At 35.6% G+C, this 65,791-nt stretch overlaps 3 protein-coding genes and 1 pseudogene across 3 annotated transcripts; 1 reads left to right on the forward strand and 3 right to left on the reverse strand.

The window, feature by feature from the left end:
- Nucleotides 1-14,716: 14,716 nt before the first annotated feature.
- LOC115703186 (allene oxide synthase 3) lies at nucleotides 14,717-16,578 on the reverse strand. Its single transcript, XM_030630707.2, has one exon. It carries the CDS (start codon nucleotides 16,425-16,427, stop codon nucleotides 14,916-14,918), a length of 1,512 nt encoding a protein of 503 aa, XP_030486567.2. The 5' UTR covers nucleotides 16,428-16,578; the 3' UTR covers nucleotides 14,717-14,915.
- A 12,794-nt stretch (nucleotides 16,579-29,372) lies between these two features.
- LOC115703189 (uncharacterized) lies at nucleotides 29,373-53,908 on the forward strand. Its single transcript, XM_030630710.2, has 8 exons — nucleotides 29,373-29,598; nucleotides 29,827-29,992; nucleotides 30,107-30,165; nucleotides 30,299-30,417; nucleotides 35,994-36,234; nucleotides 36,544-36,667; nucleotides 37,251-39,659; nucleotides 51,640-53,908. Exons 1-7 carry the CDS (start codon nucleotides 29,539-29,541, stop codon nucleotides 37,328-37,330), a joined length of 849 nt encoding a protein of 282 aa, XP_030486570.1. The 5' UTR covers nucleotides 29,373-29,538; the 3' UTR covers nucleotides 37,331-39,659; nucleotides 51,640-53,908.
- Nucleotides 30,687-32,476, reverse strand: LOC115703188 (arginine-specific demethylase JMJ22-like; annotated as a pseudogene).
- On the reverse strand, nucleotides 51,673-53,792 carry LOC115703191 (protein JINGUBANG). Its single transcript, XM_030630711.2, has one exon. It carries the CDS (start codon nucleotides 53,790-53,792, stop codon nucleotides 52,287-52,289), a length of 1,506 nt encoding a protein of 501 aa, XP_030486571.1. The 3' UTR covers nucleotides 51,673-52,286.
- Nucleotides 53,909-65,791: the final 11,883 nt, after the last annotated feature.

Consider the following 65,791-nt stretch of genomic DNA (forward strand, 5'->3'; position numbering starts at 1 on the left):
TACTAAGTCCATCAACGTATGCGTCTTCCGCATCTGCGAGTTGACTGTTCATGTTCCGTTTGTTGAGCTCGCAAGGCTATTATGACGTTAGGGACTGTCCGAGTCTTTAAGCAATCGCCTTTTGTAGACCTCGCATATCGAGCTGATAGAACCTAGACATGTGAGCCTGTAGCGGTTTATCAAGGCTATTGGGTCGTTGGGACCAAATTGCATCATAGAGAGTTGGTCTCTATGCTTTTGCAGAAATATAGAGGGGATACTTGCATATGTCCTGACACATGCGAGTTGGATCTACCCTGCATAATGCGAATTACGGTTACGTGATTCGACTTAGGTCGTACTCGCAGTATCTCGCTGGTTTTATCCTGGGCGAGGTCTAAACTTCGAGAAGTCTCTCACGGACATTTCAGCTTTCATTGGAAATCTGAATACACGTGTCCTTTAAATAGGAGTCTGGTCTCGAGTTTCTAGGTGAGAGAAATCTCACTATAACACATGCCCCTAGTTTCGCGACGTGACAGGAGCGGTCACTGAGGGAAACTATTACTCGAGAGACAGGTGAAAGGTTGTCACGAGGAGGTGACCTTTTGGTTGTCCCGTCGAGGGTCTCGAAAAATGACGGCTGTAATTATTTGTAATATCCAGTACAAGTATATTATTTTTGGTATATTATTGTGTGTTTTGATATGTTATTGTTGCATTAAATAAAATATGAATATTATTAGTATTTGCTAAGTACAATTATATAGTTAATTAGATTAAGTATTAATTTATATTAATTATATTAGAGAATAAGTTATTAGTAAATAGTTGTATGATTAAGTGATAAAATTTGTTATACATGTAATAGGAATATAGATAAAAATTAGTATACTATTTTATACGTATAGGTTTATTAAATAAATAAGACTAGTGGTATTTATAATAGGAATATATATATATTTTGTATAAGCTTGATAATAAAATATATATATATATATATTTATAAAGGCTATAGTAATAGATGAATAGAGAGAGGGACACGTGAGAGTGAGAGAAGAATGGGGAAGTTAGTTTAGGATATTTGACTTAGTTGAATTTAAATTTAAATTATGAGGAATTTTATATTAGTAATTAATTAATATTTTTTTCCTTAAAAAAATAAAAGGTATAGCTGAGTTTAAATTTTAAATTCCTAGATTTTATCTAATCAGTTGAATATGTACGATATGCTTTTACCATTCAATGAAGCGATGAACACAAATTTCAGTCTCTACTTCTTTCTCTCCACTTAGATAATTCTTAAATCTCTCATAGCCTCTATCACACCAAATTACAGCATAGCATAAATTGTTACTGTCTCTTAATGTTAGGGTTGGATGTAGGTTTTTCGTAAGTATGTTTTATTTTTGTTTCCAGAGAAATAGGTTTTCATAAAACTGCCATATCTCTCTCCTCGTATGTCCGTTTTCAGTGATCTAGGTACCGTTTTAAAGATAATTTAATGTTCTACATTTTTCATGAAGAAACTATTTCCTAATTCTGACTATTTCGATGTCAAAAAAATTCATGTTTTACACTGACTTTCGAATTACAGTTTTTTTAAATTTCTTTTCGATATTGCCTTAGTAAAAGTGTGATATCTCTCTCGATATCTATTATTTTCAAGCGTCTCTTGTACTGTTAGAAAGATAATTCAATAATCCATATTTTCGTTGAAGAAACCTTTCCCTAATTCAAAGTTCTTACCAGTCAAAAGTTAGTATCTTTACTCGGTTATGATATTTCGTTTTAAGTTTTGTTTCAGAAAAAGTATCTTCAGTAAAAATTCATTATCTCTCTCACTTTTGATCCATTTTAAAAGATCTTTATCTCGTTTTAAAGCTTAGAAAAATAGCTACATTTTTTATGAAGAAAGTATTGTCTAGATCGGGGTGTAACTATTTTATAAACATTTATTTTGGACTGTATTCAGAAATCGGCGTGATCCAGAATTTTAAAGAAACTATTTTGAGAAAACATGCATAACTCCTAGGTTATAGCTCCGATTTTGATGATCTTTATACCGTTAGAAAGGTCTTTCAATTAACTAAAAACTTTGTGAACAGTAGGACTTCTAATTCAAACGTTTTATGAGTCAAATTCTAGGCTAAACTTGCTGTACAGTAAGAGTAATAAATATATTCAGTTTATCGGTGGACTAAAGGTTTCACTAATTGTTATAGGGCCTAGAAGGTATCGTAGGAGTTAATAACAGTGGAGTTGAGGTAAGGAAAAATAATTATACTTTATACTTGCTTTTTATATGGTTTGAGTATCTAGTATGACTGCTTGAATAAATTGTATTGAAACTGTGGAATGTGATAGTTTCGGTGAAATAGTGTTTTATCGATGAATTGTATATGGCTGTTTAATCATGTTCCAGGTACTTGGAAGTAGTTGGAAACCACACATGTATGGTGATGTGGTAAGTGAGGCAGTGTACGTAAGGGTGCACTGGTTATTGGTACTGCGTTCTGGTTAAGAACGTAAGACACTCCAGATTTGTATGGAAGTTGGAGTGTGATTGTGAGTGTAAGTGTGTGGTATTTCAGTATTTGTGTGGCTGCCTCTATTTATACTTATGATTAGGTTGTTGTATGTTTGATGTATATGTTTGTGCTATGATGTGTGAATGCTGGTACATAGTATTTTGTTTTTCCTTACTGGGCTTTGCAGCTCACCCCTTATTTACCCCCTATGTGCAGATAAGTAAGCCTGTAAGCTTTCGGTGACAAGTTGAGTCTGGGCAGCATGGAGTGTATCTCGTGTGATCATGTAACTGCGTGTGGTCTTGGCCATCTTCCGCTGAAAGTTTTTTTTTTAATTTATTAAACTTATCGAGGATGTTGTCGTTTAAATTTTCTATTACTTTTCCCTAAGTGGTAATACTTTATTTTCAACTGGGTACCCATGTTTTGAAAAGTGTTTTTTTTTATAAAGGCAACATTAGTATCTTAACGCAAGTTTATTTATGGCATCTTATTTTACGTAAGTAAGGGCGTTACATTATTACTTTTTATTACATTTATGGTGCCACGTCACAAAACTCCTCGGTTTTTGTGTAGGCGTGGCCATCGTTGGCCGTTAGATTGGGCGACCTTAGGCATTCTGGCTGCCACGTGTCGTAATCCCAATTAATAAGGGATATGGGTATTTAAACCCTTTGATACGAATCAAAAACTCCCATTTTTTCCCTCTTGCTCTTAACTTCCTCTTTCCCTCCATTGCAGAAACTTCAAAAACCCATTTCCAGATTTTCTACCACTTTTTCCACAATATTGTCAATCTCAGAAGTGATCGAGAGCAATCGCAGAAATCAGAACTAAAGGTTAGTTTTCAAGTCATTGCATTTTCGTTTTCTGTTTGGAGAAAATATGCTTTACTTTCTGGGTTCGGGTATTTTAAAGGCTTTTTAGGAATGTATGCTTGTAGGTGCTTATGAGGCTATGTGTTTTAGGTAAGAAAACTTGGGTGAATTCATAGAATATGACCTGTAAACTGACATAACCACACACAATTCATAGGCACTGTTTCACGTCTTGAATACTCGCGGATATTCGGATGAACAACTTGAATATTCGCTGGTGTTCAGATGAACAACTTGAATACTCGCGTATTGCCAAGATTTACTTCCATTTGACTGTTAGCTAGATCTTTTAGGATTTTTATATGTCGCGGGCTGAGTTGAGAGGGTATTAATCGCTATTCCAAATGGTGGGTGTGTCACAGTATTCTAATGGCCATATACGCGGTTATATGCCCCTTGAGATACTGTGATACACCCAGCCATTTGCGACATGCGTTAATATTCAAATGAGCGTACTCTTTGGCTAATAGGTAGTCTCGGAACGGTGGGGGTCTCCCAGTAACTTCAGGGTTATGCTCGAAAACGCATACTCCTTGAGTCACTGGGAAACTCCCAGCCGTTTCTGGAGGTATACCGCTTGGCCGAGGATGCGTGAATTTCTTGCCCAAGATAGTTTTATCTCTTCTCGCATATTGAGGGGATGGTCAGTATTCGCAAGGAGGCTAACCATTCTGTCGAGTGCGACTTTATAATCTAATGCGGGTGAGATCACTTACTTTGCTTTTCACACATCCATCACGCTGAAAAGATCTTCTATCTTTCAGATGAGCGATTTGTCGGATAGCCAACAGCTCGGCTCCGAAGGCCGTGCATTTGACGGTGAAGCTGACCAGGAGGAGGACAGATTTCTCCCCACTTCTCTTTCCGAAGAGGAGGCCGCTCCAATAGAGCTAGGCCCGATGTCTTCTGTGGACATTGAGAAGATGGTGCAAGAACTCGCAGAACCTGGGACCATCGATATTCGAGACAGCGAGTCCACGGTGTCGGCACGCGACTACCTTATACACTGGAGGCATGCTCCTGACATCGAGGTCGAGGAGATGGACGAGGAATGGACGACTCCAGTTCCTGAGTCAGGTGAGGAAGAGGAGGAGGCGGAAGGGAGTGGGACAGATTCGGTCGACGATTCCTAGCTGAACGAGCCCTTCGCGTTTGAGGATTTAATCTCGAGAGTTTCCAAATCAGACTTCACCACCTTTGTGAGGTTAAATTTGCTGCGACTCGCGTTTCAGCGACCTAAGCCATCTCAGAGAGCGCATCTTCCATTTACTAACCCTGCGATCATTCCCACAGAGGATGTGGTAGTCTCAATACCCATTCTTCGGTGTGGGGTATCGGTCCCCTTTCACCCCTTCATCGCAGCTATTCTCAGGCGATATGATGTATCGCCCTTTCAGCTAACTCCAAACAGCTACCGCACTGCCCTAGCCTTCTATGCGATGTACATGGAGTATGTCCATAGAGCTCCCTCAGTAGAAGAGTTCAGCTATTTCTACGACATAAAAAGCGTAGGTCTTCATAATGGCTTCTACTGCTTTAGCAAATGGGCGACTTCTGAAATCAACGGAGTTGAAGGAATGGTGTCGAACATGGGGGATTGGAAATCGAAGTGGTTTTATGTCTTTAAAGTCCCTGGGATTAGGACTGACTTTAATCGCAGACCTAGTATGTCGCGTATTTCTTGACTTAGACATTTTTTGCATTACTTTTGAGATCTTTTGCTTACTCGCTCTTTGTTGTTATCGCAGATAGACCAGTTCGACCGACCCTTGACGCGACTAGCAAAGAGACAGCTGAAATCCTCGGGAGCCTTCCAGTACAAGATCGCGACTGGCGATTACTGTGTACAACTGCGAAGTTGCGAGAACATCAGCTGATTCCTGAGAACGCAAGTCTTCAAAGGGAGCCAGTATACAAAGAACCCTCCGAGAGGCAGCAAGAGCGAATAGATAAGCGCCTTTCTAAGCAAACTCCTCGACAATTTTCAGGTAATTCATCTCTTGTTATAAACTGACGGGTAGGGTTTGACTTATACTTATCTTTCATTTATATTCGCAGATATGACTTTTTTGAAGTCTGCCCCTGTCCTGAAGATCAAACCGAAGGGTGGAACAACGACGACTTCGCCGGTTGTCGCCCAAAAGAGGAAGAGCGATGCGATGGCTACACTCTTTGCAGACTCTTCCAAGAAGCTGGCCAAGACCACACAGGACAAGGGGAAGAAAGTCGTAATTGATCCACCTGTTCGAGCTCGCGACTTCCTAGCCATGCAAGAGAAGTTCCTGGCTGAGATTCCTTTTGAGGATCTTGTTACGCGATCTGCCGAGCTGGCCGCGCAGTCGATGACTCTGTTCATAAAAGCTGCTGCTACTCCTTCGAAGGAAGCCGACTCGCTGAAGAGGCAAAATGCTCAGTTTCAGGAGAACATAAAAAAGCTGAAGCAAGAAGTGGCGAGGAGGGAGAAGGAGCTCGAGGAACTCAGTAAGGCCAAGGAGAAGGAGCTCGAAGAACTCAGCAAGGCGAAGGAACAGGCGGAGCTTGAGGTCAAGAAATTGCAGGCGACGATCGTGGAGATGGCCCGCGATTTGGAGACTGAGAAAGAGAATGGGAAGAAGCAGTATGATCAGGCAGTGTCTGATTATATCTATACCACTCTTTCCAAAGTCCCAGATTTCGAATTTTCTCTTCTCGGAACAGAAGCCGCTGAGATGGCTGAGGCTTTTCGTGCCATGTCGCCTACTCAGAATCAAGGTGGGGGAGGGAACCTTCTTGATGAGGTCGAGGGCGTACAAGCTGAAGAAGTCGAGAACGAGGTCATCAGCAAAGTCGCGGATGAGACTGCTCCGGATGAGATTACTCCTGCTGCTCCAGATGCTTAGCTATCCTCTAATTTATGTTGTTTTTTTAATTTTAATTCTCTCTCCTTTTTTTTTATATGCGGTACAAGGGTACTCGCGCTTTTGTACTTGGACAAATTTCTTTTCATTTTGGACAAATTTATATCCTCGCGGGGATAGCTATCCTTTAACATTTACGCAGTACATGGGTACTCGCGTTTTTTATATATATATTTGCGACTTCAATTACAGCTTGGTGTAATAAGTAGGAATATTTACAAAGCTGGTAAAATTTTTGAAAATTTAACAAGTAATTTCATTCATATAATCAATAGTACATTCGGGCATATATACCCCCCTATACTTAGGATTTTTCCCTTTTGAATGAAAAATATCTAAGTATAAGTACAAGAGTGAACATAATCGAATAATGCGAGTACTATTGATAATAAAATTTCAAGCTCTCGCTATTCCATGCTCGTGGAATCGCATTTCCATCGAGTGTTGCGAGTCGATACGTTGCATCACCAATTTTATATGCGATGAGGTATGGTCCTTCCCAATTATCCCCGAAGACCCCATGCGACGGGCTTTTGGTGTTTGGCATTATTCTTCTAAGGACCAAGTCTCCTGCTCGTAGGGCTTTTACTTTCACTTTGGAGTTAAAGTATCTTGCAGTTCGCTGTTGGTAAGCCGCATTTTTTAGGTGCGCTTTGTCATGCTTTTCCTCCAAAAGATCAAGGCAGAATAGCTGATTCTCGTTGTTTTGCGAGATGTTGAAAACATCCCTGCGTAGGGAACCTGCCCCAACTTCAACTGGCAACATGGCCTCGCACCCGTAAGAAAGTGAGAAGGGTGTTTCGCCAGTTGTAGATCGAGGGGTCGTATTATAAGACCATAGGACTTGCGATAACTCGTCTGGCCAAGCCCCTTTGCGATCTTCTAGTTTCCCTTTTATGGTGTGTTTGATTATTTTATTAATGGCTTCAGTTTGTCTGTTACTCTGCGGGTAAGCAACTGCGGAAAAAGCCTTTTTAATCCCCAAATTGTCGCATAGCTGTCGCATCTCTTTACAGTCAAACTGTTTTCCATTGTCTGAAATGAGTTTATGCAGAATGCCAAAATGACAAATGATGGAGGTATAGACAAACTCGCGCAATTTCGTTGTCGTGATGGTTGCGAGTGTTTTGGCTTCGGCCCACTTTGTGAAGTAATCGACTGCAACTACAGCATATTTGACTCTGCCTTTTCCTTTGGGTAACTCGCCGATTAAATCGATTCCCATATTGCAAAGGGCCATGGACTTGTGATAGAATGGAGGTTACTCGGAGGCTGGTTGGTGTAAGTGGCTATTCGCTGACATCTATCACACCTCTTTGCAAACGCGAGAGCATCTTGTCGCAATGTTGGCCAGTAATACCCTTGCCGCATAATTTTTAAAGCAAGGGAATTACCTCCGGTATGATTGCCACAAATCCCCTCGTGTACTTCACGAAGTATGTAACCACAGTCTTCTCCACTGATACATTTGAGAAGCGGTTGACTAAAACTTTTGCGATACAACCTTTGGTCATATATTACATAACGGGCTGCTCGCTGTCGCAATTTTCTCGCCTCTACTTTATCATCGGGTAAGAGCCCCTTCTCAAGATATGCGAGGATAGGAGTCTCCAGGTAATCTCCTGAACATCATCTATCTCCATGATTGCTTCTCGATCTATGGTTGGGTGAGCCAGTACGTCTACCGGAATCACATCGAGTAATTCGGCTTCTCTAGTTGAGGCCAAACGGGCCAATGCGTCTGCGTGGGCATTTTGAGCACGCGGTACTCGAGATACAACTACATTTTTGAACTTCTGCATTATTTCGCGAACGATGGTTAAGTATTTAACCAATCTTCCGCCTCTTGCTAGGTATTATCCATTCACCTGGCATACCACGATTTGAGAGTCGCTAAAAGCCTGTAGATACTCGACTTTCATCTCGAGGGCCAGTTTCAATCCTGCGATTAAAGCCTCATACTCGGCTTCATTATTAGATGCAAAAAATTCAGAACGTAAAGCAGCGTGTACCTTGAAATTATTGGGACTGATTAACAAGATCCCACTGCCAGAACCTTCGTTATTTGAGGCTCCATCGACGTACAATGTCCATGCTTCTTTGCCTGCTATAGCAATGTCACTTCTGTCCTCTACAACTGCCACCTCGGTGCTGGGGAATTCAAGTATAAAATCTGCCAAGGCTTGCCCCTTGATCGCAGTTCTCGGTTTATACTTGATGTCGAACTGACTCAACTCCATTGCCCACTTTAACAATCTCCCCGATGCTTCTGGTTTCGCTAAAACTTGTCTTAAGGGGAAGTTTGTCAAAACTTCAATGCTGTGAGCCTGGAAGTAGGGTCGAAATTTTCTTGAGGATATTATCAAGGCGAAAGCCAACTTCTCCATTTGAGGATAACGCGTCTCGGCATCCAGTAATCGCTTACTGACGTAATACACCGGGTATTGGCGTCCTTGGTCCTCGCGTATTAGTACTGAACTAATCGCATATTTGGAGACGACCAAATAGATAGACAAAACTTCTCCGGACAATGGCTTCGATAAGATCGGAGGTTGCCCTAAATGCGTTTTTAAAGCTTGAAAGGCTTGCTCGCATTTTTCGTTCCAATGAAACCTTTTGTTGCCTTTCAAAATCTGAAAAAACTCCTTGCACTTATCAGAAGATCTGGATATAAAGCGGTTTAAAGCTGCGACTTTACCTGTGAGGCTTTGAACCTCCTTTGGCTTGGTCGGTGATGGCATCTCCACCAATGCCCTGATCTTCGCAGGATTGGCTTCTATTCCTCGCTGATTAACCATAAAACCAAGGAATTTCCCAGAGCCAACCCCAAAGACGCATTTCAACAGATTTAGACGCATCTTGTATCGCCGCAGTATGTCGAACATGGCCTGCAAGTGGGTAATATGATCCTTCGCATGTTGTGATTTTACGAGCATATCGTCAACATATACTTCCATTGTCTTTCCAATGAGATCTGCAAACATCATATTCATTAGCCTTTGATAAGTTGCACCTGCGTTTATTAAACCAAAAGGCATTACTTTGTAACAGTATAATCCTCGATCAGTAATGAACGAGGTATGCTCTTGGTCTGGTTCATATATCGGGATTTGATTGTATCCCGAGTACGCATCCATGAAGCTCAAAAGTGCGTGATTCGCAAAGGGCATCGACAAGCTGGTCAATGCTAGGAAGAGGAAAGCTGTCTTTGGGACAGGCTTTGTTTAGATCCGTAAAGTCAACGCATGTGCGCCATGAGCCATTAGGCTTTGGCACAAGTACGGGGTTTGCTAACTAGTTGGGGTAAAATGACTCCCGTATAAAGCCGCAGGCAAGGAGGCGGTCGACTTCTTCTTTCAGCGCTTGGTACCTCGCGGGGTCCATTTTGCGGCGCTTTTGTCGGACACCTCGCACTTCGGGGTCAATGTTCAAGCGATGACACATGACTTGCGGAGATATCCCAACCATATCTGAATGTTTCCAGGCAAAGATATCAAGATTTTGCTTTAAAAAGGTCGTTAATTGTTCTCGCAGCTGTAAATTTAATTTAGAACCAATTTTTAAAACCTTTTTATTATCTATAGGATCTATAGGTACCTCGATTGTGTCTTCCGCGGCTTGGGCTGCGGCGGTGTGATCGAGGATTCTTGGATCCAAGTCTGGTTCGTCCATGTGCGGCACCTCCTCGATCCTGAGGATCTCCTGGCGAGGAGGTGATGCTTCCAAAAGGTAGATAACATTTACCGTCCTTTTTTCTGCGAGTTTAACGGCTGCGTTATAACATTCTCGTGAGTCGGATTGGACTCCCCGCACCGAACCTACTCCAACGAGAGTAGGGAACTTCATCGTCAGATGATAGATCGAGGTTATGATCTTCATCTCCTTCAGGATTGGTCGACCAATTACGGCGTTATACGCTGAGTATTGGTCGACATCGCGAAGCTCCGGCCATTGACTTGTCGTATCTTGGGCAGTTCCCAAAGTGATTGGGAGCTTGATCATTCTTTTAATTGCTATGACATCTCCCGAAAAGCCATAAATGCTTGATGGCATAGGTCGCAAATCCTTCTCTTGCAACCCCATTTGCTTGAAGGCTTGGAAATTCAGCAGATTCACTGAACTCCCATTGTCAACTAGTATACGATGGACATTGTCCCCACCAATATTGGCGACTATTACCAGTGCGTCAGAATGCGGGTGATGGACCCATCTCGCATCGCTCTCCATAAAGATGATGTCGTCGCATTCTTTCTTAAAGAGCTTCTCAGGCCGTTCACCAAGATTATTCACATTGGTAAGCGGCTTCTCCTTGGCTTCTCTGGCATACCGTTCTTGTGATTTGCGAGAGTCGCCTGCGATGTGTGGTCCTCCGATTATAGTCAGGATATTGCGAGGTGTTTTGGAGCCACTCGCGTTCTGGGTTTCTCCTTTTCCATCCGCTTGGGGATGACTTTCCTCGCTCCTTTTATACTTGTCGAACTTCCCTCTCCGGATCAGCTCCTCTATTTCATCCTGCAAGACCCAACATTCTAGAGTGGTGTGACCAATGTCCTTGTGGTACTTACAGAATTTTTTAGGATCCCTCCGGTCGCGATTCCCCCTGATGGGGGCGGCTTCTTGAAGACTCCGTTCCTTTCTTCAATCGCATAGATATGGTCTCGAGGGACTGCGAGTTCAGTATAATTGACGAAGCGAGGTCCTCCCTTCCTTTTTGGCGAGGACTCCTTCTTTGGGGGTGACTTAGCCAGCTTCGGACTTCGCTGTCTTCGCGGGCTGCGTCTTCTCGGGCTTCGGCCCCTGGCGTTCTTCCCTCGCGGACTGCGTGATCGTGACCGCGGTATGGGTGACTGACGTTTGTCCTTCCCCTTCTCTAACTCCGCTAGAGAGTTCTCGATTCTTTTGTGAGGTTCGGCCATGGCGAAGAACTCTACCAAGGACTCCGGCCTTCGAGCTTGTAGTTCCTTCCAAAAGTCGGTCCTCGGCAAGATACCTGTTATCAACATACAAACAAGCGAAGACTCGGGGGCCTTCTCGACCTTTGTTACTTCTGCGTTAAAACGTTTGAAATAGTCTTGTAAAGACTCACCAGGTTCTTGTTTGATGTTGGCCAAAGTCGTATAGGGTGGTCTATACGTCATTGTGGCCTGAAAATGCATGAGGAATAGGTCGACGAAGGTTTCCCACGTCGATATTGATGCCTCAGGTAATTGGGTGAACCAATCATGAGCATTTTCCTCGAGTGTTGCCGCAAGAATGCGGCACTTCGCGAGTTGTGGTACCTGGTCTAATTCCATTATAGTATTAAATTTTTCTAAATAGTCTATCGGGTTAGAAGTACCTTTATACTTGAGGGATTCGGATAAACGAAACCCTTTCGGAAGTTGAGCCTGCCGCACCTCTGCAGTAAAAGGCGAGGTGCCATGCAGCTTATATATAGGCTTGCGCTGCTGCTCGAGCATCTTTAAAGCTTGCAGAAGCATGCTTTGGTCGATTCCTCCCGTCGCAGGGGCTGGAGTCGCTGCGACTGCGGGGCTCGCAACTACTGCGGCAAGGTTTGCTGGGATATTAATCCCAGTGGTCGCGATCGGCGCGATAGGCGGGTTATTATCTGCGTTGACACCCTGATCGCCCGCCTGGGGATCACGGAGTGTCTCGGTATTATGTGGGCCGCGGGAGCGTGCCCTGAAAACTGCGTTGAGATGATCACGTAGATCACCTCGGTGTACTTGATAACGTCCTCCCTGTTGTGTCTGTACAGAGTTGGACCTTGTATACCTGCTCGGAGTGCGTCCATGCGATGATGAAGAGGCTGACTCTGCGTCGTTGTCTCTCGATGGTCGACTGCGAGGATTACGGCGCTCAGGATCTTCGTCAATTTGTGCGCTCTGGTTAGGAAACCTTGCGGATTGATCTCTTGACATCGGATGGTTCAGGTCCAGAGCTTCAGGGTTAGCTCTCCATTCCCTGCGTACACGGTTAGTATGACGTCTAGAAGTTGTTACCTGAGGGTTATCGTTGCGAATGGCGGGAACTCGAGGAGGGCGTCAAACTCGACTCTGTCCATCTACTTCGGCTTGTAGTGCCCGCAGTTGATCCTGAATTGCAGCATATTGATCAGTGGTGAGCTGGACCATTCCCTCGGATACCACCGCCGGAGTGACGGGGGAAAATGCATGGTTGCTGGTTGTGTGGACGTGTCCCCGACTTGAGGGCTAGTCGTTTCTGGGAATAGGTTGAGAGGTCTGATATTGCTCCTCCCTACTCCGCCGTTGATGACGTCCACAGGTGGCACTCCAGCTCCAGACAGTGGTACACTCATCATTCCAATATTGATGGACCCGTTGTTAGCTCCGTTAGCGTGATTTCCAGCCATGATGAATAATGTTCTTTGAAGTGAATGAAATCTTTAGTCGAGTTCCCACAAACGGTGCCAAATGTTGTCGAGTGAATTTCGCAACACCAAAATGTATTATTTAATTAATATAAAAAGAGAATTTTCAGGGAAGTGACAAGCGCGAGTATTCGACCTAGAATGGCGAGTACTCGACTGGGAATGCAAGAACAATCAACAAGGCTGGAAAATATCAATAAGACAAAGAATTATAGTGGTTCAGTCAGATTGTGATCTGCTTAGTCCACTGTAGCAAAGGAATCGTAGATGCCATTTTCATGGTGGATCACCCCTTTATATACAAAGTAGGTGTCCAATCGGTTACATAAGGATCACATTCATTGTTAATCCATTATTTACATATTGAATTGCAATAATTAAACCCAAACAACGTTAACATTAATAAATGAGTGACAGTTACTAAGTCCATCAACGTATGCGTCTTCCGCATCTGCGAGTTGACTGTTCATGTTCCGTTTGTTGAGCTCGCAAGGCTATTATGACGTTAGGGACTGTTCGAGTCTTTAAGCAATCGCCTTTTGTAGACCTCGCATATCGAGCTGATAGAACCTAGACATGTGAGCCTATAGCGGTTTATCAAGGCTATTGGGTCGTTGGGACCAAATTGCATCCTAGAGAGTTGGTCTCTATGCTTTTGTAGAAATATAGAGGGGATACTCGCATATGTCCTGACACATGCGAGTTGGATCTACCCTGCATAATGCGAATTACGATTACGTGATACGACTTAGGTCGTACTCGCAGTATCTCGCTGGTTTTATCCTGGGCGAGGTCTAAACTTCGAGAAGTCTCTCACGGACATTTCAGCTTTCATTGGAAATCTGAATACACGTGTCCTTTAAATAGGAGTCTGGTCTCGACTTTCTAGGTGAGAGAAATCTCACTATAACAAAGAGGTAGATCCATTTATGGATCTTCACTTATCCTTTAGAGCTTAAGAATGACCTTGAATAATGCAATTTTTTCTTTCTTTCTTTTCTCATATTTTTTTCTTTCTCTGTTTTACTCTTACATATCAATTTCTTGCCAAAGACTTTTTTTCCAAAATTCTCTTTCTTAACTGTTCAGTCCTCTATCTCTTTATAGCCCTTTTTTTATTATTATTATTATTATTATTATTTTTGATAAAACCCACTTAACTTAAAAGTGGTGGAGGTAGAGCCAATATCTCCTTAATTTGCTCTCCTTTTTGACGGACTCATTTCTATTTTTTTTATTATTATTATTTTAATAATCAAATATTCCCTTTAGGTTTTAATTGCAAGAAATATTCATGTGGGGTGCAAGTGATGTTAGTTGGACAGTTTTTACTGTTATGTTAGTTAGTAAAACCGGTTGAGTTAGTTAGTTCTTCTACTTTTTTATTCGGTCTTTATATAAAGGCCATTTTGTAATTCTTTCAAGGAGAGATTGAGGGGTGTGAGCTGAGAGTACATCTTTGTAAAGAGCATGAGAGTTTTCAACTCATGTCTCTCGAGTGACTTCTGGTGTAGGAGCAAGACTCCATTGTGTTCAATTTTTTGGTGTCCACCATTGTAATCCTCTGAGTTACTTCAAGTAATAAAGGCAAAGCCTCAAGGTAGTTCATCCTAAGGATTAGATCCAAGTGATTTCACTTGTGATTGAAACTTGTAATCCTTTGTGTTCTATTGTTTTATTGCTACTGCTGTTATTTTTCTGGTTTATGATTTCAAGTTTGTATCTTTTAGTTTCATTTTGATCTTGTTTATGTTGTTCTTGAATGGTGTTGATTCACCACAATTCATATACTAAAATAATAATAATAATCATAATAATAATAATAATAATAATAATAATAATAATTAATTTTTTTTTGTTCAACACCAACTTTTTAGTTTTATTATAATAACGTTATTCCGTTAATAAGCTAATTATATTTATTTATGGGAAATTATCTCATATACTGTTTTTTTAATTTTTTTTTCAAATTTATAGTTTGGGTTTCTAAAGTGGTTAAAAAAAAAAAACTATTTTGAAATGTAAAAAAAAAAAAAAAAAAAAAAAAAACCCTGTATTTATTCAGTCCATTAAAAAAGAAACCAACATGCACAAAATAGAAAGCAGATATATTACGTCTTCGTTTTTTTTTTTACGAAAACTAAGAGTACTTGTAATATAAAGAGTAGTACATATATTACGTCTTATATCTTCATCCAACTATTATCAATTCAGTTGATGAAATAACGATGGTTGTAATTCACTCAAATGACTTAAGCTGATGGAATTTGGAGGCCTTAGTCAACGACTTGAAAATAACCCTTGTACCCACCAAGAACTGCTCAGCGACGCAGGTAAATGTGTCATACCTAAGAAAGAACTCCACCAACAGTACTCTAGCCATCAACACCACCAAATCTCTACCCGCACATTGCTTATTATCCACTGAAGGATCCTCAGTCTCTCTTCCATTAGACCAAAACACGTACTTTAGGTTCTCTTCACCTTTCCCCATAAACCTATATGCCACAAACTTCTCGGGCTTGTCAAAAACTTTGGGGTCTTTCGTCGCAAATGGCTGATACCCAAACATCATCTCCCCCTTCTTTACCTTAAACGACGCATCGTGGCTCTGGATAACCAGATCTTCCTTAGCGTGACCGTACTGGAATGGAACCGGAGGCTCGATCCTCAACACCTCGTACACCACTGACTTGGTCAACGCCATCTTTTCTATGGCAGCAAAAGTCACCCCTCCTTCTTGCTTAACCATGCTTCTGATCTCGTGAACTAGTTGGGCATGCAAAGTAGGGCCGGCTTGACCGATCCACTTGAACAAGCTTGGGAAGAGGACTTTCATGCCTCCGTAGGTATTAAAGCACGTGAGGAAAATCAGATTATGGCAAGCCTCTTCTTTCTCGAGCCCGAAATCCTTTGCTTTGTCTAGCACTTCGGTGGCTGAGGAGGAGAAAGCTTGGTATATTTTATTGTACTTTGATTTCACAAGGAAACTTGGTATCGGGAATGTGTGGATGAGTAGATCTTCCACTAGTTGTAGGAACTTCGGTACGCCTAGGGTTATGAGTGGAGCCACTTGCGGGACAAGCCACGTGTCAACAGTGGTGTTGCCTTGGGACCCTAAGACAGTGTCTTTAGGACTTTTACCACAAAAGAGGTTGAAAACATACTCGAATGAGTAGGTATCGCTTATGGGGTTGAAGTTAGCTTCTTTCTTAGATGACAGTTGTGACTCTAGAGTGTTGAAAAGCTCGGTTAGGGACTTTCGCAACACAGGGATGAAGTTTTCGTGTTTGGAAGCAAGGACAGAGAAGAAGTAGCCTTTGAGGGATTTGTGTTTTGGCTCAGATGGGTCGAGGAAGGAGAGTACTCTGTAACCACCTGTAAAGCCAGTAGAAGGCATATAAGTTCCATCAAAGACGTTCTTCTTCTCGACTTTGGTCATGTCAAAGAGGATAGGAAAACTTGCAGCGTCTAGGAGGACAATGACTTTAGGATTTTTTGCCATGAAGGGGCCTGGTGGCCCGTTGGCTCTGAAGACTGTAGATTTGTATTGGGTCATTCGGGCTTGGAAGAATCCGTCCCGACCTTGGTTGTAGTAGAAATCCCATCGGTCTTTAATGGCCCCAAAAAACGGCAAGCCATAACCTCCAGGGATCTCTTTTAGTGGAAGCTCTTGTCTTTCCTTTTCATAATTGGATGGTAATTGATCTTCTAGGTCATGTATGATTGAGTAAGATGATATTGAAGACATGACTACTTTCTTAGTTACAGAAGGGATAACTATAGCTAGAATTATTTGGGAGAATATTATTAACCTGTGACTGTGTGATTAAGGTGAAGTAAAAGGGTAGTATTTATAAAGTAATATAGTATAGTACGTGTAAGGTTTTAGGTACGTGTTCTGACTATTTTAATATTTTAGTAGTGACATATTTATAATGCTGATTTTATTGGATATGTACGGCAATTAATCATCAACAAAACGAAATCAATAATCAGAACTTATGAAACGTGTAACTCATGCAGGCCGGATCAACCAAGAAAGTAGTTGAGAATAATATAAAGAATTACGATGAGTCATGATAGTGGTATATCTTTAGATAAAACCGGTATTCTAATCATCAACTACTCTTTCTCGATCAGGTCAATACAAAACAAAGAATCCAACACTGAAAGATCACGTGATCTTGTAGATCGCCACAGCCATTGCTCGAAGACAAAATTTATTAGAAATATAAATGACATATCTGCTGCAAAAGTCAAAAGTGTATGGGCATATAAGACATGCTCGGTAGGTAGGTATTTTAAGTTAATTAAAATATAATTCAATAATAACGAAATAAATGTGCAAATTTTTTGGTGGTTGGCTTTTTTAATTAGCAACAACTCTCATCATTGATGTGATTTTCAGAGTACTAATATTTTACATTTTATGTTTATTGTTTTCTAATTAAATCAATTGGTACCATTTCTTCTTCTCTGTCCTCCATATTTCTCCCATTATCAAGAATAGCTCATATGTTGAGAGCCCTAGTATACACACCATTTCCATCAAGACTAAGGTTGATCCTGAAAGTTTCTACAGACAGGAAGAGAGTATTCCTCCTCTTTCAACCACTACTACATATATACAGAATTAATTTCATAAAAATATACCTTTTACTTAAAAGGACTCCCAACTAATTTATTGTTAGTTCTTAGCAATTCATATAAAGATTACCAAATTAAAAAAATTAAATCAAATTCTGCAAAACTATAATTAACAAAATAAAATATTAATAAGACATTTAGAAAATATTATTAAAATCTACATGATGAGATTTAACTCCAAATATCAAAAAAACCTCAAATAAAAAGTCTCAATTCCAAATTTTCTCAGGTAATGAAAATATTGAAAATAAAAAGAAGAGTTAGTTGAAAAATTATATCAATTATACTCGTGATTAGGTAAATTTATTTTTAAGATCAATAATAATTTAAACAATTATTGACTAATAGATAAGTTAACCAAGAATTTTTTAAAATTAAAATGATGGACACATCTAGAGCCGAAAAGATAAAGAAATAATTTATGCTTAACTATTTATACCTAACTATAACAAGGCTTATGTGATTCACTTTTACTTTTCTATTATTTTTTATTATTATTTTTATTTTAACAAAAGATAATATATGTGGAGAAATAGAGAATGTAGCAAAGTTTTCATTAATTTACATGTAATCAAGCTGCATGGATAGAAATGTTTTCGTTTTTTTTTTTTTTTTTTTTGTAACTTTTTTTAGCAAGAGACGACATGAATGATAACAAGATTAAAAACAAAATTATATAAATTGACTCTTTTCTAACAAATAGCATCCCTCTAGTAATGTCATATTTTTAATGTTCAAATATTTCGATTTTACCAACTCAAATTATCAATATATGTTCAAAAAGTCGTTTTTTCAATTCTCACTTCTCACAGAAAAATGAAAAGTTTTAAACTTATTTCTCTCAATTAAAAAGTGTTTAAAATAACCATGTCATATGTTTGGTTCGTGTATAAAATATATCTAGAATTACTTCATATAAAATGTTGACAGTGAAAACCCATCAACTAACTTAAAGTCGAAAAATCAAAACTCAAACACAAGATTTAGTATAAGAATGAAATATGAAAAGGTTTGAGAAGTGTTTAGAGCTACAATGGAGGAAGAGAAACACTTGTATTTGTTAAGGTGAAGTATTACAATGATTTTCTAACCCCCCTCTCACCTTTGAGAATGGGGTATTTGTTGGATGTTATTTTACTTGTATCTAAATTTACTAACATGTATCTTGATTATATTCTATAATCTAACACCCTAAATATAAATTCCTAAAATGAAAATAAATACATATAAGGTTAAGAGAACTTTACATTGGTGGCAGCGAAAATATGTCTCCTTCTACTCAGATCTCTAACCTTTGTTCCCTTCTGTCGCGGAGTATTATCAAGATGTGAGCATGGATCTCAGTGTTGGATTCTTCACAGTCTTCCCACTATGATTGAGTAATTGACTTGATATGAGTGGGCATGTACTCTATCTAGCTCGAAATTTATGAAGAGAAAGAGAATGAGATTTTGAAATCTATAAAAGGAGGCTCTCAATCTCTAGTTGTCTGACAGAGTTAAAAACTAGGCTATGAAGGATTGGATGAGAGTGAGAGCCATCATATTCTTTATATAGGATTTCTCCTATAGGGTTAGATTTAAATTGTATGGAATTAAAAAAGATAAAAAGTTGGCTAAAAACACTCTTAAGTGGTCGGCCATACAATGGGCCCCACAAGTTAGAATTTTACCATTTTATTCAACAATTTATATTTTCTTTCACCAATGTCATATTTTCTAATATTAATCCTTTAAATGTCAAAACTATTTAATTAATAACTAAAATTATTTATCAAATAAAATTAACATTTAATTTATTTATTAATTAGACCTTACAAAGTCTCTTAATTATAAAATAAATACTAAAACCTCTTTTCTTCACAATTAAGCCTTTACTTAGTGAAAATTCATAAATAAGACATAGTCTAATTTTAGAATTATAATTGATTAATTAAAACCAATTAACTGAGTCTACAAGCAGTATTATCTCAACTAGTGTGGGGATCATGTGCCTTTATAATCAAGCTTCCAATAAGTAGTTCTAGAATTTACGAAGTAAATTCTCTAACTTATAAATTCCTTCTTGTGCCACTATAGATTCAAAATTGCAATCCTAATTATATAGAACGCTCTATATATTTTAAGATATATATACGCTATTAATTATTCATTGTTATAATCTAAATAATTAAAGATCCTTTACATCGAGTAGGGACAAATTTATCGTTCTACCCCTCAATATATTTTATCCTTAAAACATCTAGCTTCCTATAAATGATATTTCAGTAAACTAATATAATTACTAAATAAGATCTCTTATATTTATCTCTATTAAGTCAAGCTTGAAGGAAATCATCATTTGACTTCTATGTTCAGATACAAGCTATAGATTCTGTATCTATGATTAGCGCTTCCACTCAATTATACTATCATATTCTTAAGATATAAGTATTGGCCCGAACCAATTGGTAAGTTTTAACGAACAACTCTAAGAACATAAATAACACTCTTGTGATCGAACCTAACCATATTAGGATTAATATCTTTTGATCTAAGATCAACTTTGTGATATTCACTTAGAAAGATATAACGTTAATTTTATGACATCTTCATCAAGTTCAATAATGGTCCAGTCCAATGTGTACTATATACATCTGATACTAGCCTACTTTACCAATACCCTGAAAAGGACATAACAATTAGCCAAGGTGTAAGTAAACTTTATCGCTAATTATCACATCAGTGTAAATCCAGCGCATTGATGAATCATGAAACATATAATCATAATTACCTTCCACAGTGTTGACATCACTGTAATTGTGAATAATAATAATTTCTAGTTTTATTAGAAATTGTATATTAAACCAATATCATGAAAATAACATGCTAACTTAAATGACTTTTAATCATCTATTGATAACAAATAAGATTACATTGAAATAGATTTTATTTAGGGCATAAAATCTCAACAGTATTTATAGGCTCTAATGGAAAATTGTGGTCCCAAGGGACAAGATGATATCCATGGGCTGCAAGTTACAGGTCGTTGTCTTGCACCTTGTACCTTTGTCTAGTTTCAGGTGATTCAGAGTTGAAGGGGTAGTGGCTATTGTGCACTCTTGGTTAGGATGTTAGGACTTGCATGTGTAATGTCTCTACTACTTGTACCTCTTTAACATTAGAACTTGTAGGGGGCATGGTTGTACTCACCTTTCATGCAAGCCTTGTCGTACCTCCGTTGCCTTCGTCTTCAACACTTGGGAAGAATCTCACTTGGCATGGTGGTGTCATTGATAACAGCATGGCCAAGCGATATGCAAGAAAATCTTGGTTGAGTGGCATGCATGTGTTGGGATTTCATGCCCTAAATAAAAACCCATTTCAATATAATCTTATTTGTTATCAATAGAAGATTAGAAATCATTATGCCTACACTTGTAGTTATTGAGAATCTAGCTCAGAAAAAAGACTCTTCTAGCATTTGGAAAGAAACTATCGTCCCGCCTCAGACGTCAGAGTATTAGAGGTAGGAGGCATGCCTTTCTTTAACCCAACCAGGCATCTTGAACCCGAAGCAACCACAGGAACAATCCCTTCACATAAAACATCTACGACCGAGGTCAGAGTCATAATGTAACGCCCTCACTATTAGGCACGCTACCCAAGATAATTAAAAAACCCCAATCCCCTAAACGGGATTACTAAACAGAAAAGCGCGGGAAATTTAAACTTTAAATGCAAATGGAATGAAAATAAACTTGTAATAATTTTAACTTTACAAACAAACAAAAGTTACATGTCTCAGGATCCCAAAAACAATTTACAAAATATTACAAGTTTATTTCTAATAACCGACCTAAGCGGCAAAACAGAGTTACAAAAAAAAATCATCACTGGTAGACCCCAACCCGCTTGGTCTACTGTGGCCCGAACATGTACATACATCGCCCAACTCCCCTACTCATGGCTGATCGGAAACAGATATACCCTTTCCTACACAGTAGAGCACCCGTGAGCCAAGCCCAGCAAGACAGTAAAATATATCAATAATCATATATAACTCATCACATAAATAATAATGCCATTTCATATTTATCTGTATGACACAGACCCGCGTGTTACACTCACACGCCTATTTATGTCTATGTGGAATAGACCTACGTGTTACGCTCACACGTCTAATTACAATAAGGCCTTAGAACGGTTCATCTCGGTTCTAGTTACCGAGTCCAACCCGATTATGCCTTGAACACATAACCCTTAATTTCAATATACATCTATATATATCATGGCATAACAATTATATATTGACAATTTACGAGGGTAATAACCCTAAGCCAATAAATCGCTCACTTTAGAGTAATAACTCTAATCCCGGTTTCTAGACTTTCATATATATCATATTCCATATAAGCGTCATTGCGCATATCTCTACGTGCTAACTACTGTCTTACCTGATGTACCACAAATATGGAGATTCCAAATCCCCGGATGCTCCTGACCAAGTACCGGTAATCCTAGTCACAATTCTGGGATACACAAGTATAAGGTTAATCCCTAAATCCATTTTCACAAATTATAAACTGGGCATTTAAATTCTAGATATTCACATAGAGCTCGGAAAGAGCTTTCCAACAATATAAAGAACGTCCCAAACGGAGTCCCGAGTCAAAAGTTATGACCAAAACAAAAACCCGAAAAAAACACACTATGCTGCCATAAAAAATGGTCGCGTCTACTGGGTTTAAAAACCTAGGAAACCCATTTTCCAGCCACGAAAATGCATCCAAAAATACCAATTTTCATGCTATATCAACCCACAATCATACCAAATTTTCACCTAGCATAAACTAAGTAATTAGAGAGGAATTACACCTAATTCACTCTCCAACAACACCAAAAACCAGCAACTAAAAATCAGCATTTAACAATGAATTTCAGCCCCTAAACTCATCCATTTCAACTCAATTCACAACCAAAATTTAAATCCATCAAATAGATTTTCCAATAATTAAATCAAGAGCTTAAAACACAATTCATGCATTAAAAATCCAATGGTAAAAACCCCCAAAATTCAGATTAAACAACATAAACTTCAAGCTCAAGAACTTGAACTTCAACAATTAATTTCAAAGTTCAATAACAGAATAAAAACACAATAAAATTCCTTTTAAATTCTGTCTAAACCTAACCCAACATAAATTCAAAAGATCCAAGTACAAACATGCTCATATCAACAAGAAAACACCAACATGCATCTCAAGACCATCCCAACCTATTTCATCCTTTTCAACCATAAAATCACAGCAGCAAATTCATTAAATTTCAGCAATAGAAAAACTACCTCAAGCTTCAATGCAATGATCAAGCCACAACTCCTCAAACAATTCTTCAATTTCAAGCTTGAACACCAAGCAAAGCACCAAATTTTCAACAAAATACAAAGAGGGATAGAGAGAGAGGGAAGGGGGCTGTTTTAGGGTTAAGGTAAATGCAGAAAATGAATTTCACTTTTTTTTTTACAAAGAATGCCTTTAGTTGAAAATAAATCCAAAAATACATATTTACCATTTTTGCCCCTAGGGCCATTTCTCACATACTCAAACAATTAAGGGCATTGAAGTCATTTCATATATAACACATATTTAAATAATTTCAGATTCATTACACATAAATAAAATGCCAATAATTTATCCCAAAATTGTATTTCGGCCCCGAACCCAGTTCGACCCGAAATACTCGGTTGTGACTATACCGCGCCAACTTGTTAGAACACACCTGAAAAGACATCACAGGCATACTATATAATAATATAGTCCCATAAGCATGTAAATACCCTTCTCGGGTCAAAATTACTAAAATACCCCTATCTCACCAACGGGATCTTAACATGTCATAAATCATATAAATTCTCACATATTAAATTATATAATAATATAATTCCACTATAATACATAATTAACTAGTTAGGATTTTGCTAATCCATTCTCTTAATCCTAGGGTATTACACATAACTTTTTCAACCTCATCTTCACCATGATGAGGATTGTGAGAAGGCTCATTGGGCACACTGGGAATGTAAGCAGGGTCCCCATGGGAGTGAGGCTTCGTGATCGAAGTAAGGGCACCCTCTAAAAGCAGAACATCTACCAGGCTAGACTCTTTCTAGCATTTCAACGTAAGAAGATTCTTAGCAGCCCTCGCATTCTTAGAGAGATTAAAATACATTTGCAAAGTGCTTAAAGACTCTGTGATGAGCACAAGATCTTCCTTGGTCTCTAAGAAAGTAAGGCAAAAGGCCATGTCAGTAAAAAAAAGTGAGTGATAATAGTAACACCAGATCAAAATAAGTCATGGTGTAATATTAAAATAAAGTGTTGCACATACTAGGAATCTTAAAAGCAGACGAGATGCGGGTAGGCATCTTATCAACAATGAAGAATTTGAAAGGCCTGAAGTGGTACTTAGAAGGCATCCTAGCAATGCCTTGGGCCTTAGGAGAAGGGATCTTCAAAAAAAAAAATATATCCCAGGAGATTTGGTGGTATAGTGGATGTTGAAGACTAAGTGGAAAGCCACAGCCAAAGGGAAACGACCACTCACCCCCTTGAAGGCGATGGTGAAGCATTTCAGCATAACATATGCCATCGAGGGGAGTTGAAGAGGGACGATGTCAAAATAATCAAGTATGTCGATGAAGAATGGATGAAGGGGTAAGACAGCGCCAACCACCATAATATGGGCGCTAAAGGCCACTCCCCCTTGGTAAGGCATGATAGCGAACTCATCTTGTCAAGGCTTGCGTAACACTAAGTCACTCGTGGCACGCACTTTGAAGGTATCCATCGCCTTGCAAATATTGTTCGTGGATATAGTGCTCCTAGCGCCTACGTAGACGAAAGACACATCACTAAGCAAATAAGGAATGTGCCACCTAGGCACATGAGAAGAGGAACGCCCATGGGATGTAGTAGGTTGAGCTAATTGCTTGGGTGGAGTCATGCCTGTAGATACAAAAAAAAAATGATGGTAACTGTGAGCCTCATATTTTCTATTTCTCTCAGAATTCTTACGAGCTCGAGCCTTAACCCTAGATACCTTCGAGCGTAGTCCCACACTCCTCATCTAAGTTAAATTCGATAACCTCGACAGGAGACATGGCAACAGGTTTAGAAGATGGGGCAATAGGTTCAGGTGGGAAGCTATTCTCAAGGAATCTTAGGTAACTCTAAACTTTGGCAAGTGACACCATAAGTCTAGAAAGGTACACACCGGAATCAGCAATAAAATCATCTTGATCTCCGCTCAAAACTAAACAAATTTTGGCTCGAACCCTCTTAACACGCTCCCTATAGTTAATGATGTGTTCTATATGATCTCTTCACTCGAACATTTATCTAGCATATCTATTGTATGTGTTCTCTTGAGTACCCTTCGAGTCAGAAGACGATATGTAAATAACATCAGCTGCAAAAGAGATCTCATTCTAGAGATCGCCTCCGAATGAGGCCCGTGATGAAAAGGTTCAAAGAAATGCGACGTCTTGACACCCTCACCTAAGAGGTAAAATCAAGGTACTGAGTGTTGGAACTTATTTTACTAGGATCTAGATTTACTAACTTGATTATAATTCTATAATCTAACATCCTAAATATAAATTTTATAAAACAATGAAATAAACACATATGAAGAAAACCTTACATTGGTGGCAGCGGAATATAATGGCTCCTTCCGTCAGATCTCAAACCCTTGTTCCTTTCTATCGCAAAGTATTGCCAAGATCTAAACCTGGATCTTCGTAGATGATGGAATTCTTCATAATCTTCCACACTATGATTGAGTATTGACTTGAATTGTGTGGGCAAGTACTCTCTCTGCTATAGGGTTGGAAAATTCTAAGAAGAAGAAAGGAGAGGATTTTAAAATTCTCGAGAGGGTCTCTATTTTTTTAGTTGTCTAACAAAGTAGTCTGATGTAAGTTATGAAAATAAGAGCCATCTCTTTCTTATATAGGATTTCATCTAGGGTTAAGATTTAAATTATATAGAATTAAAAAAAATGAAATAATAGAATAAATTAAACCCTTAAGTGGTCGGCCCTACATGTGGGCCCTACAGGTTTCAATTTTGTCATTTATTTAAGAAAGTATCTTTTCTTTCACAAATGCCATATTTTAATTCTAATCCTATGAATGCCAAATCTGTCAATTCAATAATTATAATTAATTATCAAATAAAATTGTCATTTAACTTATTTATCAAGTAGACCTTACAAAGTCTCTTAATTAACAAATAAACCCTAAACCCTCTCTTTCTTCTCAATTAAGCCCTTGCTTAGTGAAAATTCATAAATAAGACATAGTCTAATTTAAAATTCTAATTGATTAATTAAAACCAATTAATTAAGTCTATAAGTCAATATTATCTCAACTAGCGTGGGGACCATGGGCTTATATAATTAAGCTCCCAATAAGTAGTTCTAGAATTCACCAAGTAAATTTACTATCTCACTAATTCTTACTTACTCCACTATATAGATTTAGAATTGCACTCTTGATTACATAGAATGCTCTATATGTTCTAAATAGAGATACACTATTAAATATCCATTAATTCAATCCAAATAGTCAAAGATCCTCTATGGATGATCTACATCGAGTAGGGACAAATTTACCGTTCTACCCCTCAATATATTTTATTCTTAAAATACTTAACTTCCTATAAATGATATTTCAGTAAACTAATATAATAACTTAAATAAGAGCTCTTCAATTTATCTCTATCAAGCCAAGATTGAAGGAATTTATTATTTCACTTCTATGTCAAGATAGAAGTTATAGATTCCGTATCTATGATTAGCATTCCCACTAAATTTTACTATCATGTTCCCAAGATGTAAGTATTGGGCCAATGCAATTGGTCAGCTTTAACGAACAACTCAAATAACACACTTAAGCTAGAACCTAATCATCTCATGATTAAGATCTATTGATTTAAGATCAACTAAGTGATATTGACTTAGAAAGATACAACAATGAGATTATGATATCTTGTCCAAGTTTAATATTAGTCTAGTTCGATGTATACTCCATACATCTGATACTAGTATACTTTACCAATGCCCTGAAAGGACATAACACTTATCCAAAGTGTAAGTAAAATTTATCACTGATTATCACGTCAGTGTAAATCAAGCGTAGTGATAAATCATAAGACTAAAATTTTTGAAGCATATAATCACAATTACTTTCCATTGTGAAGACATCACTGTAATTGTGAATGACTATATGTTCTGGATTTAATAAAAACTGTATATTAAACCATAAACATGAAAATAACATATAAACTTAAATAACTTCTAATCTTCTATTGATAGGAAGTTAGATTATATTGAAAAGAATTCTTGTAGACTAGGGGCAAGTGCTAACCCCAAAAATCGCGCACTTATAATTTTTGACTTAATTTGAAACACCACAAGGATCGGTCTCGTGACAACTCGTGAATAGATAAAAGACATGGAAGAAGGCCATGAGCATGGTGCAGTGTGAGGGGCTTGCATGTGAGACGTGCGAGGGGCTCGCATGCGAGCCGAGGTGTGTGTGCATGGTGCGAGACGTACATGTGTGGTGTGTGTGTGTGTGAGGGCTGGTGTGCGAGCCCATGGTGCATAAGGGGCTCGCATGCGCGCCCATGTGTAGTGTGTGTTTGTGTGTGTGTTGTTGTGTATGTAAGGTGAAGGATGGAATTTGTATACATGGTGAAGAGAATGTCGTTGAAGAAGAAATCAAAGGACAAGGCGTGCAAGGGAAAAGCCTACGACCATGCCTTTTACAAGCTTTGAAAGCAAGGAGGTACGAGTAGTGGAGGCACTGTACCTGTAAGGTTCGTGGACCCGACCAAGGGTATGCTACAGCCACCATCTCTGCGACCTGGGACCACCTGACATCAGACAAGGGTACGAGGTGCAAGACCACCTCCTGCACCTATAGTTTGCAGCCCAAAAGCGATAACTTGTCTCTTTTGGACGACTATGTAACTCAGGCTATTATAGCCTATAAATACCCATTTTCAAGTGTGAGAAGGGGTTTGAAAATTGATCTTGTAACTCATATATTAGATGCAACTCAAGAAATCTCCCAGCTATTTAAACTTGCATTTCATTTCACCTTCATCTTATTTTTGAGTTTTACGTTTAGATTTTAATTTTCCGACCACAAGGTTAGTTGACGAGTTCTTAACGTCAACAATTATTTTTGATAAGTTGAATTAGTAAAATTGCAAAAAGAAGATTAATGATGGTAAAAAGTAAAAATAACAAAAAAAAAAGTATTATTAAATAATAATAATAATAAAAAGAGAAAATTACATAAATTGTTATTTTTAATAAAAATTTTACACTTTTATATTTAAAGTTTTTTTTTAATATTTTTACGATATTCTATAAAACATAAGAAAATAACAACAAAACAACATAAAAAATAATATACAAATAACAAAAAATTAATAACAAAATAATAAAAGTACAATATAAGGCTCGATACTTTCCTAATTGTTCATTCTAGGAGGCCGAGTTGGGTGGCAACCCGAGCTTTATATGGCGTAGTGTCTTTGAGTCACAAGCGTTGCTCAGGGACGATGCTCGTAGGAGAACAAGACCTGGTTCATCTACTGAGGTGCTTAACACACCTTGGCTTTTGTTTGAGGCTAGCCCGTGTGGTATCTAATCATCTGGCACTGGCCAATTGTAAAGTGTCTCAACTCATGAAGCCAGATAGTAGACAATGGGACTTGGAGCTTATTGAGGACTTGTTTGATCCCCGCGATGTTGAGCTCATCAAACAGGTGCCTTTGAGTGTTAATCTTGCAAGTGATAGTTGGTATTGGAACAAGGACCCAACTGGTTTTTTCACTGTCAAAAGCTCATATAATCACTTACAGTCGGTCAATGGTAGTTGGAACTCATCCATGGAGGATGATGTTTGGAAGATGCTGTGGAAGATTAAAGCCCCTCCAAAGGTTTTACATTTTGTTTGGAAAGCTCTTTCGGGTTGTTTGCCTACACATACTCAACTTCATAGTAAACATGTTCCTGTGGCTTTACATTGTGTGTTGTGTAAACCATGGGGAAGAGTCAATATTCCATGTTTTGGTTCAATGTTCCTTTGCTCATTCATGTTGGCTCCGATCTGCATTAGGTGTTGGCCATTCTGTAGCAACTAATTTTTTTGACTGGTTTTATGGAAGTGTTGGCATTAGGCAATACGGGGTTAGTTGAAGAAGCTGTCATGGTTGGTTGGGCAATTTGGAAGGCTCGGAATGATATGTTTTGGAATGGTAAAAGTTGTAGTGCTGCTGATGTTGTTTGGCTGGCTCGTACCACTCTTCGACAATGGACGTGTGCTTAGTCTAAGCGGTTGGACTCGATTTCCCTCGCTTCCAATTGCACTGACACAAGAGACCTCTGGTCCAAACCGGCGGCTGGACAGTTAAAAATTAATGTGGATGGGGCGGTTTTTGAAGACACAAATGAGATCAGTACTGGTTTTGTAGCACGTGGCTGTGATGGTCGAATAATTGAGGCATTTTCAACTATTTCTTCTGTCAGCTGGCGACCCGAAGTTGCAGAAATTCTAAGTGTCAAAGAGGTACTTAGTTGGATAAAGAGTAATAACAAGTCAAATGTCATTTTAGAGACGGATTGCATTTTAGTTGTTCAAGCTATTCTTAGTTCGGTATCTATGCCTTCTATTTTTGGTCTATTTGTTCAAGATTGTCAATTTATTTTATCTTCTTTAAGTAATGTTTCTATTGGTCATGTTAAACGGTCTGCTAACAAAGCCGCGTACTGTATGGCACATAGTGCTTGTTATTGGTCGGGTCGTCGTTTAACTGAGAGCGATGTTTCCTTTGCTCTTCAGTCCATTCTATTAGCGGATGTTTCTGTCTAATAAAGATTATTTTCATTCAAAAAAAAAAAAAAATCTTAAAAACTGCAAAAAAAAAAAATGTTTACTAATGTTTTTGTGTTTTTTTCTTTTTGTTTTTTTTTTAAAAAAAAAATTATCTCTAATTAAAAACTCAACAAAAAATACAGACTGGGCTTAGTTAGTGGACCTACATAGCTAAGCCCGAAAGTTAAAACTCAAAGTTTTTCTTCTTCATCAAGTAGAAGATTCGCGGCTGTTCAATCAAGTATCGGCGACCAGAGAGAAACGACAGTTGAGATACTAAAATGGAATTCGTCGTTGAAGAAGACAAACACCTCGATAAAGATTGTTCCACTCTAATTATGGTCTGTACGATTCTTAGTAGGGTTTCACATGTTTAACAATGTTTTTTTCATTTCTTTTGGTTTAAATTAAGCGGAAGTTTAGGCGCAAGTTCTTAAGCTTTGTGTATCACTAATACAATATTGGACAGTTATGGAAATGGCAAATTTTAAATTTCTTGATGGTCTATGTTTTCTTGGTGGCCAAACTAGTGTCGATTTAATCTTAATTTAGTTTTTATTTTTGTTAAGCCGGCATTGTCAATTGGAAATGTGGGGCAATTGGCTATGGATCTTTTAGTTTCAACCATGAAACCAGAGAGAGTTGGATATTTGGATACTCCTTTTGTTCTTCCTTGTGTGGGAAATGATGCATATGTGCCTGTGCCTCAAGGCCAGCTCGCTCTACCACTTGAAGGTGATTACTTGTCTTATTTTTGTAACCCTTTTTTAGGGTTCGTTCATCAATTGCTGCAATTTGATTAGCTTGTTTCCATTATTTGATGTTTATTGTAAATGCTTGGGTTTTCAGTTTATGAATCACCCGCTAATGGAGTCACTCTTCTCCAACAAAGGTCCCCAGTTGTCAAGGTAAACTTGTTCATAAATTTTTATTTGGCACTGTCATGCTCTCCATTTCCATTATTATGGTCTTTGTGGTTATACCTTAAATTTTTATTGTTCAGAACATGGTTTACGATTTTTGACATGGCCATTAAATTAGGGGATGATGATTGAATTTGCTAAAAACTTGGCTGAGTTTGCTGCTGCTAGTGGAAAGACACATGTTATTGTGCTGTCTAGCTTAGATTTCGGGAGGTGGCAGAAAATTGATATGTCAAGGTATAAAAGCCAGTGTTGTCAATTTGCTTTGAGCTTTGAAGTTATTTGTTATTTGTTCATTTGCTTTGAGCTTTCATTTACTCCACTGGGATTTTGCGTTTGAGTGTAGCTAAAATGATTTGTTTCCAGAAGGTCAACTCTCTCCTGGTTCCAGAACATGTTATAAATCCAGAGACTAAATAAAATCAACATGTTTGGTTTCTGAAACTTTCTAAGTCTTAAGCAATAATCAAGTATATTTTGTGTAAAGCCAAGAACAAATTTAACCACAAAACTCAGAACTTATGATTAGAAACCAATCTTTTCTTTTTTGCCTTACAAAATTCACTAAAAGGAACACACGATGTAATGGGAAAGAACATCTGATGTAAGCATAAAATAAGCACTGAAATAATTTGAATTTTAAGAATGTGTTAAAACAATTAAAATGTCAAAGTTGGTTGAAATTCCTAAAGATGGAGGCAGAATAGGGGTGGGGATACAAAAATTATGTCTGGTTGCTTGGTCTTGTGGTAAACTAATAACCCTAGTAAGAGAACTTGAAAGCACCTGCCTTTGAATCGGTCACAAAGTCCCAGAATGAGGGTTTCTTCTCTTCGGCCCTTTTCTCTTCTACTTTCCTCATCAATTGATCAATAATTTCTGGAAAGGAAGCCTCAAAAGTGTTCTTAAACTTCTCATACAAATTCACCCGATATTTTGTCTCAGAAACCAGTTCACTAGCATTTGGCCTCTGAAGAAAATCCAACACATTCAACAAGTTGCTCATGCTAACATAATTCTGAGTAACGGCAACTGATTCCTCAAGGTTAATCACCAAATGCCACCATCCATTAGGCACAAAAATCACCTCCCCAACTTTACAAACACACTATGGGTTTCTTTTTCCATGTCTTGGTTGCACCATAAAAAATCATAAACCACTCAATTATCGAAACAGGGCATGCTACCTCAGCACCATCAAGGCTGGGGTGCACTCCTGGAGGAGTCACATCAGGAGGAAACATAACCCATTTCTTGGACCCTTTTATCACAGCATTCCATGCTGATGTTGAATTAGGATCAATGTGGAATGATGAACCAGAACCAGCAGGTCCAATTATTATCCATCTGTAATCTGGTCTCTCATTGCCCAACAGACCAAACAAATCTTCCCAGAAATACACTGAAACTTCATACTCTGAACTCAATCTCGGAACCTTTTCTACAAATTTCGGGTCAAATAAATACAATGGCCTCTCTTCCCTCACTTGATATGAATACCTAGAGTAGTTCTCAAGCTTCATCTCAACTGGCCCTACTGAAAAATGTAAATCACCAGAGAGCTTAACCAAATAGTCTCTATCCCATTTTTGAAGAGCAACCCAGTTATCTATACACCCTTCTAACAACACAGGCTTATTCGGTTCCTCAAAATTTGACACAAATTCTTCTACTGATATGCCCTTCTTCCGAATTATGTTATCTCTTTCAAGCCACTCAGGTTTCATTTCAAGATTGGCACAGAGCTAACTCTGAAAAAGATAATCAGAATAAAAGTCCCCCACTCTCAAACATGACAATCCAATATTTATGGCATCAAAAGAAGGGTAACAAGTAGTAATGTAAGTGAGCATCCATGACCCTTTAAAGATGAACCCATCACTAAGATTTTCCAACACGAGATTCCTTTAAAGGGGTTCATAGTTAGTGAATACATAGAAAGATTTCCTACCAGTCGCTAAAACCCCTAAATGGGTAGCACCCAAAAGCCCTAGAATATCAATAACAAGCTCATTTGTTAGGTTTTGGAGATTGCCCAAACCTGTGTTTCTAGAGTTGACAGAAGATGAGTTGAGGTAGAAATTTTCCAGTGGTCGAATCCCATGAGTGTGTGAAGGAGTAGAGGCTTTGAGGCTGAAACCTTCATTAATTTCTTCATCTTCATCTTCTGATTGATATTTTTCTAAAATGAGATTTTGCTTTATGCCACTGGTTTTGCTCCTAAGCTCGTTGTTGGTTTTGTTTTTGGTCCTTTTTCTTTTCCATAACAAGCTCTTGCAGCTCAACATGGCGGACAAGGTTCCAACACTAACAATGATTAGAAATCAATCTCACCGCCGAGAACAAATTTAAACAAATATGAGAAAACAAAATAATAAAAAATACACACATGATTTGCATGGTTAGAATTAGAGCCAATTTGACTATAACCTAAATCCACGGGCAGCCACTTTTATTCAAACAACTTCTCTTATCTTTGAGTACAAATCTCTCTTCCTCACCGTTACAGCGTCTGTCAAGTTTTCAAGAGGAAAAATACAATGAAATTCTAGAGCATTTAATACCTATTCAACATAAGCTATTTATAGCACTAACAAACAAACATACACGCAAGATTAACTTGGTTCGAATTAGAGCCAATTTGACTCTAACCTAAATCCATGGGCAGGCACTTTTATTCAAACAACTTCTCTTATCTTTGAGTAAAAATCTCTCTTCCTCGCAGTTACAAAATCTGTCAAGTTTTTAAGAGGAAAAATGAATGGAAATTATAGAACCTTTAAAAGCTATACAACATAAGCTATTTATATATCACTAACAACCAAACATGACTAAAGGCCAACAGTCATAACTGATTGCATTTTAAAGAACGGTTGTTATAATGGAATATTGACTGGACCAACAAGCTAACAAATCTCCACCATAGTAGTGATTGTACTTATAGCCCTGAGGAGCTTGGTCTCCTGTTTGCTGGTTCAGTTCCAAGCAGTGGAAGAACTTACTGCTTGGAAGTACTTTAGTTATCATGTCAGAAGAATTGCGCTTAGTGGAAACCTTCTTAATTATAATTGATCCTTGAGCGCACTTCTTTAACAAATTGCAACTTAGAGTCCTCATGCTTTTTCCTCTCATGATACATTTGGTTCTTGGATAGGTGAATTCACAATTTGATTATCACAATGAATGTTGATAACTTGGTCTTGAAGCTTTAGCTCACTAGCAATTCCTTCCAAACATATAGCTTCTTTTACAACTTTGGTTAATGCAACATACTTGAATCTTTAGGTTGTGTCATCAAAATAGTTTCATTTATCAAGCTTTCCATGCAAGAATGCTGTCGTAGCATCCATCAGCTCCAACTCATGATCAGACTTTGCTATCATTGTCAAGAAAGTTCATTTTTACTTGCGTTATGATATAGGTGAAATACATAGTTGAAATCAATTCACTCATTTTGAGGGAAGCCTCGAGGAACAAGTCTTGCCTGAAATTTGGCTGGTTCAACTTTTGGAGTCTCTTTTTCCTTTTAAAAATTTATTTACAGCTGACTGCTCTTAAACCAGCAGGTCGCTTGATTAACTCCCACGTATGGTTATCATGAAAAGACTTCATCTCTTCATTCATAACCTTGAGCCATTCATTCTTCTCCTTACTAACTACGACAGTTTTAGAACTTTTTGCCTCTTCTTCTACAAGTGACCAACTTGTAGTTTAATCTTCTTCAGATTTTTCCTTAGACTCCACCTCAAAATTGATATTCTCCAAATCAGAATTTGCTTTCTAATTTACATGGACTTTGTCCCACTAGCCTTGGTCAAATAAGTGATAGGAATATCATAGTAGCAAAATAGAGGAAGATAGCTAATATACTGATAGTGAAAATTGAAGTAAACAAGTTACTGGGTATTCGAGAGACCCAGTGCTCTCCTAAGCTAAGAGCAGTAGCTCTGCTCTTATATATACTACATTGAGCATTTATTCCTAGAGTGTTTTTACACTCAAAAAATCTGGTCTTCTTTCTACATTGAATTCAAGGTGTTGTGGGTGATGCCTTGGTTAATATCCCAAGCTTTGTTACAAAAGCCACAAGGTGGTAAAAGGAGAGTAAGACTTTGGAGGACTGCTTTTTTGGCAATACTATGGACTGTTTGGATTGAGAGGAATAGCAGAATATTTGAAGGCTCGGAGAAATCAGTCTAAGACAAGTGGTCTCTTTCTCTTTTCAAAAAAAAAAAAGAAAAACTCATTCTTAGACAACAACTTTCTTGTCACAGAAGCTGCTGAACCGTACTATGTCACCTTCCAAAGAGTACATGCCATTCTTGTTAATCCCTCTCATGACTATCGTGGAACCTTTTATAACATTCAACATTCCTTTCTCACCTTTCAACACATTCCCTTTCTTGTGTACCTCACCAAGAAAAGTCAGATGTCTCTTAAGATTAGGTTCAAGTTTGTCTTACATTCCAAGAAGCCTCTCAACTTTATTATGAAATCTGAATCCTACAGATCCAATTCTTGTAAGATAATTCTCGTAATCTTACAAGGTTGATTATATTTACAAGAAGCACAATTTCTCTTTGTTCATGAAATTCTCCAAACCAAGATCTGTTTAGGGTCATATGGTAATAGAAGCTTGAGTCCATCATCCACGATGTTTCTGGATTTGTACTGGACACCATCAAAGCCTCAGAAGATTCATAACCATATTGCACAATAGCTGCATTTCCTGAGTCATTGGATCTCTCATTATGGCCTTTGTCTTTCAGGACACAACCTCCTGGAATGCTTCTGTTGATCCCACATTAACCAACTATGGGATTGGTTAGTAGAGTATATAACTACTCGGACACCCTCTTTTCTTAGGCTAGTTTTTGGAAGTGAGTTCTGTCCAAGTGGTTGTATCGCCTTTCTTTCTATAATGGCAGCACTTGATATTTGGACATTCCCTTCAACATTTCTTCCACCATGTTTGTTCTGTAACTTAGATCTTTTCCTGTCATGTTTATTGTCCTTTCTTGATGTTCTTCCTCTTACTATTAATTCTTTACCTTACAAAATACTTTTTTTCAATTCTTTCAAATTCAGAGCAGCCTGCACTTCATAAAGAGATAAAGATTCTCTTCCAAACAGCAGGGTTTCTTTGAAATGAGCACGAGTCTTTGGCAAAGAACATAACAGTAATAAAGCCTAATTTTCATAATGTTCTTTCACAACTTATCTTCTTACATCTTAAATGAATATAAAATTTGTTTGAGATAGAGACGGTTTACTAGAGGTTTGGTCATAGAGGCTTCAAGCTTAGTCCAAAACATGCAACAATCTCCTGCTTGGAGACGTGTCTAATCACTGTATCCCCAAGGCTCAAGATAATTGCATTGTGAGCTTTTTTACTCAACAATACTTTCTTATGTTTTTCAGCCATTGACTTCTCCCGTTTAGCCCCCTTCAAGTGCTTCAACTAGACCCTGTTGAACCAGAAGGGCTCTTATCTTCACCCTAACCCAAAATCATTTGACACGATTTTCCATGGGCAGCCACTTTTATTCAAACAACCTCTCTTATCCTTGAGTACAAATCTCTCTTCCTCACAGTTGCAGATTCTCTCAAATTTTCAAGAGAGAAAAAAAATACAATTCTAGGACCTTTAAATGCTATACAACATAAGCTATTTATAGCACTAACAACCAAACAGGACTAAAGGCCAACAGTCATAACTGATTGCCTTTTAAAGAAAGGTTGGTATCACAGAATGTTTACTGGATCAACAGAACATATTGCGATATTAATTGTAATCTTTGCCACATCCTTAGTGGTTCGCAGGTCCATTACCTATCAAACACCAAGAAGGATGGAAAAGATGATCACTGTGAGAAAATTGGGTGGAAAATACTAGAAGAATATAACCCTGACCAGAGGAGATGGAAATATCTGAGTGATATAGCAGAGGGCAGTTCTGTGCATGTAGATGATTTGTCTTTTGAGGACGAGCAAGAAAATGATGAAGATTACTACCCAAGCTTGCCTTTTGCTGCACTTTATTCATGTTTCAAGGTACTCTTTGCATGTCATACCATATATATGTTGAAAGATTTGCATATTCCATTTTGACTTGGAGTGACTGTGAGGGAGGGGTTAACATTTAGATTTCATTGTTTTGCCCCCTTATAATCAATCATTTGTTGAATGATAAATGACTACAAGTGATGGAGACACGCAATTTAAATAACGAAAGATTGGATATAATTTGTTCATTATGTCATTGCAATTTTACAATGTAGTGCTAAAATTATACTTTGAAAGTACCATAATAATTTTCTTGGAAGAGAACTTACCTGATTAGTGATGCTTAATATCTATTAGGAAAAAGGTTTGAAGGTCACCTGCTTATTATGCTACTGCTCAGAGGGAGACAACATCCCCGATGCTTTCAATTTGGCTGAGGCAGCATGCAAACTTCTGGGATTTTGTCCCAATAATCTTAATAGTAAGTTTCTTGTTAAATTGATATGTATTTCATATCCTCAAGGATCCTGACCTCCAGGTCAGTCATTATATATTGCTAATTTTTAAAGTCCTTTTCCCTGAAATTCAATTGCACTTGATTTCAAGAATCTTATCATATCTGAGATGAGGTGTTTATAATCTGTTTAATTTTATACTTTCTCAATCAATGTTTTAGAATCTTATTGTGTGAGAAGAACCTCAAGTTGGTGCATTCAAGTTTCCAACAGCTTGTTCCTAACAATATGTGATTGAGCTTTGTAGCACATTCTAATGATGATAGCATCTTTAAAGCTCAGAACTATTTTGTATGAACTAATATTTGCTACATATTTTACTAACAGAATAGTTATCATGTTGAATCACTAATGTTATTTGTTGTAGCTTTCATCTGATTTTCTGTCTCAGTATATATCCTTTTTCTTAATGGACCAGATTATAAATAGCTTTTTACAAACCTTTTTTCTCCGTACACATTTATAAATTATATATGCGTGTTAGGTACACATTTATATGCATGTTAGGTTGCAACATTCTAATCAATTTGTGCCAATGGTTTTTTGTAGACTACGCGGACGGCAAATGGCTCATCCCATTTTCATGGGGAACACTCTATGGACCAGCTCCAGACATGTCCATCTTTTAAGGAAGTTACAGGTTAGATGTTAGGAAGAAAGCACTGTGTTTGTTTTCAGCTCGCAGGCTTATAATTCAAGTCTCATTATCACTGAGGTTTAGTTAGCTGGACATCTGTGACACTGCGCTCTGTATTCAGTATCATATATTTGTTTAGCAATTATTTTAATCTGAAGAAAAGGTATTACACCAAAATTAAGAAAACGTATTACACCAAAATTATGATCAATATCTTCTCTTTTTTGAAATTAAATTGATCTACCTCCGATGCTTTGAAGCTTTATAGGGAAGTATAAGAATAATTAGTATTTTTGCTCCTGAAGTGCCTTTATATTATAACACTTATTAATAATATCTCTAGAAATATAATTTTTATGGTAATGTAGTTTTTCTTTTTTAGGTTAATGAATAATAGAATAAAATATATATATATTTTTCAATAAGATATATTTTTAATTTTAGTTTTTTAAGACTGAAAGATATTTATTCTGCATATATTTATTAATTACCATTTGTTTATATTTTTACTTTAAAAATTATAATTCGAGAGATATTATTAACGAGTTGTACACTATAAGGGATACAACTTAGTAGTAGAAAAAGTTTTGGAGACGAAAATATTAATTATTTATCAAGAAATTAACTTTACATTACAATACTAGAGATTATACACAACGTATATGTATGATGAGTTAATATTTTGTAACTACACTTTAAAATGTGAAGTTCTCACGTGAAAATATTAACATGTTAATAAGTTAATAACTCATCGTGCATGTTTTGTACGTGCCTTGGGAGTAGAGTTGTACATTTGGGCCAGACTATTTGGCACGATACAAAATCGGCACGATCCTAAGATACGAGCACAACAAGTAAAAAAATATAAGCTTAAACACGGAACAAAAAAATGAATTTGAGCACAATACAAAAAATATGACACAACACGACATGAAAAAAAGTATAAATATAAAAGTATGAAAACACAATATCAAAAATATATAAATTTAGTACCATCATCATCATCAGATCTCTGTCTCTCTCTCTGAAGAAGAAGAAGACGCAGAGGCATTATCAGATCTTGGAAATGCCTCGCCTGACTTTGAACCCTAATCGTCTTTTGCCTAGGTTCGTCTTCGGCCAGTCTTGGTCCCTTTCTTTGTCTTTGGCGTTTAAGTTCAGGCCATGGAGTTCTGTTCCTGCCATGGCGATCCTGTCCTTGTTGTTCACATACCGCCCTTGCTCCGTCGAACTGAGTAGTGGTGGCGATGGTGGAAAAATCTCATCCCCTAGACGTCCTTGTCCCTCGAACCGTGCCTCCTGCGATTGAGAGAAAGAGAGAGAAGAAGTTTGAGATTTGTAGAGGAGAAAGAGGCGGCTGTGAAAAATGGTATTGTTAGGTTTCAAGAGCTTTCTTTCTCAGTGGTGGCGATGGTGGAAAAGTTGCCCTTGCGATTGAGAGAAAGAGAGAGAAGAAGTTTGAGATTTGTGAAGATAGAAGAGAAAGAGGCGGTTAACGCGCGTCATGGATAGGTAGTATGTTTTCCACGATCGACGGTGAAAGCAAAGTCGGAGTATTGATCGTGTGCGGCTTAGTCTTCTGTGTCGGCCGGGAAGAATTATGTAGCCATCAATCAAAGGGTACTTACGATCGTGTTCAAAGCTCTGTTCAGGTTTTTCATTCCAACTCCTACATTCATAAACTCTAATAAATTCTTTGACTATTGTAAATCTATTTTGTCATTATCTACACATTACATATGAAAATTTAGTAATTATATGTATTACTCATTTTGATATTTGCCACACGTATAGAGGAATTTTTAGCCCAATTATGAGAATTTTCATAAAATTTGCTTTTATTGATCTTACCTTGTATTATCTATATCTATTAGAAAAACATCTTCATATTTTGTTATTATATTGATATTGTTGTTAAGGCGTGACCAAATCGCTATGGGATGTGAAACTCTTGGTGGTTGTCTACATGGCACCGGTGGGCAAGGTAGTTACTCATGGAACAGTTACTAGTGGTTACTGTCTAATATAGTGTAGTTGGTGTGGTGATGGTGGTTGACGGAGGCTATATGGTGATGTGGTGGTTGCGGTTATCATACTGTAACATGGTAATAGTGACCTTTGCAGTTATTTTATTTTTAATTATTATTTATTTATTTATTTTTAAATTCTTGTTTTTAACTACCCTCTATAATTTTTTAAGGAAATTATAAATATCAATTATTCTTATTTTATTTATTTTTTATTTTTTTAGCAGTTATTTTATAATAGTATTATGTTTTTTTTTTGTTTTTTTTTTATTATGAATTAATTATTATAAATTGGTGTAATTTTGCATTAATTATTTTATTTATCAATTATTTATAATTATCATTTATTTTTCAATTGGTGATTTATATTTAATATTTTCAAATATAGTTTTAATTTACTGGTTGGATAGAGGATAAAATATAAAATCAAATGCTGCGAAAAATATACTTTGCTTCAATTTTTAGTCTTGAAAATTTTATTTTAGTTTTTGTTTTCTTATTACACTTTTACAATTTTTCATTTATGTCGTTAAGTTTTATCCAATTTTTCTTTTAATAAGTTTTTTTATTTGTTTTAATATTGTTAGTATTTTTTATATATTGTTGTGTTATTTCGTACGGTGATATTATTATGTTATGTTAGTTTATTACGTAAGATTTTATGTTTTGGAGTTGGCAAAAATTTAACGAGTTTGAACAAGATCTCTCTTCAAGTATTCGAGTTGGAGATAAGTTTCTATCTTTTTTTATTTTATCTATTACATTATTATTATTACTATTTTCATTGGTATAATATGTTCTAATTATTATTTATTTTTCTTTGGTTTTGTAGGGAGGTTCACAGCAGATTAGCAAAAGCTAAACTTATGTAGCTTTAGTGGTTGCACTGGATTGGTCTCTTGCATTGGGCTACTTAATAAATCTTTTGAGTCTAGTTGATTATTTTCAATTACTGTATATTCTAGGAGATCCTTCTTCTTTGTTTTGAAGTAGGATCTTTCCTAGATTTTTTTGCTAGTTTGCTATCCAGTTTTCCTGAGGCATCTCTGATTCATGTATATTGTACACATGAATTAGCAGTTCGTGCACTCAGGGTGGATGATAAACTATTTTAGATAGATGATTTTTCATCTTTTCTCTATGTTTAAACTTTTGAATATTTTCAATGAAAGTTCATTGTCAAAAAAAAAAAAAAAAATATATATATATATATAAATTTAGTTTTAAAAGATAATCTAAATTATTTTTTAAAATATATTATTAATTTAATATTAAATTTCTTGCCAAACCTCCCAACGTTTATATTTTTATACAATCAACTCTTATTTTTTATTCTTTGGTGGCAGAATCTCTATCTACTTTTGTTTGCAAATTTACTATTTCATCTATTCCATGGTCAGTCCAAATCACCATAATGTTAAAAAAAAAAAAAAATTACATGGTATACTAACTTTTGCTATTTTTTTTCAAAAATACTGTCAGACGGAATTTTTTATTTTTTTACTGTAATTTTTTATAAGTTTCATACTGCAATATACTGTGTTAAGTTTCACTGGTGTTCTATTGGTGTTTTTTAGTTGTTCTACTGTTGTTTTGAGTTAATCTACTTTGTGTTTTAATGGTGTTTTATAAAAACACAATATTTTTGAAAAAAAAAATTCCGTGTGACAGTATTTTTGTAAAAATTCACTCAAATTCCCGTATTTTTGTAAATTTCCAAAAAAAAAAAAATCATAACTTAATTTCTTTTTAAAATTTTATTCAAGTCCATTTTTTCTTTAAAGAAAACATAGTTATACCTCTTGCCACTAGTTTTTATTACTGAACACAAATAATTAACAACAAAACTATAAAATTTGCTTGTGATGATACACTTTTTTTTTTTCCTAAAGAATTACTATTGTTACCAAAAGTAGTACGTTCTCAAGTGCATGAATCTTTTATCCTTATTGTAGTGTAGAGATTGTGAAGAATGAGGTCGAACCCATAGGAATTGGGTGAAATACAAGAAAAACTTATCTAACATAAATTAATTTAATTCTAACCTAGTTTTAATAATTTGATTTTGTATTTTAGTAACAAATAAAGTGTTTAATAAATAAAAACAACAAACTAAAACTAATAATTTATAGTTTGTACAGTAATTAAATTATAGGATCTAACCATATATAATTATAATAAGATTTATTAATATATTGATTCTTGTATAGTTAGAAATCAATCTCAACTATTTTACTAAGATAAATTTTCACTTGCTTTAAAATTATAACTTATAGTATTAAATGTGAAACAATTTAATGTAAATACAGATGATCAAAGAATATTATTTTTTAGTAAATTATAAATTAAACTATAATAATTTCTAACTATATAATATACTTGATAGTAAAGATGAAAAAAATTAATTAAAGAAGCGAAAATTATTTATAGAGAATCAATTCAAAAATAAATACTTAAAATAAAAATATCAGTTTCATCATCATAACTCTGTCTCAACATGTTCAGCAAAAAAAAATCTGTCTCAACATCATGTGTCTGGTCTAATGCATACCAGAACATACATGAGACCTCTCACTTTGATGCTTAAGGAATTATTTTCATGACTTTTATCTTTTCTGGAAGGCTAATTAGTAATTTTTCTCCCCGAACTTTGACATGTACTAAATCGTGCCCCTTGAACTTTTTTGGCCGTTAGAAATTCTCCCTGAACTATTGAGATTGTTAAATTTAAGGACTTTTGTCTAATTTCATTTGATTTTACTGTTTCAGTGATTGTTTATGTACTAAACCATGCTCCCTAAACTTTGATATCTACCAAATCATGCCCCTCAAACTTTGATATGTACTAAATCATGCCCCTTGAACTTTCATCCATGTTAGATTTTTTTTACTAAAATTAGACAAAAGTCCTTAAATTTAACAATCTCAATAGTTCAGGGGGCACGATTTAGTACATGTCAAAGTTCGGGGGAAAAATTACTAATTAGCGTTTCTGGAATTGTTGAAACAATTCCTTAAATAAATAAACTCTATGTCCAGGATCCAAAAGGCTTTCTTTAGAGTTAGCTATTAGAAAAATACTTCAGCATCTTACTAAAGTAAGTTGCTTGCACTAGAGTTAGTAAATTACCAGATATACCACAAGCCATAGGTTTAGATAATCTCAAAACTATGAGACTAGGATCGAGAAGTTTTGTTAAGTCCTTTGAATAGACTTATTATCGAAATTTTCTTTTTTGTCCTTGTAATAGAAAACGTTTGGTTACTCCATGTGAATGGCTCTTTGGCTTTGATACGTAGTTCCTTATTAGGACTATCCATTGCTTGTTTAAACTAAAAATGAATTTTTATCACAAGTGTTTTCCAAGTCATGACAGAGTGAATTCCTTAAAACCCATCCACTACGACGAGGTACCATGACATTCTGTCTAAGAACATTATTGGTATTAACATCATCAGTTGTGTCAATACAACAGAGGTAGTGAGACCATCTTATATAGAATAAGATGATAGAACACGTTGGAGCTGAATAAAAATATCTCCTTTACTTTGCTACTTTATTTTCATATTTAGTCATGTTCTTAGAAAAATAGTATTTATTGAAACAAACACTTGCTTATCTTAATGACCATAGGATGGTCCACCCCTAATCACTTTAGAATATCTATCAAACTTGAAAACCTCAGTTGATATTTCTAGCTTTTCTTAAGTTCATGATCAGGGCATCCTTGAATCTAGTAATGGTGTACACTAAGTATATGACCATTCCATCATTCTGAGATTTTTTTTGGGATCAAACTTAGATGGGACGACATAGAATGTCGTTTGCTATTTCTAAGGCATTTCCTTAGAAGGACTCAGACAACTACTAGTAACTAATCATAGACCTTACATTTATATTAATATGCGACTCCAAAATTCTGGGAGGTAAGTTTGGATACAATTTAAAGTTGAACTTAATGATCTTTGAACTGCATAACTAAATATTTCTCCACCCCTATCAGTTTGCAAGATCTTTAACCACTAACCTTAATGGTTTTCACCATTACTAGAAATTTATGAAATTTCTCAAACATTTCAAATTTCTTTATTCAAGGTATAATCTAGAGTTATCGTCTAAGAATTTAACAATAACTCATATCCACCCCTAAATGTACATCATATGTTCAAATACAAACATACTTCTAAGTGGACTAAATGATCTTATCAAAACTATTATGAGCAAGATTCAAATGCCATAGATGTATTATTGTGGTTGTGCTCTTTTGATGATCCCTAGGTTTAGTTACAACAAAAAGAGTTCTTAGAATAGTTCAAGTAGATTCTGGTCACAGAATACAAAACTCATAATCCATACATTAACATACAGTTTAGAGCCATTGATAGAAAATAGATATTAACAATTTGTGGAAGGTATACTGTAGTGTTCAATGTATTCTAGAAATTGAAATTTAAAATTTCTATTTAGAATCTAAAATTTAAATTCAAAGACATAAATTTATACCAAATATTCAATGAGTAATTATTCTATCTTGGACCACCACTACTAATTTAACTCTAAGTTTAAGTTGCCTTTAGTAAGCATATACAAGTAGGAGATTTTTCTAAGATCGATGATGTATATCATTATGGGATAGAATATCTGGAATATGATTGTTTGTGCCACTCATTTTATAAAAGAAAATAGAGTGACATCATAAGCAGATGATCTATAAACCTTCTTGTCTAATGATATATGTTAAACAATTTCTTAATAAAAAAACTTAAGAGGAGAAACTAAAGAATTTTTTTGATTAAAATAAGAATCTGATGATGTCCTAGTAGGCAAGAGTCAAGGTTATTCTTATTATATCAATTCTCCATTATGTCAGTATTGTAAGTGTTGGGTTTTGTGCCCTAAATAAAACTTATTTCAATATAATCAGATTTACTAATTGATAAAGATAAGAAATCATTCTATGTTGCATGGTTCACATGATTTATTTCATGATTATGTTTAATGTATAAATTCTATTAAGTCCAGAACATATATAAATATATACATATTTGTTCATGATTATAGTGTCGTCAGCACAGTGAAATATAATCATGATTATATGTTCAAAAGTTTAATTCTCATGATTTGTCAGTTCACTGGATTTAGACTGACATGATAATCGATGATAAGGTATACTTACACCTTGTATGAGTGTTATGTCCTTTCCAGGACATTGGTAAAATTTACTTGTATCAGATGTATGGAGTATACATTAGATTGGACCGATATTGATCTTAGATAAGATATTATAAACTTACTATTATATCTTTCTAAGTCAATATCACTTGTTGATCTTAGGTCTATGGATCTTAATCTTGATATGGTTATGTTCAAGTTAGTTGTATTATTTATCTTCTTCAAGTTGTTCGTAGAAGCTAACCAATGGTTCTGGCGGATATTACATCTTGGGAATATGGTAGTTCAATTGAGTAGGAGCGCTAATTATAGATATGGAATCTATAGCTTATATAAGTATTTAGAAGTGAAACAATGATTTCTTTCGAGTTTGGCTGAATAGAAATAAATGATTGAGGAGAAATAAATGATTGAGGCCTTATTTAAGTGATTATAACTGAAATATCATTTATAGGTAGCTAAGTGTTTTAAGGATAAAATACATTGAAGGGTAGAACGGTAAATTTGTCCCTATTCGATGTAGATCATCTATAGAGGATCTTTGATTATTAGGATTGTAACAATGGATAATTATAACGTATTTATATCTTTGTACATATAGAGCATTTTATATAATTAAGAGTACAATTCCATTCCGAATCTATAGTGGCGCAAGGAGGAATTAATAAGTCGGAGAATTTACTTGGTAAATTCTAGATCCTTATTGGAAGCTCGGTTATATAGGTCCATGGTCCCCTCACTAGTTGAGATAATGCTGCTTGCAGACTCAGTCAATTGATTTTAATTAATCGATTATAATTCTAAAATTAGACTATGTCTTATTTATGAATTTTCACTAAGCAAGGGCTTAATTGTGAAGAAAAGAGGGTTTGAGGTCAATTTATTAATTAAAAGAATTTGCATGGTCTAATTAATAAATAATATAAATGGCAATTTTATTTTTTAATTAATTATAATTATTAAATAAATATTTTTGACATTTATAGGATTGAAATTGGAAATATAGTATTATTGAAAGAAGAATAAGTGGTTAAAATAAAGTGGCAAAATTGTAACTAGAGAATGGTCTTTTATGTGGCTGGCCTTAGTGTTGATTTTTTTGCCCAATATTTTATTCTTTTTTAATCCATATAATTCAGCCCTAAGCCTTAGTTGAAACACTATAAAAGGAACATAAAGTTCTCTTCTCATCCAACTGTTCACTTAAACCAAATCAAATCTAGCTTTCTCTATCAGACAACTAGTAGACGAGAGAGTTCCTTCCATAGTGATTTCAGCCTCCTTCATTGTTCTTTATCATATTCGAACCCTTAGTAATAAAGTGTCATGCTCACACATAGCAAGTCAAGTACTCAATCATAGTGAGTAAGACGGTGGTAACCATACCCGAAGGAGAGAAAGAGATACAGTTTCAGATCTAGATAATGCTCTGCTACAGAAAGGAATCAAGGGCTAGGGATCTGAATGAAAGGAGTCATTATATTCCGCTGCAACTAATGTAAGATTTTCTAAACTCTTATCTGTTTATTATATTGTTTTAGAGATATTCATATTTACTAAAAGACCATTCTCTAGTTAAGTAATTTTGGATGTTAATCAACATACTTGTTAGTAATTTATTTGGATTCCTTTTCACAAGGAATCCAAATAAAATATCTCTAAAATATTATTTAGGATGTTAATCAACATACTTGTTAGTAAATCTCAATTCTGGTAAAATATTCCCAACAACTGGCCTCAGAGCCATGGTAATGATTTACTTTCATGTAATATGGATTTAAAACGATGAAATGTTTATTGTGTTGATTTCGATGTGTTCATGTTATTTTTTGTGTTATTTGATGAATGTATGTGATTTACAAAATCTTTCCATGAAAATAATTTTACAATCATTATGAAAATATTTTATTTGGATTCCTTGTAAAAAATTAAGTAATTTTAGTTTTTACGGAACTCGATTATGATAAAAATGAATAAGATATGAAGGTTTGAAATTCGGGTGCAAATATGGTCAATCGCACGCACACCAGTCACTCGGACAAGGTGATGTGCGCGCGCGTGCCTAGGACAAACCTTGTCTGAGCACGCTGAAGCTTGCCCACGTGACCCTACATACGCTCGTCCCTGATGCTGTAGACGCCGAGGGAGATGTTGCAGGCGCCGAGGGAGATGCTGCAGCTGACCGAGAAAACTCGATCAAGGAGGTTGCAAGCCTCTCGTGCGCGCATATGGGTTGCTAGCAGCCTTTCTGGGCTGCACGTGCAACCTCCTAAGCAGCCACCTAGTTTCAGCCCAAAAATTGATTTTTGGGTGATTTTTTATCTTCAAATTCATAAAAATCAAAATAAAATATTATTTTAGTATATTTAAACTTAAATATCAATTTTGTAAATTAATAATATTTAATTTTAATAGATTATTATTAATTTCTGATATTTTGAGGTTTAAATTTAAAAATTGATTATTTTATTTTTATTTATGGTGAGATTTTAATTTTTTTAATATTTATATTTTATTTAATTATAAGGTTAGATATTTTAATATTAGGTATATTTTAAATTAAATGATAGCCTTATCTTTTAATTTGAAATATTATATTAAAATTGCATTATATGATAAATTAAATAATTAATAAATTTGAAATTAACCTAGATAATTTTTATAGAAATTCTAACCATAATATTTTCAAATTAAAAAATAGGTTATTTTGTTAAATATTTAATTGTTTATAAATTATAAGTTAGAAAAATGATACTTTACATCTTTTTACTTATCAGAAATTTATAAATAGTATTTTAAATATTTAAATAACCTAGATATTTTTGTAAAAATTTGAAAAATACTTAATTTGAGACATTTTGACATATAATTAGGATAAATATTATTTGTTTATTATTTTATTCTTAAAATAATAATTGTCTAACCATATATATTTTAAAACTGGTTTATTTTGTTATTTTAATTTTATTAAATTATAAGATTAGAAAATGATATTGAAAATATCTATATGGTTATTTTCAAATCATTTATCATATTAAATATTTAATTTAATTTGATAAAAATAATTTAAATAAACCTAGATATTTTAAATAAGTTTCATTTTTTTAATGTTAAATTTTGAAGAAATATTTAAGGTTGTTTTAATAACCCTAAATTTTAAAATAGTTGGTTAGTTAAAATAACAATTTAATTATATAAATATCTTATTTCACATTTATTACATGGATATTGTGTTTGTTTATTTAAACTTTTTTAAACAAACCTATTATTTATTTGATCTAAATTGTTAACTTATTGACAAATCTAATAATCTGATTTTAATCATAGTCCAATTGTCAATAGATCTTATAAGTAATTTGTAACAGGTAAATTTTATATTTTTTTTCATATGTGTAAACCTAGAAACATGATAGGACTCATCCAAATCAATTTGACATGTGTGACCCTATATGTATGCTTTTGGGCTTAGATCCAAATAAATGGAATTAAATTTTCATTGGATTATTTTAAAATTAATTTAGAAAATTACACTTAGTTTCAAGAAAAGATTCTAAATAGTGATTTCTAGTAACTAATTTATATTTTCTAATATTTATTCAAGTAGAAAAATATATTTAAGTTGAAAATTAATTTATTTAATTTTAGACCAACTTAAATTAGGATATTGTTCTTAGAACTTAAATAGAATTAATAATTAAGTTGATTTTAGGGTAAATACCATTTTGGACCCTCTGTTTTACAAAAGTTACCAATTGGACCCTGTGTTATGTTAAATAACAAAATGGACCCTGTATTTTCTAAAATAGTACAAATAGGACCTTGAATTGATTTTTTGTCAAAATAAAGTTTAATTATAATCCGATCTAAAAGTGTTATGACAAAACTGTTTACATTTTTTTGTATCTGTTCGTATTAAGCATTGTCTTCAAGTTGGTTGTATTAAAAAAAAAGTTGTTAAAAATTAAGCTTAGGGTCCTATTTTTACTATTTTAGAAAATACAGGGTCCATTTTGTCATTTAACAAAACACAGGGTCCAATCTATAACTTTTGCAAAACACAGGGTCCAAAATGGTATTTACCCTTGATTTTATTCAAGATACTTAATTATTTATTTTTATTTTCAAGAAATTTAATTGAATAGAAAATATATTAAGTTGAAAATAATTTTTTTTTTAATTAATTCTAGACCAACTTAAAATATAATATATTCTTAGATATAAAATTAGAATTAATAATTAAGTTGATTTAATTCTAGATACTTAATTATTTCTTTTTTAATAAATTTAATATGTAAGTCAGAAATTTGTTAATTTCAAATCAAGTTATATTAGAATAATTTTCAGAATATATTTTAATAATCATTCCCACAGATTTTGATTTTTTTTTTAATTTTGAAAATTAGATTAAAGTTGATAATTAATTTGTCAATTAATTTTATATCAATTTAAATCAAGTAATTTTCATTAATAATTTAATGAAAATAAATAGACTAAAATATATTATGTTTTAATTAGAAAATTAGTAATTAGTTTATGAATTATCTAGATAGATATTTTCTAGGTAGACTTTTTCGTATTTTTCTAGATATATTTAGTTAAATTTTAAAATTAATATTTAAGTTGATTTTGTTCTAGACACTTAAATTTTTGATATTTTTCTTAATAAATTTAATTAAATAGGAAAATTATATTTATGTTGAAAATTAATTTATTTAATTTAAGACCAACATAAATTAGAGTAATTTTTCCAGTTTTATTTTATTTCATTTTAAGTGTAATTTCGAAATTGTATTGCTTTAAATACATTGAATTTTGAATTCAGTTATACATATATATTTATAGAAAATTAAATTTGAGTTAAAAATTAATTTTAATTTATTTTGGACCAACTTAAATTAAGTACATTTTCATAATATTTATTGAAAAGTTAAACTAAGGATGAAAAATAAATTTTATTTTTCAGATCTTCCTAGAGTATAATTTTATAAATATTAAATTAAAATTTATATTTAGAGCTATTTAAATTAGTAATTTTAATTAAATAAATGTATATTAAAATAAATAAATTAAAATAAGTATCAAAAGAAAATACAACTCTTTAAAATAATGAGCTTTTAGTTATATAAGAACATTCGATCTCCATTGTTTGTTATGCACTAGTTCTTGTTTTAGTGAGATTCATTAGCAATTTAACGCCGTAGAATCTCGAAAGATATGTATTATTGTAAGTGTTTATATTCTTGGTAACGTCCATCTGAATAGTGGCTGCTAAGAGTAAGACTTACAAGGTATGAAATAATGGTGAAAGCTCATGAAATATGAATGACCTTGACTCTCGACTAAAATGAAGCATCGTCGGATTCTCTTTTCGATCGAACAAAAGGTTGCTACAATGGTTTCTATTTTAGATGAGCTGACTGCTCTATTTAATGAATGATATCTTTGACTCTCGACTCAAAACGAAGCACTATAATAGTTTGTTGGAAACCTTAGAAATTATTTAAGATGTGTTTGTTTTGTATTTTTACATGTCTTTCTTACTTGCTAATTGCTTAATAATTTCTGAATTGTGTATGAATTTATATTGAACCTATGTTGTTTTCTATCATTAATTGTAGTATAAATTTCGAATCTTCATTGTTAGTCTAACTTAGTTTGTTGTTTTAATGGGACAAATCTCAAAGGATTGTCATCCGTTAGACAAACATAATAGTGTTAGATCTCGATTGATAAATATTTGTAAATGCAACGTCTAGCTGTACATCTAAAGATGACAACTTAGACTAGTATTTACAATATGAAACACTGAAGAAATTTATAAAATAAAAATAACTTTGACTCTCGCCTAATAAGGACATGGTTAGATTTTTATTTTAATCGAAATTATTCTTTAGTTTTTTTTCTTAGCTTTTTCATTTAGAATTTATTTAGATATTATATCATTGATGAATGGTTTATAAATCATCTGCTTGTAATATCTCTGTAATTTCTCTTGTAAAATTGAATGGTTTAAGAAGTGTAGATAAAGTAGACAAACGAGAAAGTTGATATACATTAATATTCTTACTATATAACCGTCCATATTGTACTGTTGTCTTTGCTATATATAATATCTTCTATATCATATATGTTTTGGTCCACTGTTTTATGACTTTGGTCCCATAAAGGAAGAAACAAACTATTGTGTACAGTGTAGCTGCCTCTATAAATATTCATTATGACAATTTATAAATATAATTGTGTACGGGAAATTTGATTTTCTATACTTAGAAAATCAAAAAATTTGATTTCTAAACCAATAATTTAAACCCTAAAAAAACTATACCTTTTTTTTCAAAACCCCAAAAATACCCCCAAACTCTCACAGCATCTCTCTTTCTCTCTCTATCTCGGCCGGTCCCAAGAATCCCATACCCCAGGTCCGATGGTCGGACCATGGGGTCCGATGGTCGGACCATGGGGTCCGATGGGGTCCGACCAATCGGACCCATCGGACCCCAAGGTCCGACCATCGACCTCTCTTTCCCTCTCTCTCTCAAATCGTAGGAAAAAAAAAATTTAAAAGACGCTCGACTGGGGTCCGATGGGTCCGATTGGTCGGACCCATCGGACCCCAAGGTCCGACCATCGGACCTCTTTCTTCCTCTCTCTCTCAAATCGCAGAAAAAAAAAATTTAAAAGACGGTCGGACCTGGGGTCCGATGGGTCCGATTGGTCGGACCCATCGGACCCCAAGGTCCGACCATCGGACCTCTGTCTTCTTCCTTCTCTCAAATCGCAGGAAAAAAAGTTTCGCAGACGGGCCGGACGGCCGGGGCCGGACTGGGGTTGCTCTTTCGGGTTGGGGTTGGGGTCGGAGGGGTTGGGGTCGTGGTCGACAGGGGTGAGGGTGGTGATCGGCGTTGGGGTTGACGTGGGTGGGTGAGGGTGGTTCGGGTGAGGGTGGGCGGTTGGGGTGAGATAGAGGGAGAGAGAGATGATGCAGAGAGAGAGAGAATATTGTGAGGGGGGTATTTTTGGGGTTTTGAAAAAAAAGGAATAGTTTTTTTAGGTTTTAAATTTTTGATTTAGGGAAATTTTTTTTTGATTTTCTAAGTATAGAAAATCAAATTTCCCTTGTGTAATCAAGGAGAGTTTGAATTGTACGCATACGACTTATTATGTATAACAATTATATAACAACACAAATTTGCACAAAGTCAAACCCAACAAAACCAAATATGTACAAACACTCGTAAATTTTCAATTCAACATTTAGGTCACTAAACCTTCTTTTGGACTATAACGTATAAAATGAAACTTACAAAAATAAGAAACAGCAAACCCAACTCCTTTTCAAATAATTAATATAATAAATACATATAAACAGAAAGGGGTTTGACATTTTGAACTTTGTATTTTTTTCTTGAAAATTTTTTTAGGCAAAATTTGTACTTTGGAAGAGAAAAACAAATACAAAAAATCATACGTACACTTGCAGTTTCAGAAAGATCGACCAATTGTTTGTTACGTGGCACACTCCTATTGGTTAGTAGTTATGTAGGACGGCAACCAAAAAAAATCAATGCAATCCAGAGATAAAAGAGTCCAGAAACCTTTAACGAATGACGGTGGCCAGTCGTATGAAGGTTATTACGGAACCACAAAACGATGCTAGGCCACCCCAGAACCAATCCGATGGCGGGTACCATCAACGACCATCGAAAGCGCGTTGGCTTGTTCCCAGAGATACTGCTTAGGACGTTCTTTTAGTTTTGGTCGTGCCTACGGTTAAAGCTCCTTTCCGCAGCCGACCTTATGCTCGACCGACCACTAACAACGGACTCATTGGGCGACCCTTGGCCGCTACTCCCATATTGATGCTCCCACGCTCTACCCCGATTCACGTCCGGCACGTGCTCCGACACGCGCCACACCTTAACTGACTTGTCGAGGCTCCCGCTGTACACCACCCACCTCGGGTCAACCGCACCGTCCTTTTCGGAGCCCCGATTTTCGTAGCATTCCTCTTCAACTGCCAAACACTTGACGGGCCCAGTATGACCCGTTAACACCGAGAGGCAGGCGTGGGCCCCACTGGGCTCCCTCCTCCAGACGCAAATATTCTTATCGGCGGAGCCGCTAAAGACAAGGTTTCCGCCGGCGGCGAGACAAAGCACGGCGAGCTTGTGTCCCCTGAGGACCCCACCGTGAGACAAGTGCTTCTCTCGTTCCCAGTAATTGACCAACCCGTCTGACGAACCGCAGTAAACTATGGCGTTTTCTACGTTCACTGCTAGAGCCGTCACCGCGTTCTCTTGCTTCAGTAGAGTTTGAACCAAGAAATGTTTCGTCCCTTCCCCGTTTAGCTCTCTCCTCCAAACCTTAACAGTACCATCAGCCGAGCCGGTGAAAACCAACGAGTCGAAACCAGAAACAACTGAATTTACGGCGTCATCGTGAGCAGTGATAGATTCCAAGCATTTGGACGTGGCGATTCGCCAGACTTTAATTGTCTTGTCCCACGACCCTGAGTATAATAACCCTTGTTCTTCGTTCAAGCTCATGCACGAAACGGCGTCGTAATGCCTTATACGGAGAACATTCCGTCGCCTCCTGACCTCAACATAATTCTTTGGGTTGATGGAGCCCCGGAGAAAATCCCTGAAAGAGGGCAAGCTCCCGATTCGTTTGTGGACCCGCGGATTCTTCGGGGAGACTTTCCAGACTCGAATCTTACCGTCCTGGTGACCCGTGAAAATCTTATGACCTGAGATAACAATGGCTTTCACCAAACCACTGCTGCATTTAAATCCGGAGAATTCTTTCATGTTTTTCCAAACCCGAATGTTCTTGCTGTCGGATCCAGTGTAGAGAAGGTCCCCTGAAACAGCTAAAGAATATACATGACCCTCTTCTCTTACAATAGACCGGATTAAGCCATTACGAGGAAAATTCTCATGATCTTCTTCGTAAGGAGTGAAAATAATCGGAGAGGATGTTAGCCAAGGAGACTTGTTGTACGGAGAAGAATTTTGATTATTCCAAGGGGACATGGCGTAGGGAGAAGCACTAACCGATGATCCCGGACTCATCGCCGACGAGCTACTTTGACGGTGGCCGGAGAAGTTGTCGTCGTCGATGTGGGACGCTTTGTGACGTGGCGAGAAGATATTTGATTCGGAATGCAACAGTGCTCCGAATTTGGGTCTGGCAAGGAGACCATTATTGGGCCTATCCGCTACCATTGTGGATCCTCCTTTTGAGTTTCTCATCTACCGTTTGGGAAAATTTTATGAATTGAGATTCAGGGAAAAGTTTTGAGATAGATTTTGTAAGAGAAGAGAATGAAGGGAGTGATTATTTTTTTTTTTTTAGTATTTCGAAGATTGTGAAATTAGAAAGAGAAAGAATTTATAAATAGGCGAGTATGAAAAAAGTGGTGGGTGTGGTAAGTTGACACGTAAGGGAAGGAGACGTAATCGTTTTCGGAACCGGGAAACCGGCTTAGCCGGTATTATTATTGGAGAAGTTGAAATTAGAGGAAAGGAAATTCAGGAAAAATAGGGTATTTCTTTTCTTTTCTTTTCTTGCGGCGTTTAATCTCCACACGCTAAATTTGGGAAACTATCACGATGTTAATAACCACGTATGCAGTGAAACAATGAAGCGTCTTCAAATTGAACCAAAATGGTTATTTGACTTTCGATGAAACATGTTTTCTTTACTCACTACACCCCCAAAATAGTATTATCAATAATTGGCAAGTAATGTTAGCTGCCAGCACTAGAAAGAGTTGTGAATGGAAGAATTTTTTTTAATGGTTATTATTAAAGGAAGGATACATAAATTTACTAAAAAGTAATAAATAATTTAATTATTATTTTTCATTTCATATTAGGCAAGCTTACTCTATTTATTTATTAAATAATATTTATATTAAATCTTGCTACTCATCACATTTACATACATTTTTGTAACCATACTTCTCATCATTCTTAATTACTATTTTATTAATATATATTTAAGTAAATAATATGTTTATTTATGACATTATTTAATACTTATAATTAAGAAAATGATATATAAATTTATTAAAAAATAATAAATAACTTGTACCACACTCTATGTTTTTTTTGAAGCCGATTAATTAGAACTTAAAAAAAATATAAAACGATAAATAATAGACACGTAGTTTTTTACGTGGTTCAGACATTAATAATTCTTAGTCCACGAATCCATTATATTAGCTTTGCCGGCGAGAGTTTAAGTATTACAAGTGTTTACAGTATGAATATTAATTGTGTATTCCTTTTGTTTCTCTTAGAAAAGAATAAAGCTTCCAGGAATTTTGGCAGAAAAAAATTATTCACCCTTTTCACATAAAAAGTCGGAATATTTATAGGCACACATGTGGGTAAGGGCATACCCTTTACTTACCTAGAGTTTCTTACTCAATATGCCACATGGGCTGATATTACAATAGGATGATCAGCCGACTACTGGTTTAGTAGGTAGCTTTTCCATTGTGTGGTGCATGGCCATTGCAAGGCATTTTTTGGGAACAACGACACATGTTGCTCAAAGGTTTCTCCTTTAAAAGTGGTTGCCTAGACAAGTCGTTGGACAAAAAGGGGCTACAAAGACACGTATGTGCACTACCATGGTTTGACACAGGGGGCAAGATCTGATTCGGTGTCAGAAGGTATGAAACTGTCGCTTTAAGCTCTAGGTGGAATATAGCTAGATAGATTCTGGGTACACACTAATTACAAAGGGTACACGCTAATTACAAATAGTACATGGTGGCACCTTTCCACGAATGCCACGTATCAAGTATATGGGTATACAGATAACATTTACCCCTGCAAGCTTCCAGGACTTTCTGAGTTCTGGGAGCTTGCTACTTCTCCCTGGAACCGACTATTGTCACGCACTAACCTTTTAACTGTTGGGGTTGCGAATAAATCTTTTTGATGAGCTGTGATCTGTTAATGGCAAATGGAGCGTCAAAAACCGTCGACGTGGCAATCATGCAGCACACTAAATGCCCTGGTTAATTCATTACACTATTGTCATGCACTAACCTTTTAACTATTGGGGTCGCGGATGTATCTTATTGATGAGCTGTGATCTATTAAGGGCAGATGGAGCATCAAAAATTGTTGACGTGGCAATCATGCGGCACACAAAATGCCCTATTTAATTCATTACACGCGTGTTGGGATGCATCTACCACAGAAAGTTAAAACTGATGGTGCGACAATTTGAAAAGACCTTTCTTTATGGCTTGATGGACTCGAGGTAAATCGTGACTAATAAATGCCTCTGGCCTTTTCAACTCCCCAGCTGTCGAATTATGATAGAAGATTTGGGCCGATAATTTTGAAAGAACTGATTGTCTTCTAGAAGTATAAATTGACATTAACAACGTTCTTTTCACTTATTCCACACCATACTTCAGACTTTTCCCCTATAATATTTTTCTATTGTCAATCTTATTGCATGCAAGAAGAGTGCAAAAATTTGATCCAACAATTGCTCAACTTTCGCGTGAAGCTTTTTCCTGACATTGAACCTCTACAAATTGACCAACTCGACCCTTTGCCAGATGAAGGACTCGACTTTTAGGCCAGTTGCAACAACCTCATCGATTGGGTTTGAAAATTTGAGACGAGATTCTTTGGCACTGGCCCATCTTCTCTCCACTCAACAAGTAAGTACACTAACCCCTAGCTAAACTTTTAACATTTCATGTGTAAGATAGAAATTTCTTGCTCATGCTAGGGTTGAGACTGTTTACGTGTTGAGTAGCAAAGTAGAATATGCCAAAGAAATTTTGCAATGTTAAGAGAAAATCTTTCTGAGAATCAAATTTTCATAAAAGAAAATAATGTTGTTTAGGCATGTTTCTTTTTGATCATGTGAGGTTATAGTAAGTTCCTGTACGTTTGTTAATCGTGGGATTGGGTCGATTGGGGTATCAGTCTGAAGGTTTTCCTTTTCTTGGTCAGTTGCTTCAAGATGCTCGCTTTTCTCTTTATTTTTGTGCTAGTAGAAATAGACTTGAACCAGGATTCCTAAGTGGGCATTGTAGGAATTACTGAAAGTACGCCTATCACTCTTGTTGAGGAAACTACAATGGAAGGTGGTCTTGCTATGGCTCCCGCTATAATACCTCAGTCAAAAGCGACCCTGAAAACTGTTCCAAAGGATGAACCTGCTGTAGAGGAAGGCTCCCTTGCAAAGGCCAAAGGAAAGAGGAGGGCCAAGACACTCTTTACTGCATAGGCATACAACAACTCCGTCTGAGAGATGAACCAGAAAGTCAACTGCTTTTGGTCCTATGGGATGTTGTAGGTCTATGCTGATGGCGATGGTCTCCGTAATGTCCCTGGATTGATGTGGCATAGGATATCTACCACGGGAGGGTCTGCTTCTACCAGCACGAAGGGATTCAATGAGTGGAGCTGGTCCAACATTTCTAATGGTGCTCATCTTCCTCTAAGAACCTACTTTGCGCATCTAATTGCAAAAAATTGGATAGCTCCTTTCCAGCTAATCCCTTCATTGTATAGGCGTCTAGCATAGTGCTATGTCTTCTGCAAGATGAACAAATTGGAAGTACCCTCCCCGGAAGAAATCCTTTACTTCTACAGTGTAAAGGCTAATGCCATGAGGATAAATAAGAAGAAGTTGGGCTTCTTTAGATTCGACAAGCACCCAGACTCTTACTACCCTGTTAGCCATGGGGACCATACCTATGATCTCCGCGAATATTAGTTCTTCTCCTCTGCGTTCCTTGTAAAAGGGGTGCCTTCCCTTCACCTGAACTTCTAGCTACCTGGTATTATTATCACCCAACTTTAATTTTGCTTTTTTAAGAGTTTCTTATGCTATAAATGACTTGCCAACTCTTGTGACATTTTCCAGAACTTCCATCCAAAAGTGCTAAAACTACAGAGATAGCCAAGAAAGCGGCTCAGAATAAGGCTTCTCCGAAGATCAATTAAAGGTTGAGGATTTAGTGACAACTAAACTTCTTCGCAGATCTGGCTTGATCACAAATTTTTAGAACATTAATCAGTTGGGTTTTGTGTCCTAAATAAAACTCATTTCAATATAATCAAATTTACTAATTGATAAAGATCAGAAATCGTTTTATGTTGCATGGTTCACATGATTTATTTTATGATTATATTTAATGTATAAATTCTATTAAATCCAGAACATATATTAATATGTATATATTTATTCATGATTAGAGTATCGTCAGCACCGTAGAATATAATCATGGTTATATGTTCAAAAGTTTAATTCCCATGATTTGTCAGTTCACTGGATTTGAACTGGCATGATAATCAGCGATAAGGTATACTTACACCTTGGATAAGTGTTATATCCTTTCCAGGGCACTGGCAAAGTTTACTAGTATCGGATGTATGGAGTATACATTGGAAGGGACAGATATTGATCTTGGATAAGATATCATAAACTTACCGTTATATCTTTCTAAGTCAATATCAATAGTTGATCCTAGGTCTATGGATCTTAATCCTGATATGGTTAGGTTCAACTTAGTGGTATCATTTATGTTCTTCAATTTGTTCGTTAAAGTCAACCAATTGGATCTTCTCGTGACATTTATATTAAGGACATGGTAGTTCAATTGAGTGGGAGCGCTGATCATAGATATGGAATCTATAGCTTCTATAGGTATTTAGAAGTGAAATGATGATTTCCTTTGAGCTTGGCTGAATAGAGATAAATGATTGAGATCTCATTTCAGTAATTATATTAGTTTACTGAAATATTATTTATAGGTTGCTAAGTGTTTTAAGGATAAAATACATTGAAGGGTAGAACAGTAAATTTGTCCCTATTCAGTGTAAATCAATAGAGGATCTTTGACTATTAGGATTGTAACAATGGATAATCATAACGTACCTATATTGTGGTACATATAGAGCGTTCTATATAACTGAGAGTGTATGCAATTCCAAATCTATAGTGGCGCAAGACGGAATTATAAGTTAGGGAATTTACTTGGTAAATTCTAGATCTACTTATTGAAAGCTTGGTTATATAGGCCCATGGTCCCCTTACTAGTTGAGATAATACTGCTTCCAGACTCAGTTAATTGATTTTAATTAATTAGTCATAATTCTAAAATTAGACTATGTCTTATTTATGAATTTTCACTAAGCAAGGGCTTAATTGTGAAGAAAAGAGGTTTTACGGTCAATTTATTAATTAAGAGACTTTGTATGGTCTAATTAATAAATTACATAAATGAAAATTTTATTTAGTAATTAATTATAATTATTAAATAAATGGTTTTGGCATTTATAGGATTGAATTGGAAAATATGGTATTATTGAAAAGAAGAATAAGTGGTTGACATAAGTAGATGATATCTTTGACTCTCGCCTAAACGGGACACTGGTATCAGTTTGTTGGAAACTTTAGAAATTATTTAGGATTGTATGTTTTTGTATTTTCACTTGTCATGATTTTGTATTAAGGATATCCTATTGCTTTGGACCGAGTTGTTGGCGAAGATCAAGTTTTTTTTTATTCAAGTGCTCTCGCAGATCCGACTGGGAGTAATTACTGGCATACCTCGTTTTACTCATAGATTGCGTCCTACTCATGGACCTTGTCTTGCTCATGGACCTTGTCTTCGAGTGACTCGTGGATTTAGTGGTTCCCATGCTTTCTCGATCATTAGCTCGTCGAGCACTCTCTCCTCTTCGAGTTGATCGGCTGTGGGTCCTTGAACGCCCTGAGGTCACACTTGCTTCTTCACGCTCTGTTCTTCACCCTGAGTGTGGTTTGTCGTATTTTCCCTACCAGGGTTTGTACGAGCCCTCTCTTTGATGGGTTCGGGAAGAACGCTGGTGATTCCTCGCAGGTGACCTACGTTCCCTAGGTTGAGTCCCAGGGTCTTCCTCATTTCCATGAGGAATTTCTTGATCATTTGTTTCTGGTTGTCTCCTCCATGCGGCGTCTAAGGTGGCGGTTTTCCGTTACGTAAGTGCTATCTCCCCTAGGCTGAGTACCTTCACGATTGGGTCCTTCATCCCTCATTCCAAGATTCTTGCCATTCCCATTCTGAGTTCTCCTCGAACGTGTCGTTCGTGTACTGGGACCAACGTCAAGTTGGGTCTTCCGGAAACAAGTGGTCCGAGTGCTGGGGCCACCCTCAGGTTGAGTCCTCCTGGAGCGGGTGATCTGTTTAGACTGTGGGTTGGAAGACCTTCTGGAGCCCATGGGCTCTTTCCCAGAACGTCGATGAGTTTCTTCAGGTGGTGTATTAACGTTTTTTGAGTTTTCAGGCATGAAGGAGATGGTTTTTCTTTTTTACAAAAGGAGGGTTTTCTTTTTTTAGCTTTTTCACGAAGGCTCTCAATGAAAGCACCAAATTATTAACACCGTTTTTCGTTAACCAAATATGAGCCTAATAGTGATAATCTTACACTTTAAAAAAAAAACAGTAAAGGAAAAAGTATGAACGCAAAAGGATTTTTTACGTGGTTTTGCAGTTAAGATTCTGCATAGTCCACGAGTCAATCTTATTAAATTTCTAATGGTTTTTCATGGCATTTCCTTCTTATTATTTTTTCGTCCCTTTTTTTTTATCTAACTTGCCTCTATTTATAATCGCATAGTAGGCAGTTAATTACATAGTTGATCGTAATCTTTACAACGTTTATCCCCTAAATCGTGGGGTTTGATTACATATCACTTGGTATAAATGCGGTTAATATTTGAAAATCACAGTGCTTTTACTGGGTCAAAATGATTGTGTATTTAAACACATTGGAAATGATAACGTTCTGGGATGTCTCGACAGAAACTCAGTACCAATGACCTTGATAGTGAGTTGGAACTTTTCCCCTATGTCTCTGAGGTTGACGATATCTGCCTCGTTGCTTCTTCGTTTGATGGCATAACGCTTCATTTTAACAATCACATTTTTTAATGACAAAAGGGGTATTTCAGTAGTCATCATTCGAATGTCAGCTTCTGACTCGTCAAAACGTCTGAAGTTGATTTGTGAAAGTAACAGGAGTATGCCTTCCTATAGCGAGATAGACACCTCACTTCCGCATTTAATGAGTTATTCCATTTAATGTGATTACCGTTACATGCATCGATCCATATTTCCCTTAACTTGACACGTGTCCTCCATTGAAATGGTAGTCGAATTTTGGGTATAACAATATATATAAATAAGAATATTTATGTAATTCAATAAAAAATTATATTAATCAATATTTATAAATAAAAAAAAAAGTGAGAGAGAGAGTAGTTTGATATTGATGGTCCATTGATAGTGAGCAAAACTCTCAGTAAAAATAGCAAAGAAAAAGATTCATAACAACAGTACTTGATATATATTAGTATTAGAGTAGTATAATGACAATGACTTTGAATGATCAACATATAAAAATAATGCATTACGGGAATGAGTGTTTAATAAAATAATAAGAATAACACTCCAATATATTTTCTCTTTACCATTCTATCTATATTCTAAGTTTTTTTCATTATTTTATTTTATTTTCTATAACAGAATAATTCACTTAAAATGATACATTATATATTGGATGAGTATTTATTAAATAAATAAATAATAATAATAACATTTCAATTTTTTTCTTCACTACTTTTTTTATTTATTTATTTTCATTTTATTTTTATTTTTATTCTAACTTACTTTCCTTCAATTATACCACATTGTTAGGAAATTTGATTTTCTATACTTAAAAATGTTCATTTTTTTTTTTAAACCAATACATTTTACACTACAAAAAATATGACACTTTTTTCAAAACCCCAAAAATACCCCCCTCTATCACTTTCTCTCTCTCTCGGGCCGAACAAAAAAAAAATGCACATGGTCCGATGGTCGGACCCATGGTCCGATGGGTCCGACCAATCGGACCATGGGTCCGACCATCAGACCAATGTGCCTCTCTCTCTTCGTTTTCCTCAAATTGAAACATAAAAAAAAGCATATGGTCCGATGGGTCCGATTGGTGGGACCCCATCGGACCATGTGGTTCGACCATCGGACCATGTGTATTTTTTTTTTCTGTTCGGTCCGAGAGAGAGAGAGACGAAGAGAGTGAGAGGGGGCGGTCAACATTGGGTGGGTGGCGGAGGTGAGCCGTGGTGGTGCGTTTGGGGGTGGGGGCGGTCGAATGGTGGGGGCGGTCAAGTGGGGCGGTCACTCACGGTGAGAGAGAGGAAGAGAGAGGGGCATTTTCGTGGGGTTCGGGGTCGCCGGTTCTGGTTGGTCGGGGTTGAGCGTCGACGGCGTGGATGGGTCGGGGTTGAGCGTCGACGGAGCACGGTGGGGACGGGGTTGAGCTTCGGTTGAAAAAATGGTGGTTGTGAGGAGTGGGTACTGGGTTCGGCTGGCGGCTGTGCGAGAGGAAGAGAGAGGATGAGAGGGAGGGGTTTGAAATGGGAGGGGTAGTTTAGGAAAATTAGGAAAGTTGTCATATAGTACCAATTTTAATAACTATGCATTTAGGGAAAAAATTATAAGACATTTTAAACATGGAATTTCAAATTTTACAATTCCCCCTCCCCCTTCCTCCTCTCACAAAAAAAAAAAAAACAAACAAAAAACTTCTCTTACTATACTAATATTACGATATTATATTGTTAAAAAAATATTATAATATTATAAGTTTTAAACTAACTTAATTATTAATGTTAATAAATTTGAAGTAACAATATTAATAACTAAATAATAAAATAGACAAAGATAAATTTGAAAAATTTAACATGCCGAAAACAAGGTTCAAAGAGTCAATTGTACGCGTAACTTCTTTATTTTATACGCATGTGAATTAGACGATTTGAACATTGATTTCTATATTGTAAATTATTTTGAATTTTTTAAAATTTTGAAAGATGTCTTAAATTACAATAACGTACACAACTATACAAAAATTTAGACTAAAAAATTCCTAAAGATGCTGAAACAGTTAGGGATTACATCAGTACACCCATTTTAGTGGGGTGCATGTAAAATCACCCTATAATAATAATTATGAATAATATTAATAATGTGATGAATTAAAAAAATATTCTTATTTTATGGAACTTTTTCTAATAAATAAATTAACAAGAATAATATACAATCACATAATATAATTTAATATTATTAGATTTTGAAATAATTTTTTTTTTAAATTCTTATTTATTTTATTAATAAATTTTATTTTTTCTATTATACTAAAAAAATTAAATTACTTTCCTAGTTGTATATATACACTAATTTTGAAATAGTTTGATTTAATTTTTCAAAAAAATAATATTGTGAATTTGTACTACTAATAATTTTAGCCAGCCACACCTATATGAAAAAATGTTTTTATTATATTCTTTAATACGGTAGGCAGAACATCAATCTTGCTTTTTTTCTTTTTAAATATTTATTAATGAAACGTATGGGGCTTTTTTAATTTCCCTAATTAATTAGCATCTTTAATTGGACAAATGACCTTATACTGAAAGGCAAAAAGCATTCAAAGTTCAATACAAATTACTCATCCGCATCATACCAATTGAATAATATTTCATTTATGAGAATAAATTCATTCGTGTGTATATATAGCCATAGTTTACAATGTGGCACACTTTACCGCACCAAAGCGGATACCGCAACCACCTCAGCATACACTACCAAAAAATAAATTATCATCTTTAGTGATAATATTTTATTTACAACATAAATTTTTGTAACTAAATATTACTTTTAATCACCACAAAAAATTATTTATAACTAAAATATAATATTTAAATAAAAGTTGTCAATAATTTAATTTTAATCATAATAAATATTATAATTAAAAATACATTTAGTAACAACAAATTGTGATTTTGTGACTAATACTATTAGTCATAGACCTTTTATTTGTAATATAAGAATAATAATTTATATTTAGTTATAACTTTCTCTTTTAGTGTCAAATTTGTTGTGATTAAAAATTAAAGTGGACAATACTCAATTCAATCCAATTGAACCGAACTGAACCGATTCAATCCAATCTAATTATAAAAAAATTGGATGTTAAAAGTTTGATTCTAATTAGACTGGATCAATAATTGGATGTCAATCTCAAATTCTAATTAAAAACCTGTAACACCCTAATGATTAAGCGTGCTACAGTTCTCTTTTAACAACTGTGCACTCCTTTGCTAATCAAAGGGTTTTCTTGAAAATCGTAATAAATTAAAAGTTTTGATTAACTTTTAACTTTTATAACTACAAAAATTTAACTACACAGATGTTGGGATCCCATTTTTAAACTTATTTACACATTCAAAATAGACTTTATAAACATGTTGTACAACGACTACAAAATGAAGCTCAAGTCGTCCCGAGACCAAACTCTCCAGGTCGTACCATCTTGACATGTACAATCACCTTCAAGCTCCGGACTCAATGCTGCTCAGCCTTAGCCTTTCCTTTACCTTTGTGCATCGTTATAATACATGCTGGATTAATGTGAGTCGTTAAAACATTCAACTCGCATATAACTTTATGTTGTTTTATGAGTTGATCTCATTTACAACTGCTATTTTGATTTTCCTTTCTAAAGAAAAGGTTTTCAATTTTTTGACTTTATATTGTCCATAGACAATTTTAATCAACTATCCTTTCCTTTGTGGATTTTTTTTTTTAATTTTCTAGGTTTGCAACATAATATGTATTTCTAGATGAACTCCAGTTAATATACACATATACATGCCCCTCAAGTAATTTTGAAGAATATAAACTTTGTAATTACTTGAACAAACTTTAACTCTATTAATAATAAGAATTTACATCTTACAGAGATAAATACAATATTTATATTTTGCAGCGACTGGTAATAAGGCCACAAATGTTCACTATTCTAGTAGTTCTTAATTAGCAAGTCGTTAAGCTGAGTTAATTTATAAACCCCGGTTCCCACTACTGCTTCAATAATGTAGGGTCCTTGTAAAGCCCGCTTAGCTAATTTGGAAATTAGCAGTTGTTATGTTTAATTATGAAATTATTTATAGCTATTTAAATAATTTATTACTGTTATTTATGGAATTCAGAAATGCATGATTATGTCATCAGTAGTTTTTATATTTCGCATTTCCGGTGTCCGGTATTTTGGAACTCGGCGTTTGGCTCAGTAGAAATCACAACTTAGTATGTTAGTAATTTGGGGACGGGTTTTAGACATTGGGAATGTCGGGAATGGCCGGGAATTTAGAATGTCCCAAAAATACCCCTTTAGTATGAGTTATGTGATTTTATGGTGGAGGGGCAAAATGGTCTTTTTGCCCCATTAATGTTTTGTCTTATGTGAGTTATTAATTGGAATAAATGTTTATTTTAATTGTTAATTATTGGCTGAAATGATTTTGGGTTAAATGGCTTTATTCCCTTAATTTCTTTCATTTTTCAACACTTAGTAAAAAATTGGAAATTTCAAAAGAAAACTTTCTCTCTTTTCCTCTCATTTTCGGCTGGTGCATGGGATTCAAAGGGCTGGATTTTTGTTCAATCTTCAAGTGAATTTTCATCCTAAATCTAAGCATTTTCCAAGCTAGGTTAGCTCTCTTGATTTCTTCCTTTAAATTTTGAGAAAAATGATGAAAATGTTGAGTAAAATGCATGCTTTTGTGGCTGTTCTTGTTGCTGTGTTTGGTTGTTATTTTCTGAGGTTCAAAGCATGTTTATTTGATGTTAATTGAGTTGTTTGAAGCATGATTAGTTAGGTTGTTCAAGCTTTGAGTTTTCTATGCAAATATGTGATTTTTGAGAGAAAATGTTATATTTTGTTTCTGTGAATTGCTGGATGTTCTTGTATGTTTTCAGAGGTGTTATTATGCTTAGTTAAGTAGAATTAACTAGGTTAGGATGCATGTTAGGTGGATTTGCTCAAGCTTGAGTTTGGAACTCAAAGCTTGAGCTCCAATGGTGACTTTTGTGTATGTGCTTTCTGGGTGGTTTTGAGGCTTTGGATTTGTTCTAGGGATAGTTTAGAACAGGTCTGGAAAGTTTGGGACCAATTGGGGTTGAATTGGTCGAGTTATGAATTTTTGAAGTTGTTGCTGCGAGGAACCTAATCGGTTGTGCATCCGGAATCGGATGGGGGTCCCGAATTTCCCGAACCTAATTCGATTGGGCAACCGGTCTACCGGTTGGGGGATTTTTCAGAACCCTAGTTTTCCTCGTTTTTAGGTTTTTAGGGGTATTGCCATGCTTTTT

Source organism: Cannabis sativa, chromosome X (assembly GCF_029168945.1).
Source record: "Cannabis sativa cultivar Pink pepper isolate KNU-18-1 chromosome X, ASM2916894v1, whole genome shotgun sequence".
Classification (NCBI taxonomy): Eukaryota; Viridiplantae; Streptophyta; class Magnoliopsida; order Rosales; family Cannabaceae; genus Cannabis; species Cannabis sativa.

Coding starts and splice junctions, on each gene's coding strand:
- LOC115703191 (XM_030630711.2), bottom strand. CDS start 53,792: ATGAGAAACTCAAAAGGAGGATCCACAATGGTAGCGGATAGGCCCAAT.
- LOC115703186 (XM_030630707.2), bottom strand. CDS start 16,427: ATGTCTTCAATATCATCTTACTCAATCATACATGACCTAGAAGATCAA.
- LOC115703189 (XM_030630710.2), top strand. CDS start 29,539: ATGGAATTCGTCGTTGAAGAAGACAAACACCTCGATAAAGATTGTTCC. Junction 29,599..29,826: donor ATTGTTCCACTCTAATTATG/GTCTGTACGATT, acceptor ATTTTTGTTAAG/CCGGCATTGTCAATTGGAAA. Junction 36,235..36,543: donor CACTTTATTCATGTTTCAAG/GTACTCTTTGCA, acceptor AATATCTATTAG/GAAAAAGGTTTGAAGGTCAC.